Source organism: Patiria miniata, unplaced genomic scaffold (genome assembly GCF_015706575.1).
Source record: "Patiria miniata isolate m_02_andy unplaced genomic scaffold, ASM1570657v1 HiC_scaffold_5, whole genome shotgun sequence".
In the NCBI taxonomy this organism is placed as follows: Eukaryota; Metazoa; Echinodermata; class Asteroidea; order Valvatida; family Asterinidae; genus Patiria; species Patiria miniata.
The window spans coordinates 35,524,312-35,585,242 of NW_024037072.1; the positions used below are offsets into that span (position 1 = coordinate 35,524,312).

General features: G+C 41.0%; 2 protein-coding genes and 1 long non-coding RNA gene across 7 annotated transcripts; 2 read left to right on the plus strand and 1 right to left on the minus strand.

Moving 5' to 3' along the window:
- The first annotated feature begins 6,534 nt into the window (after window positions 1-6,534).
- LOC119741104 lies at window positions 6,535-9,755 on the plus strand. The gene is made up of 2 exons (XR_005272717.1): window positions 6,535-7,708; window positions 8,697-9,755. It is a non-coding gene; the product is annotated as an uncharacterized LOC119741104 (long non-coding RNA).
- Window positions 9,756-14,360: 4,605 nt separating this feature from the next.
- Window positions 14,361-28,292, plus strand: LOC119741228 (acyl-coenzyme A amino acid N-acyltransferase 1-like). Of its 3 annotated transcripts, none has more exons than XM_038216967.1 (10): window positions 14,361-14,442; window positions 14,935-15,071; window positions 16,336-16,460; window positions 17,051-17,329; window positions 18,706-18,875; window positions 21,072-21,188; window positions 22,259-22,344; window positions 23,558-23,669; window positions 24,622-24,829; window positions 26,422-28,292. In XM_038216967.1, exons 1-10 carry the CDS (start codon window positions 14,410-14,412, stop codon window positions 26,538-26,540), a joined length of 1,386 nt encoding a protein of 461 aa, XP_038072895.1. In that variant the 5' UTR covers window positions 14,361-14,409; the 3' UTR covers window positions 26,541-28,292. The 3 variants fall into 3 exon arrangements, with proteins under 3 accessions (XP_038072895.1, XP_038072896.1, XP_038072897.1); XM_038216968.1 differs by having other exon boundaries at window positions 17,072-17,329; XM_038216969.1 differs by lacking the exon at window positions 14,361-14,442 and adding an exon at window positions 14,478-14,543.
- Window positions 28,293-30,178: 1,886 nt separating this feature from the next.
- Window positions 30,179-53,927, minus strand: LOC119741693 (acyl-coenzyme A amino acid N-acyltransferase 1-like). 3 transcript variants are annotated; one of them, XM_038217548.1, is made up of 10 exons: window positions 53,820-53,927; window positions 51,821-51,954; window positions 50,409-50,536; window positions 49,003-49,260; window positions 47,742-47,911; window positions 46,143-46,259; window positions 43,406-43,491; window positions 40,076-40,184; window positions 38,733-38,940; window positions 30,179-30,513 (listed from the first exon to the last, which is right to left on the minus strand). In XM_038217548.1, the coding sequence occupies exons 2-10, from the start codon at window positions 51,952-51,954 to the stop codon at window positions 30,395-30,397; spliced, it is 1,329 nt and encodes a 442-aa protein (XP_038073476.1). In that variant the 5' UTR covers window positions 53,820-53,927; the 3' UTR covers window positions 30,179-30,394. The 3 variants fall into 3 exon arrangements, with proteins under 3 accessions (XP_038073476.1, XP_038073475.1, XP_038073474.1); XM_038217547.1 differs by having other exon boundaries at window positions 53,791-53,927; XM_038217546.1 differs by having other exon boundaries at window positions 53,761-53,927.
- Between the last annotated feature and the right edge of the window lie 7,004 nt (window positions 53,928-60,931).

The window sequence follows — 60,931 nt, forward strand, 5'->3', positions numbered from 1 at the left end:
CCTTATACAAAATAATGGTTTAACCTAATTCGGCCTTATACAAAATAATGGTTTGACCTCCCTAGGTCCTTATACAAAACTCTCCTTTAGTTAACAAGAAAACAAAACTTTATCAAAACTTCTGTTGAAACTTTAAATAAAACAGTTCAAAATGCCTCTTCTATTACAAACTTGAACAGTGTTTAACAAAATGTTACCAAAATAGATCATCAACAGTTCAACAAAGTCTCTTTAGGTAGTTGTCATCCTTATAGCTTCTAAGGATCCTGTGCAACTCCAGCCAGGAAATCCACGTCGTAGGTGCGCTGTAGTTTGTCCTTGGTCACTTTGTTGCCTCCATGGTACACCTGTCGTGTAGTAGTCTCCATCACGCGGTTGACTCTACCCATCATGGCATCGATGAGATCCTCATCCGAATAAGGTACGCCGACTGAATCACCATCGGTCTTCATCAACCTGCATAAGCGACCTTCTCCCTGTGATGTTGGTCCTGATGAGGTTTGTTGCTGTGTCGACTTCTTTGCCTTTAGGTGTCTCAAGTAAACGACATCATACTCGCGTGTCGTTGAGCCTTGGAGTGTCTTGTCTCCATCTCTGTACAGGTAGGTTTCCTTAACTTCCTTGATCCGGACTGCCAGTCCCGGTAACAGCCTGTCTAGGTGCAGTGGTGATGACATGATTGGGATGTTCTCTCTCCCCTTAGCTGTGGTTTCTTGACCATCGCGTCGTTTGGCCTCATCCCTCGTCATTTCTATCATCGCTCGTGGCTTCCCTCCCGGCGGCATGACTGGCTCCTAATGGCTGTGGGGTCCTCTAAATCCATCATCAGGGGAGGGGTAGGCGACAGTGTGATCTCTGGGAGCTCTCCACTCCCGCTGTCACCTAAGATTGCTGCTATTTCCAGCTCCACAGCAACATCTGGTTCTTCAACGACTCCTGGCCCCTTCGATTGTCCCTTTGCTTATATATGGTGGTACGTTTAAAGCCGACGGCGCCTGAAGAGCAGAGCTCGGCCTTGGCTCATCGCGAACACTGGTACTGCTTCGTGCCTCCTCCTCCTTCTCACAATGGCAGATCCAGAACACAACTTCTTTGGGGGGGGGGGCCCAAAAAAATTTGTGCCTCCAAAAAAGTGGGTCAAAAACTTACGGCGTGGGGTGCGGGGCCCGCTTAAGGGCCCCGACAATTTTTTGGATTCTCGATGCTCTGTTGTGCGATCTGAGGCAATTTCTGACCACTTTAGCCAATGTTTTTGAGGAAAAGATGGTGGTGTACTCATTGCCTGTCTTTATTGCGACGTCACATAAAAAAACCCAATTGGTTTCGGGTTTTTTTTGGGGGGGAGCCATGGCCCCCTTTGCCCCCCCCCGGATCCACCCTTGCCTCCTCAGGTGCACGTGAAACTGTCGATGGCGCCTTCTTTTCTTTAGGACGTACGTTTCCTAGTCACCTCTTCATCTTTCTTGTCCCGGCTACGCTTCTTTGTAGCGGCAGTAGGTCCACTCTCGCTCCGTCCAGCAGAACGCGACTTGACCTCCAGTTAGGAACCTGGTTCATCCCGTTTACCTTTAGGTGACTTTTTGTCCTCTTGGCGATGCCTTCCTGCCTCGCTCCTGGTATGCGCCTCACGCTCCCTGTCCTCATAGGACTCAGCCTTGATCCCATTCAACTCAGCCAGGCAAGACGGATGACAATCTTTATAATGCATCAGAAGATTATCCTGCCGATGCTTTTTGTGTGTACCCTGCCGGCACCAATAAAACACTCGTGGCCCATGCTCCACTGTCAGATGCCGGTCCAGACTCCTCCGATGTAGGAACACACTGTGGCATTTTGAACAGTCTATTGTCTTCGCCTCGTGTAGGTCCAGTGGAGTCCTCTTCGCTGGTGAGTCTCGACCCATGTTTTCCTCCTGACAATGACGAAAAGAAATTAATCTCGTTAGTTTCTCATGGCTAGTTAAAGAACTGGCTCGGGCATTCCGTTGCACGTCCACACACGCATTCTGTTCAACGCTTGGGTTACCCTTATGGCCTGGCCTGTATAGGTTCTTGCCCCCGGCTGCTCCTGCGTACTCATCGCTGCACTTCACCCGTTCTCCATTTACTGTGAGCTCAAGTGGGATAAAGTTGAGTGACCCATATATTGGGTACAAATAATCAATACCCAGAATGCCATCCATAGAGTGTGAATTTCCGAAGGTCACGTACACTGGATGTGTGGTTCTTCCCACCTGTATCTCCACCCAGGCTCTACCTAAAGTCACTATCCGCGAACAATCAGCATTTTTAATGCACGAACCCTCATTAGAAAGATGTGGCCTATTCTCAGGCGAGATCTTGTGGTAGATAGTAGATGACAGAAACGTATCTGTTGCCCCGGTGTCCACCAGAAGCTTTGCCTGCTGTCCCCTCACCACTGCTGGTACAAACATGCCCCTTTTCACTCTTTCTGCTGTTGCAATCGAATTGGTAATTACATGACCCTTGTCTACTGGTTTGTCTCGTGGACGACGGTCTTGTGGCCCTCTTCTTCTCCCAGCTTTCCCTCGGGCCTTAGGGTCAGCTGCAATCCGTGTCCTGACCCGTGTCTCTTTGCTGGCGGCCATTTGCAGTCACGAGCGAAATGCCCTTTCCTATCACACCTGAAGCACACAATGTCCTCTCTAGGTCGTCTCCTATAAGAGGTACTCGGAACGCCTTCTGTCATGTTTGATTTGTCGTTCCCTGCACCTGTAGGTCTCCCTTGCACTAGGTTAGCCACCCACGCTTTCGTCTCTTCTTGAGCTTTTTGTACGGCCTCTGCCATCTGTTTCTGGCTATTTCCTACGAAATTCTCCAGCTTTTCTACCGAAGAGTCAATTTGTCCCTCGAGTACTCGTGCGTGCTTTGGGTTGCGACTGGGCCTCTGTTATTCCACCTTGAGGAAACTCTCTGTCGCCATTGCTGCCCTATAGCCTCATCGAGTGTCTTTGGCTGTGTCCTGAAGTTCCTTCACGAATGGCTTGGTCCTGTTATGGCCGTGTGGCAGCGCGGTATGGCATGGCCGCCACGTAGGAGATCGACACCACGAACAGATAGACAGTTGAAGACAGGTTTGCAGAACATAACCAACTATCTTTAATTAAAACAACTCAAGCAACTTAACAACTTGTTCGAATACAGCTTCGTGGGCCCGAGCAGCCCGACGGCACGTTGAGGGACACAGACACCGCGTGCCCGGAGCCCAGCCCTTTTATAACACACAGAGTAATAAGAGTTAAATAACAAAGTATTTTAAGAACTCCATTATGCGAAGCTCGTAGCAAATTAACAAAAGGACAAAAATTTGGGCCGGTTCAGATAGCTTCATAACAGTCCTCTATCGCATCCGAAAAGTGGCCTCTTGCCAGGCGATCCTTCCCTTCGTCTGCTATATCAGGATATGCCAACGTGGCCAACCGCCTGATTGACTGACCTAGCTCCCTCAGTGTCTCTTTAGGCCCTTGTCGTCTGCAACGCAGCTCCATCAAGTAGTTTTCCGACAATTGGCCCGGTCCGAATCTCCTCTCCAGCCTGTCTTTTAATTCTTTATACGTCATCGTTTGACTACCATCCGGACTGTTTGATAGCACCTTCACCGCTATCCCCTGCAAGCTCGCAGCCAAGAAGACTTTAGCTTGTTCGTCCGTCCACTCATTCGCGAGTTTGCACACCTCAAAATGCTGCAAAAAGTTCCCCCTATACAGTCTTGCCGTTGTACCGATCTGGTACGATATTAGGTCGCTTCAACTCTGCAGGTGAACGGTCCTCTCTCTTCACTTCAACCACCGGCTCTCGCCTATCTAGGCTAGACCTGTCCTCGCCTGAAACTTGCTTCTCTAGCTCTGATGCTCTTCCGGCTGCACCTGCTGAGAAATTTCTCTGCATTGACCACCCTTTTTCTGGGTCAGCATTACTCTTGAGTTTGTCTAGCTGTTCATGGAGTCGACCAAATTTTGCCCAGAGCTTCTCAGTCTCAACTTCTAGGCGTTGTTGCTCCTCCGCGTAGCGTACTGGGAAGTTTCAGCCGCATCCTCGGTCGCTCGCAGTTCCTCAATTAGTACCGGTCTAGGTTGGTTTGCTTGTTTCTTGTCCATGACGCCTATCTATGTGACTCGTTCCTAGGTAGGTGATTGTTAACTCGTAGTTCGTGATGGGTTCTGTGTTGTGTAATCCTAGCACCTATCCCACTTCTGACACCATTTGTGGCGGTCTCGTGTCGACGATGCCTTGGATATCGCTCTCTGCCGACCTGACGAGCGGCTGTGGGGAAGGCCAGGGGGAACAGGTCCATTTGGGGCAGTCTACCGCCAGGCGCGCAGGGAACACACTCACTCGCGCTCTCACGCAAACCTCACGAACACACTCGGGGAGGGTTAACGTCCAATGAATAGATCAGACACTTGAGTACTTAGGGCTTCACTGCCTTATTATAACCACTTGAAGACCCAATAAGGTGCGTCCTACTTAGGTGTGTCCTACTTAAGTGTGTCCTACTGGTGTGTCCTGACCAGGTGTAAGAATTGGTCCCTTTCCAAAAAGCGTCAAGAACTGGAATGCTTCCCGTACCAATCAGATTTCCTCATCCCTGCACTCACCGGAACTAAACCAGTGCTCTTCCTGAGTGAGAGACTGAACACAGCTGTACTGCACACGCTTTAGCAACTCCAAGTCTCTGAGCGAGTACTGTGCTACGCTTCGCGCCACAATTTACAGCTAAAACACACAATGTGAGCAGCGCAATGGAAGAGTGCAATCCACTGACGAGTAAAATGAAAGAGGGCGAGTTCGCGCGCGACACGCGCTTATATACCCGCGCCGGGTACCAACCAGCCACGCAACTCGCGCGCTGTAAAACGGACAGAAGTCCGGGTACCAACCAATTAAACTACATGTATTGTGAGCTTAGCGCGCCAATATTAACTGTTGCGCTACAATATGTATAAATGGCCTGACGTAAACGAAATATCGTGCCAAAACTTTACCTCTCACTTCCGAAAATCTAAAATACATGCGGAATAGTGCAACTCGGTATACTCAAACATACACATCTGAGGACAAATTTATGAAATAATTTTGTGGCGGTCATAAGGTGAAAACTGAAAGTTAAATAGAAGACCAAATGTCTTTCACATTTTACAAATTTTGAGCACTCAGCATTTACAAAAAAGAAAAGTGACGTACAGACCATGGTGCATTGAGTTGGTTATTTATGAACTTCAAGAGCCGGCCAAAAGGTCAGACGGCAAGATTGCTAGTAGACAGTGTAATTATTATTATTATTATTATTACTTTACAACACGGACCTGGCAGGCAGCACGGTAATGCAGATGACTTATTTCGCCGGTCATGTGGTGAAGTCATCAGTGCGAAAGAATGATCACAATGACCATGAAATGCTTGATCATCACACCAAAGCCCACAGCCATCAATGACTCAGAGCGAAATGATGTCTTGCTTAATTGCAAAGAGAATGAAGAATTGATGGGTCACAAACAGAAGTATATCGACAAAGAAAAAAATCATGTTACGACAATGACAATGAAGAGCATGTTTACACAGCCAAACCCGTGTGCAGAGATGAAGTTGAACAAAATGAAGACTAGATGTAAGCACTGACCACAACGCAAATACCGATTTTTTTTTAAAATTACCCCCCCCCCCCACCCCCAACCCCCAAGCCCGCCAACCCTATCTATGAGGTTTGTCAGCTACTTGGAATCAACAAGACTCGAACCACAGTACTTCATCCTCAATCCGATGGTACGGTTGAACGTTTGAAGCAATAATAAAGGTTTCCCCAGCTATTTTAAAACACTTTCATCCAAATTCACCAACTCTAACATTCAAATTCGTCCGCGAAACAATTCACACGCTTTTAACAAAATCAACTTAGTCATTTTCCATTCCATTTCGAAGTTTGGTCACCCTCTTTATATAACTGGGTCGAGAATTTTCGTCAGTACAGATCAAATTCTTCTAATAGTCAGGTATATGGGAGGAATCGTGACCAACTGGTCCAAGGCACCAAACTTGGCAGATACATTCCTATAGCCTTAGAGAAGATACATGTATTTAGAAGGGGTGACACCCGAAATACTTTTGGGAAGGGTGCCTAATTTGCATAAATCTTAATACCTGCCGTGTAATATATTTATTCCCATATTTTGGTATATTTAATTTTTTTTATTTTTTGAAAAGTATATTTTTGGGATTCCACTTACACATCCTTACCTCAAAAATATCAATCAAAAGTATACCCTAATATGGGAACACATACATTACACGGCAGGTATTTATGATTTATGCAAATTAGGCACCCTTCCCAAAAGAATTTCAGGTGTCACTCCTTCGAAATATCTTCTCTAGGGCTATAAGAATCTATCTGCCAAGTTTGGTGCTTTGGACCAGTCGGTCACGATCTTGTCAATAATTAGCGCTAAGCCACCTGACTATAAGCTGTTGCCATATGGCATCATTCAGAGATCGAATTCGTCTGATACAAAACAATATATTGATTTATTCGGTTGAGTACCGGGACGAATTAGAATAAATCTGCTTTATCATTGATATGTAAATGAGACGCGGTAGAGTGGTTAAGGGCGCGTAATTTGAATAGGGAGTGGCACAGGAATGTGTGCGTGGTTGGATTGAAGGTAGATCACTTCACGCTTGCGAGCAGCAACGACAACACACAATTTTTGTGGCGCTGTACTTCCATTGCGTTATATCAGCAAATGGGAGAGATGGCAGTTTTGCTCTCCTAAAGTCAATTCGACATCTCATTTTAAGAAGCTACATTACATTCAAGGCTACTGACAACAGAGCTCGCCCCTGCATCGGTATCAATCAAGACAAGACAGTTGTCAATAGCAGATGGACCGAAGATCGGAAAGCAGAAAGCAGAAAGCCAGTTTACGAAGCTAAGTTAAATTACAGTCTTTTTAATTTGCAAAAATGTAGTTGCAGATGTTGAAATTCACAGATGATTTTTTTGAGAACGGAGAGATTTCTGGTTCCGAACGAAGAGTGTTCTGGAGATTTACTTTCCCATCGTGAATTGTGGGGACTTTTACACTAGTTCTTTGTTATAAGATGTAACCAGTCTCAGAAAATGGTCAATTTCAGAAAACCCACACTCTACTTGTTGAGACGAAATATAGGCCCTAGATTGAATCGATGTTCTGCCATATACAATTTGTTGGAAACCCATAATAAAGCCGTTTATCATTAATCCTTTGTAAGTTTCAATTCAGTGACAACAAGTGAATGTCGTCCGAAAAGGGAGTAGATAGCCCTGGCATCAATCAGTCAAATTTGGTGATACGCCCATATTTCTTTGTTCCTTGACAACGTATTGATTCACGTTGAAGTTTGATCTGAAAATCTTAAATATCACCTTTTGAGCGTTTGACCAATCAGGTTTTCCTGGGTTTCACAGAAATTTTGTTTTTCCAATTTGTTCCAATTCCTACCATCATATGTGTCTTTAAATTGTACCAAAATAGTACGATCGCTGGAAAAAGGGGCAATTGCAAGAACAAGGAGAGTTGTCTTAGAAGACAGTTTGGGACACTCCAGTTTCCTTCAGAAAGCCATAGAATAGAGAGCACAGTGCTCAAACCAAAAGTGGTTGGTTCTAAAATGCTCAAAACGGGGTTGAAGTGGTGAAGAAGTTGGTTCAGAAGGTGAGAAATGCAGAATTATGCATACATGTCATGTACAGATGACTTGCTTAACGATGGTTTAGAGATTTGCCAGCTTATTCCATTTTATAACAATTGCTTTCAGAAAGTCAGAGAGCACATGCTTAACTTAAGCGGAGAATGTATTTGGATTAGCAAAGTGGTTTTGTCTAGTGCGAAGACAGAGAAGTGTAGAAATACAAGATGTCTTTTAGACGATGATTGAGTTTGCCAGTTCCTTCAAAACCAGAGAGAAGATTTAGTTCTAGTAGGCTTGACTTGAGATTCGTATAAAGTCCAAAGGTATTTAGAATCCCGTTTCACTGATGTATTTACATCTGTTTCTCATCAAAGTTCACTAGTCTTGTTCGGAGAAAAATTTCCTCCAGTTTCAAAACTGTTCCACCGACGCTGGACGCACTGGCAGTACAAAAGGGATTCAATAGAATATTTGGGCATCGGTCAGATAGCGAGAAGACTCGAAGCTCGACTCGGAGAGAATCGAAGGCAGTGAAATTGGCCTTAAGTTAACCCTTCTATGGAAACATGCATGGTCAGCCTAGTTTATTATTTGGCCTAATCTTGGCCAAGATAACCCCATTGGTTTAATATGAAAGCCACGAGTATCACCATACTAAAGTTTAGTGGTTTACGTGGCAAAAAAGTTAGGGTCAGAGTCGTTTCTGACAGAAGTATATAACGAGATGCGTTCAGAACGCAAACAAGACAGTCTCAGCAGACTTACACCAAAATATGGTGACATCCTCAGCGGATGTTTGGTATTGTAAACGTTACAATTGATATCCCCAGCGGATGATGATTCAGATTTGGCAAATAAGCTGTTCTTTTGTATTCAGAGTATAGTTGTAGCAATAAGCAGTGGGAAATGCGCTTTTAATTAAATGCACTTAATAAAGAAAGTGTTTAGTAAGTTGATGCATGATTTTAATCTCGTTAAAGTAACAATCTTTGTTATTTTCCTTTTTGGAAGCTCATCTTCAACAGCGATAATTGGAGGCAGCGGAGTCCTCAATCAGCCAAAAGTCAAGAGCTGGATATAGTCTCGCCAGTCAACTGCTTTCCATGCTACTCGAGTCACAAGCCCCATCAACAGTCTCGCAGTACAGATCATCCTTCACGAGATGGCGACAATGGGCAGAGTTGCACGGAATATCATCCCTACCCGCAGATCCTTACATGGTAGCCTTATACCTGATCCATATTGGAACTCTGCAACATCACCATGCACCTACAGTCACAAACTCTTTAGCTGTCATGTCATGGGTTCATCTCATGGCTAGTTGGGGACCATGATACAACCAAAGACCCTCTGGTGTCATACACCGCGCTATAGGTCTGACAAGAACACTGGTTAAGCCAAAGAAAGATCCAATTACACCAGATATTCTTTCTGAGATAGTGCCAAAATAGGGTAAAGACCGTTCAGTACACATCTTATTTCATATAAGAATCCTGGTCAAGGCCCTTATTTCATATACCGGGTCTTATCGGCTCAGTGAGTTAGCCGCACTTTAATTGAAGTATTTACGTGTTATCTCATGCACTCGGCCATGTGAATTCAGTTATTATTGCGAGGTAATTATTATCAACATGTACAGTTGCAATGTTGGAATTGTATGTCAAGTGAGTCAAAGTTTTCCCTTCAGATAAAGACCTTCTTTTGTGTTCATAAACTTAAACAAATGTTAAAGAAGAGTATAAAGTGATTTCATAGAGGTATAAACCGATGAAGTACTCGAGAGTTTGAGAGGGAAGGTTAGAGTTTTCACAGAGCAGCCCCATGCTGCTGTTTGAGTCTTAGCGGCTATCAAAGCAGATATCCAACAGGCTGTTCAAGCGTCATGGACGCCATATCAGAGACAGAGAAGGATACTTTAATATATCCAAGAGAGTGATTGCAATATGATGTTAAATATCTAAATCCTTTTGGGGATTCAGCATTACAGACCCGTTCTTTATAGTTCATACCGGTTGCTGCTGCAAGCACAAATACCAAAATCAGGATGATTTGATTGTTTATTGTGTAGAATGGTGTTGAAATGATAAATATTGATTTATTCGGTTGAGTACCGGGACGAATTAGAATAAATCTGCTTTATCATTGATATGTAAATGAGACACGGTAGAGTGGTTAAGGGCGCGTAATTTGAATAGGGAGTGGCACAGGAATGTGTGCGTGGTTGGATTGAAGGTAGATCACTTCACGCTTGCGAGCAGCAACGACAACACACAATTTTTAACACAGTTGTTAAGTCTGGTTGTAATTTCATAGTTGTTCAATGTCTCAAACAGTATTTATAAGAGACGAACATTGCTACCCTTGCCTGAAGGAGTTGTCTTGCATAGTTCAGGTGTACGTTTCCATTTTTCCAAATATGGTTTTGGTTTTTCGTATCTGGCAGTCAACACAGCAATGTTAGATGGGGTACAATTCCAGAAACAGCCATAATGTAATAGATGAGTGGTATCTTGCGATTATTCAATTAAGTTTAGCTAAAGGCTCTGAAGCCTAAAGGAAAGTTCTGTGAAACTTAAAGGTTCAAATGAAATCCACAAGTGGCAATCAAGGTATGGTCGGAGTAGTTTCTGACGGAGGTATAAAACGAGATTTACAGGTTGGCAGTAAGATTCATAAAGATCAGATCTACTAGATGAGATGCTAGAATTGTTCTAGCGATCTAATGCGTTCAGAACGCAAACAAGTCTGAATAGACATGCACCATAGTATGCGTGATTTATCCTCAGCGGAAGATATCTGGTATTGTACAAAACCAAAAGAGATAATTCTGAAAAGCTTGCCTTAATATAATATCAAATGTGGAACGATTATTCAGAAATAACCATGACAATTGTAAAGAGGAGGGAAGTCTCAAGGTTAATTCTAGTATTGATTACGCAAATATGATAAATGAAAGGCTCTTACGCCTAAATGATAGACCCTAGTTCTGTAAATATTGTCTCCATCAAGACGTCTTTAAGGTTCAAATTATTGAATGACCGTTATTAAAACACTGTCGTACCTGGTAGTCATCACAGCGATGAGATTAAATATAATATCAAATGGGGTACGAATAATTAGAATTAATCATAACAATTGCAAAAAGAGTGTTGTCTCAGGTATAATTCTGTATAATTAATTGATCACTTAAATGTGTCTATAATGAAAGGCTCTTACGCCTAGATAATAGATGATAGTTCTGTAAATACTATCAAGTCTTTAAAGGTTCGAATTATTGAAAGATGTAATTAAAACATTGGGTCGTCGTACCCGGTTGCTGCTGCAAGCACAAATACCAAAATCAGGATGATTTGATTGTTTATTGTGTAGAATGGTGTTGAAATGATAATAGACGAATTTGATTTCTGAATAACAAGTTTTAGCATGGACGAGACTCCTGGACAAAAATGTGTGCTCATTGTTTGAAATTTTGTGAAGTGCATTTGAAATTGCCTGACAGAGGACGAATTAAACATTGGAAGTGCACTAAATCGATGTTGATTGACGAATTTGAACATTAGAAGCGAATGATAAACCGTCAGTTTGAAAATAGCCGGGGAAACCTATACATAATTCATGGAGATCACGCAAGACAGAGTAGTAGTGTCTCCAACAGGTTATCGTCTTTTGGATGGGAGAAGTCAACTGACAGAAGGGAAACCCACCAGATGACTCGATCAACTCCACAAGATAATCACTCACACCGTTTACAGCGATGCTTCAGACTATCTTCAACCAAAAGTACAGAGATCAGGAGGGGGAACAACAACCTATTCAACATAGTACAACTTGAACATCCTCAAATGCATTCAAGAACTTTTTTCCCCCAAGGACCATTAAATTATGGAATGACCTGCCCCAACACATCACTGACTCTGTGACGCACAAGACCTAAGACAACTACTATAACCACATCGTGCATGACAGAAACATAGATGCCGAAACCACCAACTGACCAAGTACTAAAGTACTGTCCATGTTCACGGAAGACAACCAACGTGATTGGGACCAACACTTACCATACGTCAGGACGGCATACCGAACTTCAATCCATGAAACAATGGGGTGTATACCTCGCGAGTTGATATGGTGGGCCGTGATTTGAAGTTACCTGGCGACTTATTGATTGCCACCTGAAGACGAATGCAATGGACATAGTGAGGACGCAGAGAAAATGGAAACGGTCCAGCAATATGCAAGAAAACATCTCAAAATAGCGACAGACAAAGAAAAGAACTACTACGGACGGGGGAGGTTATAAATATGAAGATCATGATTGGTTATAAAACCCAACCTAGAAAATTGGGATAAGCTCAAAACTGAACCTGCATCGCCGGACCCTTTGGGTTTCATCGACTGAAGAACAATCTGAAGTCAGCCACCACACCTTGGGCTGTATGCCGGTTATACCAGTCTAACGTCTAAGACTCCAAAATTCTGCCGCTCGAATTGTGACCCTGACACCCTCTAGAACCCATATCACCCCGATTTTGCAGTCTCTGCATTGGCTCCCTGTTGCTGACCGGATTAAGTACAAACTGTTACTGCTTGTTTTTCATTGCCTTCATGATTCAGCTCCTGAATACAACATAGACCTATTAACTCCATATAATCCATCCAGGCGATTGAGATCTTCTGATGCTTCTTTGCTGGTTGTCCCTCACACTCACAAATCTGGGTTGATCGATCATTTTCTCACGCAGGTCCTCATCTTTGGAACAAACTACCCCTCGCCATTCGCAACATCTCATCGCTTTCTGAATTTAAAGTTGCCCTAAAGACCTATTTGTTTCAGACCACTCAGAATATTCTTGTTTAGTTAAATTAACTGTTTTGTTATTTCTGATTTGATATAATTTTTGTTTGCGCCATGAGCGTCATTTATGGCGGATAATGGCGCGGTAAAAATGTCCGTAATTATTAATTATTATTATTATTAACGATGCAGATCGATACATCGTCACCACCATAACGAAACTAGCCTCTACTTTAATAACTGATAATTACACCATCACGGACAAACTCTCGCAAAATGTGGTTCGGCAGCTTTCTATACAAAAACCTCGTTGGATCGGGGTTTTGTACGTAAACCTTATCAGTCAGCCGATCATGCTCAATTGACTTCGGCCAAACCGCAAGTCCATCATAAGAAAGAAGTTAACAATGTTAGCCGGACCATTTTTCCAAGAGTGTGTCTCTAGTATGTAATGGCTGATGGGCTTTCAAAAAGAACTTTTGCAAATGGGAAAGACACTTTGGAAACACCCAATCAGTTTGAATATGCTTCATGAATTTCTGAATAAACGAGCACATTTTTAAACGGTATTTAATTACTATTATTTTTCGGTGTGGTGGTGGTGGTGGTGGGGGGGGGGGCTATGGGGGGGGGTCTAGACAGAAGATATAATTGCGTAATAAGACCGACAGCGGCCGGGCGCAATAATTTTGATTAGGGTTTCAAACAGTGGCGTCACCAGACTTTTCAGTCTGGGGGGGGGGGGGGGCACAGGGGGGGGGGAGCACCAGCATTTGATGGGGGGGGGGGCACTTAGGTGGATACGGATCGCCGTCCTGGGGGAGGGGTCTAAGGGGAGGATGGGCTAGATGCAAAATGGTGCCACATTTGATGCTAAATTCTATCTGAAGATATCTCAAGAAATTGCTATTTTTGAGGTAATGATTTTAACAACGCGCAGAATTTTGCAGAGGATAGGGGGGCACCAGCATTTGATGGGGGGGGGGGGGGCACTCGGGGGGCACTAGGTTTTCCAGGGGGGGGGGCACGTGCCCCCCCCCCCCCCCCCCCCCCCCCCCCCTTGGCGACGCCACTGGTTTCAAAAATGTCTACGCGAGTCGTTAATTTACATAGAAAGTGCCCCCCCCCCCACAATATTTTGTAAAAAACGAGACCGTCTAGTTTAAAAATCGGTGGAATCGTGCGAATATAGCCGAGGATCATCTCCCTAACTTTTGGGCTTTTATGTAAGAGCAGATTGGATAAAATTAGGGTCCAAAATGGGTCCTATTTGCACGAGAAAATGTAGGGATGCCACTGGTAACTTTGGCAGTATGCAGGCTCAGCATTACCGACAGGCTACAAGCATTACGGACACACTCTCGCAAAAAACGTGGTTCGGCAGCTTTCTGTACAAAAACCTCGTTGGCTCGGGGTTTTGTACGTAAACCTTATCAGTCAGCTGATCATGCTCAATATTGACTTCGGCCAAACCGCAGTCCCATCATAAGAAATAAGTTAACTATGTTAACCGGACCATTTTTTTCCAAGAGTGTGTCTCGATCTAATGACAAGATCGTCAACTGCTCATCGATGGGGCTATCTAACCCAGCTCATGATCCAGCGCACCGTTGACCAGGGCCGGGTCAGCCACCCTCGGCAGCTTAGAGTTCATCGATTGGGGCCACCCTCAAAGGTTCCTGAGTGACCATAAGAGAAGAGAGAATCGTCGCCAAAATTCGGTAAGATACAAGTTGGTTAAAAAACGAACACGGTGAAGAATGGGACTTGAAATACAAATTGGGGAAAAATAATTAAATAGAAGTAGCCTGCCGCTTTTGGACGCGACGCGTCTGAAGCGAATGTTTTTTTTTTTTTGATAATGTGTAGCGCCCTCCAAAGTCGAGGCGCGAATAGCATTATAATGGCGGCACCCTTGGCCTGTTTTTCATGTGTTTCATCGTCGTGATGCGGAGATCTGCGGTTAGACATTTTGCTCTTTCACTGTTTTGTTTGAAGTTGAGGAGTAATTGCAGAATACCCCGCCACTCGGAAATACACCCCAAAATCTCTGGCTATATATGGTAGCCCCATATGTGGCCTATTTACTGGTCATAGGCCACACACACATGTACAAAAACGTGTCCAGGTGTCGCACTTTGCCAAATTTTGATTTTCACATTTAGGCTTAGTTTGTACTTTTGTAGGTTTTTTTTTTGCTCTAGAAGCATACTCACCCTCTTTATAGGCTAATCAGAAAGTGCTGCCTTTTTCAGATATGTCTATTTTTCGTGAAATTTCCAGATTCGTTGGCGTATCAACATGATCAACATTTCAAAACGAAATGTCAGGATACATATAAAATTTGTTTTGTGAATCTATAGTTTCAGTCCAAACTAAAGTTGGGAATGACGCTAGTTTGCAATTCAACCACGTAAAAAAGCAGATTAATATCTCTCTCTTTTGTCCATGCAGATGTCTGCTGTACGGTCCTTTTGCACCCGGGTTTCCCTGCCTAGACTCCTTTCAGTCACGCCTGCGTCGTCCATGATTGACTCGAAATTGGACATTAAAGCAACTGGATTAGAGGCCAATAGTAGTGTGACTATTAGGTAAGCAATCTCACCCACTTTATCTTTTGCTGTGCAAACAATACAAATGTGAAGTTGAAAAGTAATGAATACACTAATTTTAATTGGATCAATTCATTGAAGGAAGATGACATATGTTTTGGGATTATTTTCTTTACAATGCATTGTTATGATTGACATATTTCCCATGTTTTCGGCATAGCGCTGAAGCAAAATTTCAAGGAATTCACGAAGATGTCCCTACCTGAATTTCCTGCATTTAACTGTGAATTACTTGGTTGAAACATTGCATGTATGGCTTTCATAGCACAGCCTGGAATCACTTGTTTTCAATTTTCTCCTAATTTATTTGTGATGATTTTCAGTATTTTGGCTGTGTAGAACAGCATTTGATTATAATATTGTCAAAAATAAGAATTACAATGTATACAAGGTGCCTAGATGTACATGTATGTTCTTCTTAAAGGCACATTTCACTGTTGGGTCCCTATGTGCTGTCAAGGGAGAGAGAGAGTGAGAAAAAGAATGACATCATGGTGACCGTTCAAGCCGATTTTCGGCTAACTTTGACAGAATTTTTGTTAAAAAAAGGAGTTTGACAAAAAATTTGACAGAATGGATTTTTTTTGGCAGATTTCTGGCAGAATTCTGAAAAATGGTGATTTGACAGAAAAACAGCAAATTTTAACAAAAAATAGTACATTTGTTTTAAAAAGCTTCAATCCTTTCAAACAAACCCTTGCTTAATGGGACAGGTTGGCTGGTCTAGGTGCTGAGGTTCACTGGGAACCTCAAAATGCCCAAAATATAGGCGATAATTTCATAACACCTGTATGTGACTATAGATTGTTTATAATGTAATTTGAACCTTACATGTAATTAAGGCAACACTACCAATCTGCATGTGATTTTAAGTGTTTATAGTGAATTTCAAGTAATTCTAGGTAATTTGGCAGATTTTTTTTATCAATCTGACAGATTTTTGATGTGCATTTAGCAGAATTTGGCTCTGACCTTACGGTCACCCTGAATGAAATATACAGAAACTTTAGGTGGTGAAAATTATTTCTTTGGATTCTATGTAAGTGTGTTCGGGCAAAACACTTTACCTCTGTTTTCCTTTGTCTTCACTCATCATTTGCGATTCACTTCATATCTGATGCTGTCATATTTGTAAGTACCTGTACTTGTTTTTGTGTTCTTCAACTACTAGAAGTGTAGCAGTGTTAATTAGGGAGATGTGTTCATTTTATTGTGTTTGATTGTGGGGTTTTTGTTCTACCAGATCTGTCTTGGAGCAGGAAACCCGGAATGGTGTAGTGAAGTTTGAGGGTCATGCTCATTACATCGCTGATGATAGGGGGGTCGTATCAGTCCCTGATCAGAGGTCGCTAGGAGGGACGTATAATGGTAATGATTTGTCATGTATTGTAATGCGTCATATATGTCGTAAGATAGTACCCTGGCAAACGAGTCCATATCGTTCCTTTTTTGACCTCATCATGAGATTAGATAAGATTTAAAACGTTGGCATTGTGCAAGCTCGCGGGAACGAGGGGGGGGGGGGTGCTGTGGGTGCTGCAGCACCCCCAACTATTTGGATTGGGGTGCTGGAATATGCTTCAGCACCCCCTGGCAAAAATGTGTTCCAGCGGCTAAGCGCGGCGCTTCGAAAGTCTAGCACAAACACTGGACCAATGAAATACCACAGCTGCCTGATGAATATTTATGAGGTATAGTAAAACAAATACAACATATTTTTTTGTGGGGAAATAGTGAAAACAAATGATACCTTGGTGTTGGATGATTGGGACTATCTGTTGGCACTGTGCAATGTACATGTAGATAGTGCCAATCATCCAACGCCTCGGGGTCATTAGTTTTCACCCCTCCCCCACAAACCATGTTGTATTTGTGTACTGCAGACGAAGTCGGAGACAAAGCCAAGTTTCACAGACCCTTATAATAGAAATAAATCAGTTTCCATGCACAGTTAACAGTTGGAAACATTTCCCGCCAAGATGCTGATCCTATGGGTCTGTTGTGGAGCATGCTTCCCTCACCTGGCCAGCGTTTTGGTGCCCGTATTGTGTGCAAAGATGTCACAAAACCTATGACGGTGCACCTCTCTCTACACGGTGGTCATCTGGATACAATGACACTGCAGACGGCTGAACCGGAGGCTACTACGACAGCTGAGAGGTGGTACATGGGCCAGAACGTAGAGAGGATCACGGTCCACAGCGGACGCTTGAGGGGGTCTGTATTCAAACCCAAAGGTAGTTGGAAAAGAAGCTTGATTTGTGATGATAGTAGGCTAAATTGGGCTTCATTTTTTCAGGACACTGACTGATTTCAGTAAAAGGAATTTGGAAAAAAGGTAAATATATTCTCCCCACAAGACTCGTGGATATGCTACAAAATGTGTGGAATTGTAAATTCACAATGATTGCTTGATCACCCCTACAACAAATCCATCAATATGCATTGCATGATTTGAAGGGATGCGGACAACAGAAATTGCAGTTCCCATGTATAAACACGATAAAAAGGAGTCCTTTCATATCGGTGCACCATTTTGGACGCCAAACCTGTTTCCACATATAGTTGGACACATTCTACCTTGAAAGTTTGTGATTTTCATGTAAGAATTTTGGGGTACAATTTTGGTCCCCTGAAAATGGCACCCTGGGAGTGCTAGTCTTGATGCAGGTCCTACTTTGTAGCTCTTTGAAAACTTTGCTTCAAACATGTCAAACACACAGGACCTGATTTCCCACAGTGACATGTTACTCGCTTGGTTTACATTTGAGTCCAATGTTGAAGGCTTTGGTTCGTAATTTGATGGCTTTATTTGCTGGTGATACATGTACATGGTTGCCTAGTCACATGTAAATAAACAACATTTTCTATGTGAATGTAAGACTTGATGGGATTTCTTGTCACCCTGACCTTTGCAATGTACATGTGTGCTCAGTAAATGATCAAAAGCGCAACATGTTTTTGTGAATGTGAATCTTTAAGTAATCTGTACCACTTTCTTCCCCACAGTTTAGCACTAATTGGTACACACAATTAGCAATAAGCCATTTGCGAGTGACTATACCCTTTGGGATTTAAATTTGAAAAAAAAAAAACGTCTGGTACACTGACTTGCTCAGAATGCTTGGCACATTTTGACTTTGAATTCTCCAGACCAAAGACACTGTTGCTAATCACATGATTCAGGGCAAGGGATGCTTAACATTAATACTTTGTTCACAATGGGTGAGAATGGCGCAAAGACACCAGACCATGCCGGAGCTGGGGGCTGCCAGCATTAAGACTTTCCCCTGAATCACGTGATATAGTAACAGTCTCTTTGGTAGGGAGAGTGCAAAGTTAAAACGTGCAAAGCATTGGATTAAGTCAGCATTCAGATTTTATTTAAATTTTAACTCCCAAATGGTTTATTCTAAGTACGGGGCAAACCTACATCTCTCACAGTATAATACCCTTTTTGGCTTACAATGTCCCTGCTTTTTCTACGTCTGCAGATAGAAATTTTCATGCAAACTACAAGAAGAGAAGAGTTATAATGTGCCCCTTTTTTTTTCGACGTAATGTGGATCAAATATATCGAACAAAGAGTGTTTGTGTTCGTCTTTGATACCAGGCCCAGGTCCGTTCCCTGGTGTGATCGACATGTATGGATCAACGGGGGGACTGATAGAGACTAGAGCAGCTATACTGGCATATCACGGCCTCGCCTGCTATGCTTTGCCATATTTTAAATATGACGACCTGCCCTCTCAAATGTGGAACTTGGAGCTGGAATATTTTAAGGTGAGGGTAGTGCTGTATGAGTCACTGAACTTTGTGACTCGAGTCATTGACAAGGTTGAGTCGTCATATTAATCCTAGTGTGAGCCTTTGACCTGAAACTGGTGGAGTCATTTGCTCGCAGTGACTCAGTTTGAGCCGATTAAATTTGCCCATAATGACTTGAGTCGAGCCAAGTAAAATGGGTTGTAGACATGAGTCACTACCATATAGCTATATTAAATTAGTAGAGCGCTAACTCTTCATTCTTGCACGCGGAGAATCTTTGAAGCCGCTGTGGGTGCAGACATTTGGAATTCATGTGCGTGTTTGTAGAACACAATCAAAATAGATGGATTGAACTTTAAAGGTGTACTCTAAATGCAATGCGCAAGTAGAAGATACGCAAACAACTTAAACACGTCATGACGGTTAAAAAAAGTCATGGCAAAAACATTTGCAGTGGAGGTAAGCGCACACGTTTCGCTGTTTGTATAGAGCAAAATGACACTCTCATCTGCTGATCATGCTTTCCAGTTTTGGGCGTATCCGCTTCAATGAAGCACCGGTGTGGAATACAAATGCAGATATGCAAATAGACGTACAAAAGCCGTACAAAATTTCTAGTTCTCCATAGGTTTGTGCACAAACATGGATGCGCCCAGCAGGCATCACTTTGTATATGAGTTAGCTCTCTAATAATTTAATATAGCTCTATGGTCACTACAAACTTTTGGTGAAGAAAGTTGGTTTGTGTTGTTGGTGATATATACATGGGGGTGGGCAGGTGTGGTCTGAGATGATTGCTCATCAGAAGACAGCTTGCTGTGAGTTTGGGCTCACTTCCTGGTCAGAAAAAGATAAAAAAAATCATGTACGTCTTATCAGTCTTCAACCTTGGATCTTTATGTGCCTTGATCTGGTTCGAAAGATGCAACTATTAAGCTCTGGCAGGAGCTTCTTCATGTCACTTGGTGGTCAGTCTGTCTGTCTGTCTGTCTGTCTGTCTGTCTCTCTGTCCCCGAAAATTGACCAAAATAAGCCCCCTAGGTTGACCAAAAATATACGACCAAAAACGATTAACTAATTGTCCAAATACCATACCGTCGTCATACACTACACTGTTGCTGAAGGTTTTCAGAACACTGATTTTGTTTCGAACAATGCGCATGCGCATTTATTTTGCACATGTGTATGTCTGTCCCCGAAAATTGACCAAAATTAGCACCCTAAGTTTCCCATAAAATACAACTGCTAAATTTTAATTTTCAAAGAAAAGCAAGCAAAATAAATAACAGAAACAGTTTGTACCAATTCGAAAAGATGTTTATGAAAAGACTGTAAAAGGAGGCAAAATGTGTGCATCAATGTAGTCACTTGGTTATGGTATTTATCACAACTCTCTATACATCCAGGTGTAAATCTAAAGTATGGTTTCCATGTGTGCCACCGGCGTCGCATTTTTGGGCGTCACATTTTTAAGCTCTGGCAGGGATCATTTTGATAGATGTCATGCAAGACTTGTTGTTTGTAAACTTTGGACTGAGTTGTGGGGACCTTCAAGTCGTCGCGTCGGTGCGACAAGGTTGTAACTTGAAGTCCATTTACATTGTGTGTACATTTGGGTAGGCATTACATTCACTGTGTGGACTGCCGAACAAAGGAGGTCCACATAAACCAGGTAGAGGAGACGTTGTGTGGACTTGGGCAAGTCCACACAGCGATTCCCCATTTCTGGAAAACAGGTTTAGAGGCATTTTTGGGTTAGGTTTATAGTGGCAGAATGAAGAGAAACACTAAAGGGAATCTTAGAAAAAAAATTGGGTTGAAAGAGTTTTCACAGTTTGAGAAAAACGAGTTTTTTTTACTGGTTTTTCTGAACTACACGAAAGCAATGGAATGTCCACACTAGGTAACGTAAACATGCGTGGGTTATGTTAAGTGATTGAGATACAACCTTTTGACATTCTGAAGCTCGCATTTCACGTACGGCCCATTTTAGGAGATACAACCTTGTTCCACGGACATTGACAAAGTGTCCTCATCACAAGGTTTTGGGGGCCCTACAAAATCACACAAGTAGTGCATGTACTGTACTTTTCATGGGTATAAAATATAATATGTATTATCTGATAGGTTTAGGTATAATAACCACTACCATTCTGTTTTATCATTGTCTTGTCGTGACTGATATCATTTTTGGTAATTTTTTTTTTCTAGGAAGCTATTGACTGGATGGCTGATCAGCCCTTTGTCAAGCCAGGCGGTATTGCAATGGTTGGCATCTCTATCGGGGCACAAAATGTCCTGGCAACTGTCTCACAATTCCCTGAAAAGGCAAGATAACAAATTCCATCAATTTGACAGCTCATCACTGCATATTTTCAAAGTTAAAACAACTATAAGTGCAAAGGGTCCTCATAAAAAGTACATTGTATCTACAACATCTGCTTTTGCTGTAATGTTTAGAAGTGGATGGATTTTTGGTTAGTATTTTATAGCAAATATTGGTTATATCAACCTTCTTCAAGTTTTGTGTTCATAGATTTTGGAAAAGCCAAGAAAAAAATGCTGTTCTTGTAGTCTGTTTACAAGGTAGCACGTAATAGAGTACCAAAGTGTGACGTCATTTAGAACCGGGCAGTGTAGTGCAAATGAATGAAGTACGCGCGCATATTAGTTCAGGGGCTGAATCCACACTGAATCACGCGCTTATGTCTTCAACACACATATTTGTGCGCGTGATGTATTCACTTCGTTACTTTACAGTAATAACTACAGGGTGAGTCAAAAAATGCGAAACCCGAATGTCGGGCCCATTGTTTCAGTGAAGTTCTGCATGTAGCACTTTCAAAACCTAGGATATGAAAGCCCAATTCATAAGCTTTCTTTAAGTGCAAGAATCATTCAAATCTCTCATGTACTTTTAAAGTTACGGAATTTTAAACACAACCACAGTTTTAAAGTTTTGTCCACGGATCACAAAAAAAGGTGTGCGGTCTTTCAGCAAAATGAAACCAATTCACACACATCCCAATGTGATTTCGTTTCGTTTTGCTGAAAGAGCACTTACCTTCTTGTGATCTGTGGACAGAACTTTAAAACGCTGGTTGTGTTGAAAATTCCATAACTTGAAAAGTACATGAGTGATTCGAATGATTCTTGTATTAAAAGAATGCTTATGGATTGGGCTTCCATATCCTAGATTTTGAAAGTGCTACTTGCAGAGCTTCACTAAAACAATGGTACCTACATTTGGCTTTCGCTTTTTTTTTACTCACCCTGTGCAGCAAAACAAATCACAGCTGCACTGGATGCGTTCAACAAAGCAAATTCCATTATTTGTGTTCTCGTTTCAAATTTCAGTTTATCAGCAGTCGATGTGTGTGAATCTTTTTCTCCATCAGGTAAAGGCTGTAGTCAGTATCAGCGGTGCCCATGTTTACACTAGTTTCCCCATGACCCTGAATGGAGAAGCTTTGCCGTTTGTTGAGTAAGCATAATAGACTGCACTTGAACAAGGGCGGATCCAGGGGGGGGGGCCAAAGGGGGCCATGGCCCCCCAAAAAACGAAACCAATTTTTTTTTATGTGACGTCGCAATAAAGGCAGGCAATGAGTACACCACCATCTTTTCCTCAAAAAAACATTGGTTAAAGTGGTCAGAAATTGCCTCAGATCGCACCACAGAGCATCTAGAATCCAAAAAATTTTCGGGGCCCTTATAAGCGGGCCCCGAACCCCACGCCGTAATTTTTTGACCCACTTTTTTGGGGGACCAAAATTTTTTGGCCCCCCCCCCAAAAAAAACTTGTGTTCTGGATCCGCCCTTGCACTTGAAAAATGTCTGTAGATCCAAATGTAAAATGTACACACGCCAATTGATTTGTCAGTTTGTGTGTAGTTATAAGAACATGCGACACTGTTGCGGGACAAAGCGTCCTATGTGAAAATAGGCCTTCAACCCACTAACAGTACTGCGTTGTGTTACAAAAGCTATCCCTTGCTTTGCTTCACTCTCCAAAACACTTCATTATCTTCAAATTTTGGTTGTAATTTTGATTTGCTCAGTAACCAGTAGTCTGGTTCCCAGACCTGACAATTATTCCCGACGCTCATGTCTAAATGGAACCAGGCTAAGTTACCACCCTCAAACGCATGCGCACTAACTTGTAAGCCCGGTCGCCTATCCAATGACCGGGCATGTTTTAGCGACTGTGACCAGAAACATGTTTCGGCTTTGGTCATTGGTGGAGTGTTTTCATGACTTCGGTTGGCTGGAGTGACGTCACTGCACGTTCCCACCAAAACCAGCCAAGGAGGGCGCTAGCATGTGCGCTTTTGTACGGCGCAGTATGGTGATGAGAAACTGCAGATGAGAGTCTACAAACACGTACAAGTTTAACGTTGCTTTAGAGTTTATTTTCCTGATTAACGTTGGTCAGCATCGCATATGGAATTCCTGAACCCATCAGCCCAACAGATAAGGACACATAGAATATGTAGGTGTGAAATAAGCTTCTATAACGAGGTAAAACATAACAAAACTCTGGTCAAAATTGTGGGTGGTTTTATGTAGAGAATTGTCATCCTGGACGTCAGTCGTAATGCAATGAAGACTTCGTTCAACCTGGGCTAATATTCATCCCATCTTTACAACAGAAAGAGAAAAGCAATTGTTTACTTTAACTTAAAATTTTTTGGTAGGTTTGATTTTGGAGGAATCAAATCGTCAGCGTCGACGGACGGAGCTCAAGATATGTTTGATTGCTATAAGGGAGTCTATGATGTCAAAGAAGAGGAGGGTGTAATATTTAAGGTAAATCGTCATTTTTCCAGTCAAGTCAAGTCAAGTAATCTTTATTATATCCCACAGGGGTAATTTAAATTGCTCGCATACATTAAAAACATCGACACATTATGAAACAGTTACATACATGTACATGTATACAATTACACAAACAGTTAAAACGAACAACTCAGTAAACCAAACCATTAAACTGACTAAAATTTCCTAAAGCTCTATTTAAAACAAATGTGACAACGTTTTCATCGTTCGCTTTTGTGCTGATTTATGGAAGCGTTTTAATTCAGCCGATTGTAACTATGCGATGTCACGCACTGAACCGATGAATTATAGCAACCACACAAAGCGTGTGCATTGTGTCAACGTTTGCGCGCACCCATGCAAGGCTTCGCCGAATTAAAAAACGGATGACTTACGGAAATTTCTAAAAATGTGTCTTTAGACGCATCTTTGGAAATGACCTTCTTTTATTGTTTTTTTTTTTCAAAATGATAGCATGCCAGAAGGAATAATGTCACAGGGAGTTTAGTGCCATTACTATCTTTAAACCAAGTAAGCTTATTAAACAGTAAGTCGGTCATTTACTACTTGGATAGCTGCAAATGATGTAATCTACCTTTAATCCCATTTGAAAATTTAAGTCTGTTAATCCAATTACCCTCTCAGATCCTTCAAAATACACAAGGAAGTTCCGTAGGATTTTTCAAGATTAATTTAGGAAGCAGTCCCACTTCTGTTATTTCATTTCAGTCATCTTAACCCTAACTCCCTAGGGGTGTGCAAAATCATATTGAAATTGGAGGATTCAGGACTGTTAGGGATGGTCCTTGAAAGATAAAGTGGTAAGAATGGACTATATATTGGGTTTCTGCAAGATGCAGTGCTGGCTTTTCAGAAAGCTTCCTTGCAAAACGTCTTTAATTTGAGACAGGGTACTCAGGAATAATGACTTGTTTCCCAACAGCTTGAAAATGCTCCAAATTGCAAGTTTCTCTTCATCGTTGGAGACTCTGATAGGCTATGGGACAGCTGCCACTACGCACAACAAGCCATACAGAGACTGGAGAGACATGGATGTCACAACCATCAACTGCTGAGCTATCCAAATGCCGGGCACCTGATTGAGGTTCCATATGTACCTGCCAGTGGGGTGTCCTTCTCGGCATTTTTAGGTAAATTGCTGATGTAAACTCTCAAATTGTTGCCAAAAACTGAGCCCGACCACAAGCTACTATATCAAACTTTGGGCTAACACATGTATAGCCCACATCAACCCTTGTACCCATGTCTGGTATTTGCTACTTGTACTTCTATAATAATATCGGAGTCTTATATAGCGCACGTATCTACCAACAATTAGGTACTCAAGGCGCTGGAGATTATGTGTATTATTAAAGATAGGTAAATAAAGTTTGTGAGAAATATGAGATTCATTATGAAGCACCTTATAATGGTTGACAAGATGCTAGGCGAATATTGCAGCCACTGCCAGAAACACCGGGGCAAAGCCCTTCTCTTAGCAATTAGTGTTACTGGGTTCTTTAACGTGCATTACACAACACATGGAACCTACGGCTTTACGTCCCATCCGAAGGACGGAGCAATAACGGTAAAGTGCCTTGCTCAAGAGCACAAGAACCATGTTCCCCGTCAGGATTTGAACCCATGTACCATGGCACACAAGTCGAACACCGTAACCATTGGACCACAGCACCCCACTAATACTTGTGTGTGTGCATACACCAAAGCCTGAAATTAAAGGTGAAGCTGAGGTCCTTATTCGAATCTAAAGAACTTTTAACAGAAGTCATCCGAGGTGTAATCCTTGACCCATCATTCTCGACCCATCCCATCGTTGGTTTGAATTTCCCTCTTCACTCAAGTTTTATTTGTTCTACTCAAAACTGCTTCCAAGAGAACCTGATCACTTCCCCTTGTGGGGATGGAGTGCTGTGGTCCAATGGTTACGGTGTTAACTCGTGTGCCGTGGTCCTTGCGTTTGAATCCTGACGGGGAACATGGTGCTTGTGCTCTTGAGCAAGGCACTTCATTAGTTTCTGGCAGTGGCTGCAATATGCGTCGCAGCACCTTGTATACCCTTATAAAGGTGCTACATAATGGGTCTCATATTTCTCATAAACTTCATTGATTAGACATAATTACCATCGCCTTAAGTACCTAATTATTGGTAGATACGTGAGCTATATAAGACTGGTATTATTATTTTAATGATGAATTGACATATAAATACTTGAAAAGCCCTTTGCAAGATTGTCGCATCACCGTTCAAAACTGCTGTATGTTTTTTGATTGGGCACAATTGGGCTCCGTGTACAAGTACCCCCTCATTGGTAAGAAAGGGAGAGTTGGGGGAGACCACTGGGAGAGATGTTCGAAAAACATTCCCGATGACGCCTGACAGTCACGCAAAGATGCTACGGCTTTATGTGGATGCAATGCGTACTTGTACTTTGAGCCATAAGTATAATATAAGAACCAGTAGGTGCACGAGGTGTGTCCTGTCCATAGGCTCTCAAAAGTGGTCTTGCTTGTTCGCACACCGAGCCATTATGTGTCATAGAGTTTATGGTCTGAGGTTCAAGTCTGACAACAGATCCTGAAAAAAGTTAGCCAGATTTGTGTTCAGCTCTGTTATAGGTCATCTTTCCATGAGCAGTTTGATAGTTTGTTAGATTGGTATTTGTAATCAAAAAACTGTTTTGGTAGTTCGAGTTCTACTTTGATTCATTTTTCGTTGCTACAGGAAACGTGGTTGACCATGGAGGTACAGTGAAGGGCACGGCACAAGCAAACGAGGACTCCTGGCCCAAGATTGTCAAGTTCCTGCATAAGTGCTGTGGCAGTGACTATTCCAAGCTTTGAGCACCAATAGGAATGGACACGGGTATACTTCAATCTGCAAAAATCTAGAACCAAGAATGCGCTTTATAAAAAGACAGAAGCAAATTACTTTTGAGTGGTCAGATCAAGTTCATACAATCATTGCCTCTGGTGATTACTGAATTATGAAATTCAGCCACATAAAATCTGATTTGTTTTGTGGGTGAAACCCATCAATGAATCTGTTTATTAAGACATCCTTATAGCTATGATCTGTAGAAAGAGGAATGTCGAGGTGGAAACCACACGTGGGGAATGGTAACTTCCAACTGAAGGATTTCCCTTTCCCTAGAAGATCAATTAGCTCCCAGACAGCAAGAAAAGCCTAGTTATCACATCGAGGTGAGAACCACAGAGAGCAATGCAAACAAGCCCCAAACTGCAATGCAGACATATATGGAAACATTCTGCAAATGTCACTGACTGAATCTGCAAATGTCACTGACAACCGAGACAGACGCACACTATCTCCCAGACGATCGGCAAAGTTGAATTCCACACACTGTCTGTGCAGTCTGTGCAGTCTGCGTAAGCTTAGCATGGATATGGAAACTAGACTTAACATTCTAGTCTAGGGCAGGAGATTGTATGTGACACATTGTTATGTGGGGCAGAGGGGTATATAAAAATATTTGATCAGATATTCCTGTGAATAACAATTTAGCTTGAAAGAATGTTGCATCACGACGCCACTTTTTTTCATCAAATATTATCTCAATGAAGGTCAGTCTTTGAGAAACATTTCCAATTTGTTGGAAATGCATTCGACTCTCCATAGCCTTTGTAAACAACCAAAGAAGTGTCATCTGGATACTACATTCTATCCATTTAACTTATTCCTCTATTAATTTCCGGTGAGTAAAAATACAATCACAGTGTGGGGCCAGTTCCGTTAGATTTGCTTTAGTATTTGAGATAAGCAACATCGGCGAATCAAGTGTTTTCCCCCTTAAATCAGAGGGTAGCATTACATTTACTCTGAGCTTCCCAATTCCATCTAAATCCGTCTCCCAATTTTGGGGGATTTTGGTAGGCAAGCCATGAGTACCAAACTTGTCCATAAAAATCCACCTATAACTGTGGTGGATTTGTGATGGATTGGGGCGAATTTGGTCCTGAAGCATTATGTGAAGCAGAGACTCTGCTTCACATAATGCTGCAGGACCAATGACTCAGTGGTTGGTCTTTGCAGACTTGGTACTGTTTTTAGTCAAACTCGGTACGGATTTAATAAGGTTAAGGGTTCAAATGTCAAAACTAATAGGTCATACAAGAGTTGGAAATCAGTATTTTACGTTGCCAACATGTGCCTTGCTGCCATGGGCTACATGTAACAATATACCTTGTACTATGAAATAAATTTTTGTAATGCTGCATTCTTTATAATTGTAAAAAAAAAAATATTGTAAATTAATAATGCATTGTTATAACATTATATTTATATTATCAATCCAAAGATTGGTGTCTTGTTTTTGGCCCTGTTTGGCTTCTTAAGTTGAGTGGATAAAATAAAGTTGAATAACTTTGTTTTCCTCCTTCAGAAGTTATTTCAGTTTCACTTGTATAAACCGATACTGATCGCCAGTATCAATTATACAAAAATATATGTTAGTACTTCTTGTGATCAGCCATGTCAAGATGCTATGCATGCTCACTGCCAAACTTGGACATCAACAATGTATTTCCTACTGAAATTATTTGATATTTAATACAATCAAATAATCATGCAAGAATTGAGACGTGTCCTTTTATTTGTTGTGGGTATATGATGTATACTACAGAAATCTGAACAATGAACAAATTGGAAGTTAAACGAGGCTTCGCTTAGCCTGCTTTACAGGGAGGTGGCTTCACCACCTCGACAACAAGCACCTGCTTCCTGGGCAATTAACTCATGAACAACTCATAAAAACACATACATATACCATTTGCGCTTATATGGCAGTCGTGAGATGAGGGAGTGGGTTTTTGTTCTGTTAAAAATCATCATCGTCATCCGAGAGGTTGTCTATGATCATCTTATGAGCTGAAAATTGAACAGGTTATAGTTTTTGAACATTATTCTTTGGCTGTATGATTTGGAAGTGAACAAAATGCATGAATACCGTATAATCCTAGAATTGCCTTAAATACACAAATAACAAAATGGGAATTCTGACCGAGTAACATTTAACGGATACATTAGGAACAGCCGATTGAATCATATGTCTGTTATGCGAACATTAATGCAAGAAGTATTTGTAAATATTAATGTTCGTCGTATGTTTCACAAATGTAATCTTCCTTATGTGTTTAACTTGTAATACGGTACTTAACAATATTCAAGAAATTTAATAATTTGTTATGCATCCAGGGCCCCAATGGAAACCAGTTTTTCACTGTTTGGGCATATATATAATAGTCTGGGTAAATAAATAAATGTCTCCAACTTCGAATGTTTTTTTTTATCCAAAAGTTGAAGGGGGGGGGGGCGAAATCCGCCCCCCCCTCAACCTGGCCCTTTTAGGGTTTAAGCAATAATACATTGCAAACCTAATTTTGTAAAGAAATATATACATGTATTTATCAACATATGTTTATCAACATAAGTCAATTATCAAAGCAGCTGCTGTTTGTAATTCAGTAGTAATTCTTCAATAAGTAGCATTTTCAACTGCAGTATAGTTACAATATATTTCAAAAACTTTGGAGCATATAGCTTGGAGTTGCTATGCCCACAGTAGTTATGCAAGAACTGCGACTAATTATTCCATGATAATCCACGATTTCTCAGTGATGTGACCTGGGCGTGACATTTTCACTCAGATGCCGACAGTTCAGTCGCAGTACGAGCACATCGTAGGTCGACTTAAGAGTGGCTTAAACTTTTGTACATGTACATAACCACTATCAATGATGCAGAGAGCAAGATATATCTGGACCGAGGTGCAGATCCTACTAGCATGATTTCAGGAATGATACATTGCAAACCTAATTTTGTAAAGAATTATACATTTTTTCTTGTTGGTGAATTTCAAATCCCCGAAACAATTAACCAAAGAGAAACAAAACCAATTCTTGGCTAACACCACCAAAACGCACCTCAGATTTCTGTTTGTCATTTCATCTTTGGTTTCTGGGATCTACAGAACAGAAAAATAGATCAGATCTGCGATCTTCCCAACAAAAAAAAAGGCTTTCTTATTCAACAAACCAATACATTTATCACATTATATGGGTTTTCCCAGCCAATTTCCTAAAATGTTCATTCACTTCTGAAAATCGGTCATTCGTTTTCGTCTGAATTTGAGAATCGCTTTGATTACGCGTTGCATTTTCGCTACCAGAGCATTCGATTCCATTTCAGTTCAATCAGTTCAGTGATTGAGCAGCACCTTGCGTTTATGCTCATTCAGATTCGTTTACAAGACTTTTTTCGCTTTTAGAGGGCGATTTCAAACATTGGTCATTCTATTTCATTTTTAGTTTAATGTTATGGGATTAAAGATGTGCATTCAAAATCAGACGAAAATGAATAACCGATTTTCAGAAGTGAATGAATATTTTAGGAAATTGGCCGGGAAAACCTATGTTAAAGCAACTGCTGTTTTTGATTCAGTAAAACATTTCAATAAGAAGGATTTGCAACTGCAGCATAGTTATAATATATTTCAGCAATAATACATTGCAAACCTATTTTTGTAAAGAAAAATATACATGTATTTATCAACATACATTTATCAACATAAGCCAATTATCAAAGCAGCTGCTGTTTCTAATTCAGTAATATTTTTTGAATAAGTAGGATTTGTTCAACTGCAGCATATAGTTCCAACATATTTCACAAACTTTGGAGCTTATAGCTTGGAGTTGTTACGCCCACAGTAGTTATGCAGGAACTTGACCATCTTGGGCCACGAGTCCTCCATCGCTTTAGCTGTATCCTTGATAGTACCTCCATGGTCAACTACGCTTCCTGCAATAAACATGCAATGAGAAAACTGTATAGGTCATATCAGCTTCAGTCCAAAAATTGGGCCACCTTTCGAAATGATCGAAAGGGGCTATGCTCATAGTGATTTTTGGCAAGGTATGCACATCTAGAGCTGGAAAATGTGTGATAGCTTCAAGGGCGGATCCAGAACACAATTTTTGGGGGGGCCAAAAAAAATTTTGGTCCCCCCAAAAAGTGGGTCAAAAAAATTACGGCGTGGGGTTCAGGGCCCGCTTAAGGGCCCCGAAAATTTTTTGGATTCTAGATGCTCTGTGGTGCGATCTGAGGCAATTTCTGACCACTTTAACCAATGTTTTTTGAGGAAAAGATGGTGGTGTACTCATTGCCTGCCTTTATTGCGATGTCACATAAAAAAAAAAAAATTTGATTTCGTTTTTTTTTTGGGGGGGGGGGCATGGCCCCCTTTGGCCCCCCCCCCCCCTGGATCCGCCCTTGGATAGCTTTGCAGTGTGAGCGGTGGTAGTTAATTACCGCTTTTATTATTTTTTTTCAAAATGGCCATCAATATGCTTGTTTTATTGTGATAGCACCCAAAAAGCTGCCACCGCTGTAATGCTATCACATATTTTCCAACTAGGGTGCATACCTTGCCAAAAATCACAATGAACATTATACCCCTCATTTGATACCCACCAAACCCAGAGGCTGATGGCCTAGTATTGGCAGTTGACAGGCATGTGTTGTGGTGTGGTCCATGGGGTATTGTTCCCCAAAACGGAGACGTAAGTAATCATAAGTTGAGGTGTTTTTTTTTTTACCTGAGCTTGCATAAAACCATCACCATATTATAAACTAAAATTGTTTTGATGTAATATATTGCTAGTCCCAGTGGGCCAGCCAGTTGTCCTCGTTTTACCTATCTGACTGACTGACTGACGGACTGTCACTTGTGAATGTCACTTGTGAACCGGGGCAGTGGAGTGCCATCGCCTCGCTGTCTGGAGCATTGAACTTGTGCTCTGCAGGTAATTCTGCAGGTTGTGGGTTCGAGTCCAGCCTGGGGTTGTGGTGTGTGTGCCCTTGGGCAAGGCGCTTTGTCACTCACTGCTTCTCCCCACCCAGGAGTAAATGGGTACCTGTGAGGCAGAGTTGGTTACTGTGAGAGGTTGATTACGGCCAAGAGTGCCGAAATGGCTGCCTAGCGGCCGTGTATGCTCCCCAGGGAGTTGAGAAAGTTTCAGGAGTGTTTGCCCATTGAAACAGGGGTAATAATAATTGTAAAGCCCTTTGATACCCCGTTGCGATGTAAAAGCGCTATTATTAGTATACGTGTAATGGTACCACTAAGGAGACACGGTACAATTTCTTCGCACGATGAGAGACATCGGTCATTAGGGAGACATTTCCATGTCTCCCTAATGTCACAACTCCCCTTTAGAGGCACAATTTTATCGTTGCAATTAGGTTATATTTGTTGCTCCTGGTCTAATTAGTAAACATACCGAAATTCGTGGAAAAAGGTCGAGGGAATATTGGGTTAGGGCACATTTAAGTTGGAAAATTTAATTTTTTTGCACAAGTCTATGGGGATGTCTCCCAAATGTCCAATCCAGGGTAATTATTACTATTATTAATAACAAATGGGCCCAGGGACCAGTTTGCCCAGTCTAATTGCATGTAATTAAGAAAGCAAAAAGATAAATGATAAGTCACTTTGGCATTTGGGAGTTTTTTCTCAATTTTTACACTCGAATTATTGTTCAACTCTGAAGACAACATGTAATGCTTCGGTCATAAAGCTCGAATCTGGTTTGTTATGCTTACACATTCTCTGGGATCTATTCTAGCTGTTTATAAACTCGCTGTGAATTTCAAGGCAATTTACCTTGAGTTCAATAAGTGATGTATTAACCCTCCTGCTATTTACAGTCACAGACAGTCAAAATCCACTTCCACTCCCCCTAGTGAGGTACCTTAGTGAAAAAATCGTGACACAGTGGACAAAAGCACCATTTTTTCACCAAAGCATCTCCATGGTATACCTTTTCGAAAAAAAGACGGACGCAAAAAGTTGGATGATGGGAAGGGCATGTATGACGTCATTATGACGTCATCAGCTAATTATTATATGAAAAAAATATAAATTGATAATAATCTTTAGAACTACAAGCATTACAGCAACAAATGTGGTATTAAATTAAAGGGGACAGCAAGCTCTTTTATTTTAGTGGTATGTCATGGGGATGGAATGTAGTTAAGGGTGATTTTGTGGGTCAAATAAAACCCCTTTTTGGTCAAAAGACATGTTTTTTAGGCTAAAATCATGGATTTTGGGTAGTCACATGGACACTTTGTTTAAACATGCAAACGGTATGTGGTATTGTGAGATGTTATTTTTAAGTTCGAGAGAAAAGTTCAAATTCTATGCCAAAAGAGTTTTTGCAATTGATTATTAGTATCATAAATATGTTTAAACTTGTTCCAAAGATAAGCGGAAAAGTGAGGGATCTTATAGCGAGCTACATTAGTAACAAAAATGCTAAGGATCGTTACATGGTATTTAAAAGCACCATTTTTTCACCAAAGCTTTGCCAATGTGTTACGATCATTTTAGGATGCAAAAAATCAGATGACAGGAAGGGTACTTTATGACGTAATAATGACGTCACAATATACTACCGAGCTTGTACAGTAATTAATTGTAGAAAATAAGGTCGTGAAGCGTTGTGATGAGACTCCAAGTAATTAATTTGACATTTTGAGGGTCAGGGAATTGAAGAGTGATATAATCAGTGACATTTAAGTAACAATAAGCTGATTTGCTCTTGCAGTGACGTCACTATTTTCAAATTTTCTTGAAAAATCTAAGCATTTTTGATTATGGACAAAAGTGCTACAATGACGGTATTTGTCACGCAGAAAATAAATTGTGTGAAATTGTGCGGCTCCTTGAATTTGGTCTTTACCACATCCATTTGTTTTGACCATTTACTATAGCTGGAAGACGTAACATTCTTATATGTGTTGTATATTACCGGTAATGAGGTATGGGTTAATAGGAGCCAGACAGAAAGGAACGTGGTAACTTGAAATAGATTAACAGAGTGGCCGGAAAAGGTGATGGTACGTCTTTTAACAATGTATTACAAACGGGGGCCGCCCGATAGTCTGAAGGTCCAATAGTCCGATGGTTCTTTAGTCCGAAGGTTCGATAGTTCAAATGCACAAATTTTCCATAACGGGGTTTCGTTAGTCCGAAAATGAAATAAGGTTCGTTAATCCGAACATTTGAAGCAATAGTCCGAAGGTTCATTAATCCGAAGGTTCATCAGTCTGAAGGTTTATTTATCCGAAGGTTCGATAGTCCGAATTTAAGGTTAATCATCAGTCCGATGGTTCAATAGTCCGAAACGAAAATAACAAGCCCGCGGGAACGGAGGGTGCTGTGGGTGCTGCACCCCCAACTTTTTGGATCGGGGTGCTGAAATATGCTTCAGCACCCCCTACTCTCGGGCAAAAATGTGTTCCAGCCAGCAGTGTTCTACGACGTTGAAATTGCGCCGCTGCGCTATACATTATGCTTGCTCTAAAAATATCTCCTTCGTTTTGTTCGTTTCTAGTTTTGCCGCGGCTAAGCGCGGCGCTTCGAACGTCTAGCACAAAGTAACACTGTAAAATATCAGGAGGTATTTTCTAAATTGTCAGGCAGTGCAGAATCGATACTTCTCTCAAGGTATCTAAAATCATGACATGTCTATGATATTTCCGCCATAATGGAAGCTTTGACCCGAAAAAAATAACCTCGGCTATTGACAATGGTGGCAAAGTTGATTATGCTTGCCACGATTTTTTTCATTCGATCTTTCAATAGGGGCAAAGTTCATACCTTTCCCCTGAAGGTTTTTCTTTTCATTTAAAAGTTTCATTGACGTTGCTAGCATTCTGTACTCAACATTAACAAATATCAAGGTTCACACACATCCCAACCTAATAGGAGTGGGACGGGCTTCCATTGAAACTAGTTCCAGTGTAGTTTCGTTTTAATAAAAAAGCTATTCATGTGTTACCCTTTGCAAGTTTTTTTCTCATAAAAACTCAGTAGACCGATAAATCCTTGCCTAGCCCTAAACTTGCCACCTACCGATCGTAAACATAAAGACGCATTTGGTCTGTTAGTCTTTTATATTTGCCATTCCCTGTAACAAACAAATAACACTGCAAATATATCAAGAGCTACATCGTTTAGGCCTATGTGAATATTTTTATGAACAGAAATTCACCCGCTTCCAGTGGAACCATTTTGTTTTAACTTGAACCAAAAAACACCCTTTCGGGTTTTAGAAGTTTAAGTATATACTTCAGTATATTTCATCACAGTGCATCCAGAATCCAACATTTTCAGGGGCCTTAAAGCAGGCCCCTGGCCCTGTGGCCCCACGCCGTAAGGGCTCGGAAAATAAAACAAAATATACACGACGGAATTTACTAAATGTAAGAAAGCAGCCTAGCAACAATATTATTTACATGCGATGTCATGCATAATGATACAATTCTTTGTCCAGAATTAAATGGAACAAAGAATGGAGATAAAAAATACAGGGTTTTCGACTTTTCAGTACACTAGAAACGTTATAAGAGCAACAGTATATTCTAAACAAAAACGTGAAATAAATTGTCTTTATAATCTCAAAAAAACGTTTGCTAAAAAGTCGCGGCGCTTCGAACGTCTAGCACAAAGTAACACTGTAAAATATCAGGAGGAGGTATTTTTTATATTTCAGGCAGTGCAGAATCGATATTTCTCTCAATGTATCTAAAATCATGACATGTCTATGATATTTCCGCCATAATTGAAGCTTTGACCCCCCCAAAAAAAACCTCGGCCATGACAATGGTGGCAAAGTTGATTATGCTTGCCACGATTTTTTTTCATTCGATCTTTCAATAGGGGCAAAGTTCATACCTTTCCCCTGAAGGTTTTTCTTTTCATTTAAAAGTTTCATTGACGTTGCTAGCATTCTGTACTCAACATTAACAAATATCAAGGTTCACACACATCCCAACCTAATAGGAGTGGGACGGGCTTCCATTGAAACTAGTTCCAGTGTAGTTTCGTTTTAGTTTTTTCTCATAAAAACTAGGTAGACCGATAAATCCTTGCCTAGCCCCAAACTTGCCACCTACCGATCATAAACATAAAGATGCATTTGGTCTGTTAGTCTTTTATATTTGTCATTCCCTGTAACAAACAAATAACACTGCAAATATATCATGAGCTACATCGTTTAGGCCTATGTGAATATTTTCATGAACAGAAATTCACCCGCTTCCAGTGGAACCATTTTGTTTTAACTTGAACCAAAAAAACACCCTTTTGGGTTTTATAAGTTTAAGTATATACTTCAGTATATTTCATCACAGTGCATAATGATACAATTCTTTGTCCAGAATTAAATGGAACAAAGAATGGAGATAAAAATACAGGGCTTTCGACTTTTCAGTACAGTAGAAACGTTATAAGAGCAACAGTATATTCTAAACAAAAAAGTGAAATAAATTGTCTTTATAATCTCAAAAAACTTTCGCTAAAAAAGTCATATGAAAGTGGCTAGGAATCGCCTCATATTGCACCACAGAGCATCCATATTCCAAAACTTTTAGGGGCCCTTAATTTTGTCCGTCCTTTAGAAATTCCAGCACCCCCTGGCAAAAGTTTGTTTCAGCGGGCTTGAAAATAAGGTTCAATAGTCCAAAGGTTCGATAGTCCGAATCGACAATAAGGTCCGATAGTCCGAATCAACAGTAAGGTTCGATAGTCCGAAGAGTCATACTGACGAACCGTATTGCCCATTCGGACAATCGAACCTTATTCTCAATTCGGACTATCGAACCTTTTTCTCAATTCGGATTATCGAACCCTATCGTCCATTCGGACTATCGAACCTTCGGATTATCGAACCTTCGGACTACTGAACCTTCGGACTACGAACCTTTGGACTAATGACCCTTCGGACTAGAGAACCTTCGTACTATCGGGCTGTAACCATTACAAACACAATACCAGTGCAGCAAGTCATGTCCTGCAGTTTGTAAGGGTTTTTAGTTTGGGACGTGAAAAAGACAAACAATTATCCATGATGCACAAGCACAAGTGTGTTTCTCGATTAAATGCACCATCCTTGTCGTTGATGGACCGTCTATCCTATTGAAGTATCCATCAGACATCATCTTCTGTGTTACACGAGCAGAGGATCTCTGAAGGTCCACTGTGTGAGTAGTTTATCCTTTCTTGTTTCCACAAAGCTGGATTGCGACTGAGATCGTGCAAATAAATAATCTTTAAAAAAAGCTTCATCTGTAGTCTTGTTTATTAACTATTAGAGAGTTTGGTAAAAATGAACAGAAGTCTTTGTAGAAATTGTAGATATAATTCATCTTGCGTAAAATATACCTTTGCAAGTTTACAAACTTCCACAAAACGTATTATTTTGCAACATTGGAACGTATAATTGGTTTGAACATTCTACCTTTTTATTGCTTATGTGAACTGTTACTATCGTATTTCAGGACAGTCATCATGGATTGGACTGCTTGCATTATCTGCATGCAAACTACACCAGAAAAACTATGTTGTCCACAAAAAGGTTTAAATTGTAATGCCGGAGAAGTATATGCTCAATTCCTGGCTAATGTTGAAGGGTTTAGGGCAATAAATGCATTGCCAGTTGATGTAGAATACGGAGCTGAAGGGACAGTAGAAACTTTTGTGGAAAATAATGCCTCGTGGCGTCATTCCTGAGGTAACATTTATGAGATAATCATGACGTAAGACATTGCATTTTAACGAATCATTGATCACAACAGGGGATAGGAGCGAGGGTCAAATGTACATGTACATACATGTTTAATTTATTACATTATATTAGAAAACATCCCTCATTTTATCAAACTATTTGTATTTAAATCTTTTAAAGAACTAAGAACAAAATTGGCAACTGCACTGATTTCCTTGATCTCAGAAACGTATATTAAATGTAAAAAAAACGATCCACGGCTTATTCCTAACTAATATCTCAATTTTAATGTATAAGTGTGTAATAATTAGCCGATGACGTCATAATGATGTAATAAATGGCCCTTCAAATCATCCAATTTTTGTATCCTACCTTGTTTTCGAAAAGGTAAACAATGGAGATACTTTGGTGTGAAAATGGTGCTTTTGTCCACCCGTGTCACGATTTTATCACTATTAAAGGTACCTCACTTTTCCGCTTATCTTTGGAACAAGTTTAAATATTTAAGATACTAATAATCAATTACAAAAACTCTTTTGGCATAGAATTTGAGCCTTTCTCTCTGACTTAAAAACAACATCTCACAATACCACATACTGTTTGCATGTTAAAACAAGGTGTCAAAGTGCCTACCCAAAATCCATGATTTTAGCCGAAAAAACAGGTCTTTTGACCAAAAAGGTTTTTTTGACCCACAAAATCACCCTCAACTATATTCCATCCCAATGACATACCACTCAAATGAAAGATCTTGTTGTCCCCTTTAATTTGATACCAATCTTGTTGTTGAGATGCTTGCAGTTCTGAAGATTATTATTAATTTATATTTTTTCATGTAATAATTAGCTGATGACGTCATAATGACGTCATACATGCCCTTTCCATCATCCAATATTTTGCGTCCTTCTTTTTTTCGAAAAGGTATACCATGGAGATGCTTTGGTGAAAAAATGGTGCTTTAATTTGTCCACTGTGTAACGATCCTTAGCATTTTTGTTACTAATGTACCTCACTACCCTGCTACACTTTTAACAACGGCTGTCACCAGCAGTCAGATCATAATGCCAACCAAGCACTGTGACTAGTCAAACTGGGTCAACAGACAAAGTAGGCAAGTCGTGGTCACACCTGTTTTATCACTCACCCAGAGTCAAAGCATAGCTGCATCAAGTTACTTAAACATTCACAGCCAGTCAATCCTGCTTTATAATGTATAGGCTGGGAATTCTTAACTGTTGAAAACAGTACACTTGATTGTTATTGACTGAAAGTACTACTTGGTATGTATGTTTGCATACATAGGAGGGTTTGATGAGCCATTTAAAACGTATGTTACATAAGCAGTTCTCAACCAGTGGATTTCACTGTACAGAAGTCATAACACTTTGGCAAATGTTGGCTCGGGGGGGGGGGGGGGAATCTGCCCTGGATTATATGGTCTCTTACCAATGGCAATTGAATAAACAACCATGGCCACTGGAGAATATAGAACCTCAATCAGATGTCCGGCACCAGGATAGGTCAGTAGTTGATAGTTGTGACGGCCATGTCTCGCTAGGCGCTTCATGGCTTCCCGTGCGTAGTAACAACTGTCCCAGAGTTCGTCACCCTCTCCAGTGATGAACAGAAACTGGCAATTTGTGGCATTTTCAATCTGGTGAGCAGGCCAAAAACACAGGGCGAGTCAAAAAAGTGGAACCTAAACCCCAAAAATTATATTTCATATTTTTACAAAAAGCTACTTCGGAGATGAAAAAAGTACTGAAATTGCTCAATCCATTCAAAGAATATCATTTTTGAAACACAATGACCCTAAATCCCCTTTGGTCCAAAAATGTGATTTCAAGAATTGTCGTCACCATTGTCTCCAAACATCACCAGCGATAAATCCTAAGTTTAAAGTTAAAAATATTCAACAAAGTCCTTTTGAAGGCCCCTCTTTTTAAAGAAAAGTGGATTTTATGATTCATAATGTTTGCCTAACCAGGGTTGTTACTAAAAACACTGTGTACTACAGTTGTTGACAGTTGTTCAAACAAGTATTCTGTGTCTTTTTCTTTGTTGTTCCAAACAGAATATACAATAAACTGCTGGTTTTGTGTGTGGCCGGAACAGGTTGTAGGGTCATTGTGTTTAAATGGTGATATGTGATGCGATCAAGCTACATGAGTCGTTTGTCAGGAATTGGAGATACAGGCCAAAATAGGGCCACTTCATCACATCACTTCATCACATCTCTTGGTGTTCCAACTTCCATAATTGTTGAACTAACGATGGTATCAGCATGCGGTTTTCACAGCAGTATGCAGTAATGCTGAGATTGTGCTCTTTTCAAATCTGTAATAAAACTTTTTTTGACCGGGGTTGACAAACAACTCATTTAGCTTGATCGCATCACATATATTCTTTGAACGATTTGAGTAATTTCAGTAATTTTTTTCATCTAAAAGGAGCTGATGAAATTGATTTTTGTACATGTTGTAATGTTTGGTGCTACGTATTTTTTTTAATATGAAATACATTTGTTGGGGTTTGGGTTCCAATTTTGTTTCACTCAGCCTGTACATCATGGATGAAAGTGCATCTCATCATTTAGTACTGTTATTGGATTCAGGGAACATGACTGATTAATGGTGGCAGCATGATAAAGGTCTATGGCATGCACTTCCCTGTGACGTATACCAGGCTAGGCACCGGCCGAGACAAAATTTGAGCAACTTGGAATAATCGGCAACTTCAAAAAGCAAGTGCCTAATTCAGAACGGCTCAATACAAAGTTTGTGGATTACCCTGTAGATGGTATGATTGTCCTCTTCCATATCATAGATGGCCTTGAAGGTGTCAAACAGACTTTGGGCACCTTCCGTTGGTGCAGGCTTCATGCTGCCTATGTCACATCTGCAAGGTTTGAAAATAGGTTATTGGCTTTTCCTCTCACTATTTGTATTCAGAAGACAGAAACAGTAAACACATAACGCGGTCAAAGGAAGATTTGCTAAATTGTTACTACTTTTAAGAAAAATTAAGATTCCAGAAAGTAGGGCTAGTTTCCTTTCTTACTAAAATATTCATGGCAAATTCAAGTAGGTGATACTTCTCAAGCTAATCACATGTTGTTAATCTGTTGTTATTGGAATCACACAACCAACTTGCTAAGAATCATGTTAGTATGGGCTTCACCTTCAACTCTATACACATTGTACATTATCACATGAGCATTTGCTAATTGTGGGGCTGGAGGAATGAAATATATTCTTTTGCATTTCAAGCCCACCGGGTGGAGAGTTACCCATCACAAGCCTCTCGAGATCCCAAGGTATGTTTACCTTTCTAACAATCCTACCTAAATCAAACACTATACACATGAATCCAACAGAATTTCTCTTTTCCATTGGATTAAAAACTTTCACCATGTTCAAGAGCCATCGTGCTCCGAGTTAGACTGGCTTGGGGCCAGCATTAGTACGCTTTTGTCTTTTCAGTTTTCAGAGGACTGAAAGTGTAGGGTCTATTCTAACATTTTGCATCTATCATAGACAGGGTTCTAGCCAGGGTGAAATTATAGCGTAGGGGTAATTTTGGTTCAACGACTAATGCGAGCGCGGAGCGCGAAGCCCTTACGGCGTGGGGTCCGGGGCCCGCTTAAGGGCCCCGAAAAATTTTGGACTCTAGATGCTCTGTGGTGCAATCTGAGGCAATTCCCTGCCACTTTCCCCTGATTTTTTTTTTAGCAGAAGTGTTAAAATTATAAGAAATTTTGTTTTATTTGTTTCAATGATTGATAGTCTTGCTCCTGTAAAGTTTCTTCTGTTTTCAAATTTTAGATTGTTATCTTGTATAAATTGTTCCAAGATCGATGCTTTCTGATGTTTAACCATTTTTAGTAGTTCCTCAATGTTTTATAAAAAATTGGGATTTACTTTGTCAATATTAAGTGCGAGAACAAATCGCATGAACATTTCATATTTTGCGTTCATATTTCAAGAAGCCTTGTGTTGTGTAGCGCTGCCGTAGTAGCAGTAGTTCCGATTTTAAATTTGTAAATAAAACCATCCGATCGGCAGGGAGAGAAATTGTAAAACCATGGAGGTCCCAGACAGAAAAAGTTGTCGGCGATTGCAATTTCAATATGCTACAACACAATGTGAAGGAGAAATCTCATTTTTGTTATGTTAAAAAATATAATTGTAGATAATGACGATGAGAAATAATCACCGGGAATTGCTTCCTATCCCGGCCGCGGCCGGCCCCGGCGTGCGGGCGCGGCGCGGGCCAGCTCACACCGGCTACGCCGGCGAACTACGCGACCAAATTTTCCCTCAGCATTTGAGAAAGCAACGCATTCGTGGAGCGCTAAAAACTTGCTTTGTTGCAATACTTGCTAATTGGTTTTGTCCTAAGAACAAACAGATCCGTTTTTACTACCAAACTTATCGAACTGTTATTATCAGCAACGAGTAGTGTGGTCAAAAATTGAAATTTTCGACAGCGACATTCTTCGAGAAGAATTCTTCACGTGCGGCCATCTTGTGGACGGATCCATTGATATCGTAGGGGTGCTTAACCTTTCTTTGGACATCGTTTCTCGAATAAATCCTTTACGAAAATTATGTTCCGACGTGAAGAACTTATTTTCAAACAGTAACATGTTTCGGACTTGATAAAAAGTATTATTTTTTATTTTAAAACAGTTGAAATGCTTGTAAATATTGACCTTTATAGGAAAGCACACCCGATACCGCAAAATGGTGTGGTCCACAGAGCGCTCTGTACGTGACATGGTGACACGTACGTCGTACGGAGCGCTGTATCTACGCAGCACAAAACAGCACGTGCTTATTGCTACATGTATCATAGCGAATGCGTGTGGCGCAGCATCACGGTAGGGGTATCGTACGGGTTACGTGCGGTGGGATCGTTGTTTATTTTTCGCTGTGTCGTACGGCCAGTGCGCAATGCTCAAAGTCGCTGCGCTTGTATACGAACAAACGGCAGATTTTTTTTTTTCGCAACCAAAATTTATAGCGTAGCGGTTGCGTAGCGGCGCGATTTAAGCGTAGCGCTTATTTCCGAAAGCGTAGCGGGTGCTAGCGCTATTTGATGCCTGGCTAGAACACTGATCATAGATATAAAACTAATCCGAACTGAAACTGGTCTGAACTTCCTGAATCCGACCCGACCAGACCCCACCCGATAAAAAATCAAGCAATAACTGACCTGAACCAACCGGAAACTGAACCGAAACCCCCTCCTCCCTCCTCCCCCCCCCCCAAATTTTTTTTTTAAAACCCTGAATATCTGGCCCGTGAAACTGTGTCTGTTTTTTGTGCCTGAACAAAATCAATATGTCTCTTGGTAACGAATCATATCATATAATACGGTACAGTGAAGAGGCATAAGGCCAAAAAAAAGTCTCCGGTTTCTGGTATGGAGCTTGCCCCCAAAAAGGTGCGGCGACACGGCTTTTTTTTTTTTTTTTTACTTTTTTCCCGTCAAATGTCGGCTGATGACTGCAAATGGTGCCCGACTAAATTTAGTGCAAAATGTGTGGGAGCCCAGAGAGGCCGCATAAAGCTTATACTCGATCGTAACCCCATCTAAAAACTGGTTAAAATTGTGCAGCAGCAGGATTCCAGTCAAACTAGTGAGTTTGGCAGTTTAAGATAATATCTTACATTGAAATTTTTTTTTTTAAATTTTGCCGACGCGCATGGCTCAGGCGACGCGTGCGCATACCAGAAACCGGAGACGTTTTTGGGGGCCTAAGGTGAAGACCAACACGTTATAGACTGTGCGTGATCGCCGCAATGCACGCATGCACAATCGCGCAGTGGAATGACATTGGTCATTCCAGGTACAATAACTCTAGTCTGCCTAAAAAAATTTACCGCGTGAATTGCTGAACTGTTTCTGGTTTTGTTTTGGTTTATTTGGTTTATTTTGGGGTTTTTTCACATGATGGCTATACTGACCCAACCCAAATATCGCAAACGTAAAACCGAAACTAAAACCAACCCCACCTGACTGAAATGATGGAAAAATTGACCCGACCCGACCCGAAGTCGGTTTCGGGTCGGTTTCAGTTTGGGGTCAGGTTTGCACAACATTAGTCTACTCACGTTATATATGGCACTGGCACTCCATTCACTGTGAGAGGAAACAGCGTATGAACATGACAGCCATTGATAGAGATTACTGCTCTCACCTAACAAACAAGTAAAATGAAAATTAGTTTAGTCTTGATTGATGTATAACACACAGAAGACCGTATGGGGGCCTGTCACACAAGCAATTAAAGGGAATGTACAACATTTGCTTTTGCTGCATTTTCAAAAATCAATGGATTTGGAGGATTAGTATGTTATGGCAAATGTTGTTAAACTGACTTGTTTCACGTTTTGGGCTTGTACATGCAGGAAAAACCAAGAAAACCCATCATGTTCTTGTAGTCTGGTTCCCTGACCCCACTTAAGATGAAACGGAGCAATTTATAGACTTTTGGGAATTGTAAGGTCAAGAATCAGTCTAGAAGGCTTGTACCCCTTCACAGGCAGGTGTGTAATCAATTGCAAACAAAATGCGATATGAAAAATTAGGAACAGTTTTTGAAAAAAGCCAGTTTTTTTCCAACGTTGGTCGGCCGACCGGCGTTGGAAATATACACTTTATCTTGAAAATGGAGGATTGAAGCTAGGCAAGTGGAACTTCAAACCTACTAGAGAAAACAGTTTAACAACCTATCCAGGCTGCATCTTGAGCTCTGACTGAAAGGCGGGCGATAAGAAGATTGTGTCTCTTGCAGGATGCCGCGCTTCGCGAGGCATCCGCTAGTCAGTGCGCCCTCAACTGACCTATTTTTGAGAAGGGGTTCATTATACAGTCAGGTTTCAAAATGCCTATACCTTTTGGAGTGTTTTCATAGAGGTGTTGTTGTAATATTTAACTATTCAAAGTCTCAAAGAAACAAATTTGCCAAAAAAGCTAAACAAAACAAACCAATCATTTCTTCCTGTGCTAAGTGTGACTTCAGAGGACAGTGAAATTGGTGCGTATACCGGTATATGTGGTCGTCCATATACTGGATGATCAGATAATCAGAGTTTTTAGGCCTTAGGCCAACAAAAAGAATAGTTCTGCTTCCGATTACATGCCTTTCAAAAATAGGGTCGGTCGGTCGGAATATTTTTTTTTTTTGCCAATTTTTTTTATGCAGATTGAATGGGGTATTCAATTATATGCAAAGTTTTAGCCTGAACTATTTCCATTGCACTACGAAAGCTATACACAAAATGGTCACAAAAAGTGAATAAAACCTACCTTAATTATCGTCAATATATTTACGTTCGATAATTCGTAAAAAAATTGTGGAAAATTCAGGTCGTTCGCACCATATGCACAACGCTAGTCAAGAAGGGGAGCTGGCCAAAACTCCGAAGTGTGTGATGCACTGTACATGTACATGTACATGTGCCCGCGGCCAACGGGTCGAACATTTCAGGAAACACGCTGCATTGTATCACTCCAAATACGAGTAGTGCGATCTCAAAATGAACTCTTGAGCAAGGAAAATACATACACAGACAAGCTATATCAAATCTGTGAATTTACTTGCAAAAATGTTCTTTCTCCATCGGTGTTTTTGGCATTTTTACGATGTCTTCTTGGCATTTTTACGATGTCGAATCCGACCAGTTGACAGAGCACGTGCCTGCGCCTGCATAGCCATGCTAGCGCTATCGATCGCATAGCCGTGTACAGACTAGTCACCGCATTTTCATCATTGGCCCCTGCGCAGCGTGGCGGGAACCAGTCGTCGCCGCATTGCGCTTATTACGCACGTGATTATAGACATTGAATTGCGAAGTAGTTGAATCGTGAAGCGAATTTGTAAAAATAACGGAGGTTTCTTTTGAAAAAATAGCGAATGTAAGTAAGAAAACAATAAATACAAGCATTTTTTGATGCAAAAGGGTTGTTGAGAGGTATTTTGTGAAGACAGACAAGACATTTATTTTTATTTATTCAATCTTTTTTTTTTTTTTTGACTTGCCGACAAAACTTTTAGGGTCGCAGCCTAAAAATAGGGTCGGTCGGGTAACCGGAAGCAGAACTATTCTTTTTTTTGGCCTTATACAAAGAATGTGACACCCAGACATCAAACAGACAGACAGACAGCACGACAGACAAGACAGACATCAGACAGCAGGATCTTTTAATAAAGGATTCCCGGATGTCTCAAAATCAACATCAAAACATTGATTTTTTTTTGGCTAAATCAATTGTTATGGCTCTCGTTAGTAATCAAAACTGAAATGAGGTAAACTTACAATTTTTGACTGAAACAAAAGGAAAAAACAATTATATTCAAAACAATATGACCACCTTTTAGTTTACTCAAGCTGCAGTTTTGATGCTTTCTTCATGTGTGGGTTTTAGAGTTCAAAAATGGCCAACGAAAAAAAAAACTTTAAGAAAGTTATCAAAGCAAATGATTGGCTTCCTTCTTAGCTTTTATTACCATGTTTTGTGTCATAAACCAACTTGTCCATGCATGTAGTCCCCAAAGTCAGAAATGCAGAGATTCCATAATGATTTGATCTCAGATTTGATTATATCCCACAATGCAAATGTTAAGATTACATGAAATGTGCAAATCTTGTATAGTTGTGGACTTGTTTATATTCTACATTTTAATGATCTTTGCAGTGATAATCACTATTGGGAAATGGGTTTTAAAGCCAAAAATAGCGCATTCGAGTCAAGAATGCTCTTTTAAAGAATCCGTATCACAAGTATCTTGTGGGTGGCACAGCAAAAGTACGTATTTTTGGGAGATATGAAGCGTTTTTTTTTTACCTTTTCTGGAAAATGAGCTGCCATGGCAAAGACTATCTGTGCGCCAGAAGACACCCCTACCATTCCAATGCCACCCGGCCTCACAAAGGGCTGACCACATAACCAGTCAACAGCTTCCTTCATAAACATAAACAAAAATCAAATCAAATTCAGTAAATAATTTTTAAAACCTTCCCCCTCTGCCTGGCAATTTCATCAATGCCATCCCCGGACCAGAGCAGTCAAAATATATCAAACGGCTGTTTTTAACAACAGGTGAGTGCTTCCTGCCTACGCAAACATACAATCTGTGCCAAGTTGTTCTTGCAGTCAAAATCAATCAAGTGACTGTTTTCAACCCTTAAGAATTCCCAGCCTATATAAAGCAGGATTGACTGCGTTGGACTGTTTAAGTAACTTGATACAGCTATGCTTTGACTCCAAGTGAGTGATAAAACAGCTGTGACCACAACTTGCCTGCTTTGTCTGTTGACCCAGTTTGACTGGTCACAGTGCTGGCCAGACATATGATCTGACTGCTGGTGACCAGCCTTTGTAAACGTATAGCAGGGGAAGTGGACGGGGGTCTACCCGATGTTCCCCAATACCTATGTTCCCCAATACTGATGTTCTCCGAAATCCTTAGGATTAGGGTTAGGGTTAGGGCTAGGGTTATAGGGTAAGGATAACAGGGAACATTGGTATTGGGGAACATAGGTTTGGGGGACACAGGTATGCACCAAAGTGGAAGTAAATTTAGACTGTCTGTGACAGCTTAAATAACAGCAGGGTTAAAGACAGGATTTACTGGCTGATTGTTAGGCTGCATCCGAATCAACTGTCTAGAGCTAAGTCCAGGTCTGCGGCCATTGAAAATGCGCGGGGACGCGCTGACAATAGACGTAGCCGTAGCTCTGGAAGCCCGTTTCGGACACAGCCTTATAAAACTTGATATAGCCGTGCTTTGACTGTAGGAGATTGATGAGCCAACTGTGACTACCAGTCACCGGCTTTTGTCGGAAGATGGAATTTGACTTGTTACTGTGCCTATTGAAGCATGATCTGACTGTTGGTGACTATAGCCTGCGCTAAAAGGCATAGCAGGGGAACGGTATTGAATTTTTGACTGTCTGTGACTGATCAAACAAAAATTGAGTTAATCTAGTTCTGCTCCTAGTCCGAAAATTTGGGACGCGTCATCAATACTGTGTTTGAGAGTCCCCAAACTTAAGGTTTTCAAAACATGCAAGTCAAGAAAATAGACTCGCACATCAAACAACCACTCCAAAAAATGTGCACTGGTCTATTACTACACATCACTCCATAGTCTGCCGCCAGACCACTGAAGGGTCAATCTTTTCAAACAGCTGGACATGTACAAGTCACGTCTTAGGCTTCAAATTGAAATCGCTTGGCTTCACTCTCAGGTGCAAAATATCGAAGAAAACTTTCCTTTACAAATTAAATTGAGACTTCAAATTTGGCTGGTGAAATACTGAGGACCTTGTCTTTGCCCGATGAAAATTCTGGAGAATTGTGTCGGCTAATTAAGAGTGAGTATAAGTTGGCCTGAATTCGTTTTGCATGTTTTTCTGCACTCAAGGCAGATTTTCATCAAACCTTGAAATATTCCAGCTCCAGGTTCCACATGCTAGCAGGTAGGTCATCATAGCTGAAGTACGGCAGAGCGTAACAGGCCAGGCCACGAGATGCCAGCATAGCTGCTCTAATCTCTATCAGTCCGCCAGTGGAGCCAAACATGTCGATCACACCAGGGAACGGACCTGAACCTGGTACCACAGAAACAAATACAATTGGTCACAATCGGCATCTGCCCTTTATCAGAGTTGAAATGACTGGAGTCAATGACTCGATTCAAGTCCGACCCGAGTCACAATTGTTTACGACTCGACTTGACTCAACTCCAGTTCCTAAAGGCAAATGACTCGACTCGACTCAAGTCACTGTGAGCAAATGACTCGACTCGAGTACCTCATCAGAATGACTCGACTCGACTCGACTCGAGGAAGGCCAATAAGACTCGAGTCCCCAATTAAAAGCAAAACTTTGCGAAAAACATTTGCAATGACGTACGCCGGTGCCGGTTTTTGTTCACGTCACGTTAGAATCTTCGCGAATAATGTTACATACATGTACATACGTGGTTTGATCTGTGTCCCCATTAATTGAATGGTGATCAGCTCACACCCCCTTTTTTATTGTCATTAAGAGTCAAAGGTGGTGTCGCCACATGTGTAGTAGCCCAAATGTAAAATTAAAAAAGCCAAAAAAATGACTTTCTCTCTTGTGTTTATTTATTGTATAGTGTTCAAATATTTGCGACTCAAATTGACTCGACTTAAATACTTGACTCTACTCGACTCGACTACACACTGTGACTCGACTTGGCTCGACTCGACCTTCTTAAACTAATGACTCGACTCGAATTGAGTCACTTACGACTCGAGTCACAAAAATCAGTGACTCGTTACAACCCTGCCCTTTATCTTTATTGTTTGTGTATAACCAGCTTGATTTAAGTGTCAGATGTTTTTTTATACTGTGTTGTTTCAGCATAACAGGATTTGGTTCTTGGAGGAGGGGCAAGAAGTAGGCACGGGCGAAAGTTATTTTTCTGAAGTTTACCACTTTGACAGAAAATGATGATGATTTTACATAGTATCTATTCCCATACATTATCTGCAGATGACCCTGTGTGGTGCACTCATGATATTCAAGGGACGACAAATCGCCAAAAGCCTGCATTCCCATTGATTATTCGCAATGGAATGCATGCTCCTTCAACCTAATCACATGGAAGCAACGCTTCACTAGCAATGCCAAAATGACACTCCTGACAAGATTTTTAAGGTACTTGTACCTTTCGGTTTAAACAAAGTCCCCCTCAAGCGTCCGCTGTGGACCGTGATCCTCTCTACGTTTTGGCCCATGTACCGCCTCTCAGCTGTCGTGGTAGCCTCTGGTTCAGCCGTCTGTAGTTTCTTCGTATCCAGATGACCACGGTGTAGGGAGAGGTGTACCACCATGGGCTCTGTGACATCTTTGACAATGAAGCGGATGCCAAAGCGCTGGCCTGGTGAGGGGACCATGCTCCAGAACAGGCCCATTGGTTCAGCTCCTTGGAATGAAAAGAAGGCAATAGAGTAAGATTTGAGGCTTTGCATGGTGGAGATACTGAATAATGAAAGGTTTGAAAATTATTCGCACATGGTGTTTCTGCAAACCTTTCGTTATTTACAATGTAGAAGGAAATTGGATGACTGTATGTGGTAGCATTGGCAAACAACGACAAGTAGGCCTACTCAAAATCTCAACTACAAAATACTGCAAGGGGTTGTATCGTTATTGTACTAGCACCAAACCATGCATTGCTGCCATTATCTGGCCAAATAAAAAAAAAAAGTTTAGCGTCCCACAAAATTTTGCCCTCTTTGTCTGTTGCATCGATAGCCCATATAAGCTGGTATGTCATTTCACCAAGTCCATGAATGGCGGCCATTTAAAAAAATGGCAGCCATGTTGAAAAATAGCCTAGATGCATGGGCGCCCATTTTGGAGGGGAAAAAAAAGGGACCTCCCGTTGTTTTTTTTTCAAAATGGCAGCACACTAAACATCTTTAATTTTTTTTATTTGGCAGCCATTATCTGCCCTTTTACGGCCTTCTTTTTCTCATTTTTTTCTTTTTCAAGTTGGTTAAAACAGCAACCATTTTGTTTTTTCCACTTAAAGAGGTTGTGGAATGCTCGAAGACATTTCCGTTATTTTTTTTGGTATATGTAGCCTAAGGTGTGATGAAATAAAAACGACTATTGTTTCTGTCATGAAATGAGTACAAAGGTTACTTTTGAGAGCTATTTTTCAGGTCCTGTTTTGACCCGAACGTGCAATTTGTGTAAAAGTCGTCGTTGCAGGCAGCAAACAAAACACAGTAAGTCGTGATGTAATAAACAGGACTCGTATATGCTACTCTGCATCAGGAGTCCTGTTTATTACGTCACGATTTACTGTGTTTTGTTTGCTGCCCGCAACGACGACTTTTACACAAATTGCACGTTCAGGTCGAAAAAGGCATGACAGGACTTGAAAAACAGCTCTCAAAAGTACCTTTTGTACTCATTTTATGACACAAACAGAAGTCGTTTTTATTTCATCACATCTTAGGCTACATATACCCGAAAAATGACGGAAATGTCTTCGAGCATTCCACAACCTCTTTAATTCTCCAAAAACTTCATCAAAACTGGAAAAATGGCAATTACAATTACCGGTGTACGTCCCTCCTAGTGACATCTGATCAGGGACTGATACGACTCCCCTATCATCCGCGATGTAATGAGCATGGGCCTCAAACTTCACGAAACCACTCCTACGGGTTTCCTGCTGAACGAAAGATCTGTGAAAAAGCATAAAAAACAATCAATATACTGGTATTTAACAATAATCCTTCCTTGTCAGATGATATCTTATAAAAAAAACCTTATTTTAAAATATAAATTGGTAATCAACAATTTTAAGCCAAAAAAAACAAAACAAATAGACCAATTTATTTTTACATTTTGTTTTGGTATTTATCTGATGATTCAAAACTTTGAGTTTCAGTAATGGCACGTTGAACGAGTTTGCACCGGGGTTATTTTGACAGTGACAAGACCCAGGTGAAGGATTATTTTTCACGAACCTCTCTGCCAGATGGGCTCAGGCAATGATCTGCGGGTAGCACAACCTGATTTTTCCGGCCTCGCTTGCTGCGAGTGGGTCACCGACACATTGCGGGTTGCAGGTTTATCAGTCTTCCGATCTGAATTTCGAAAAAACTTTTGCGTGTATACACGTCCTCCGGTGCGAACTGGTTAAACAATTTTCATTTCTTCACAATGATTTGAAGGATGAAGTTATTTTCTCCAAGGTGAGCCTGAGTTTATGTCGAGTTATTCAGATAATTTTGGAGGACATGCACATGGGCAGTTTTATCTCACTTTTAATTGTCATTTTGTTTCAATGACAAGACAACTTGACATATTTTACTATTAAAATCACAAGTTGAGCTTGAAAACTTGTGAACTCAAATACAGAACGCTTAAAGGGCCCATGGCTTATGACATGAATTTTACTGGGGAACATATTTAGTTTGTGCAACTTTCTACTCCTCTAAAATGTATGAAAACCATTTGACAACAGCACTTTTACAAACATTTCAAACTTCCTGACAAATGAGGGCGCTGTCGCTGTCGCTGTGATGTCATTTCAGGAAGACACTGCTCACTCCAGGGGTTTTCTGTTCCAACTGTGACCCCAAAATTTGCTCATTGAAAACATTTGTGAGACAACTTTGCTCACTGTCTTACTGTCATGTACTGCAATAATAACGAATCACCAAAAGAACTGAAGACTAAATTCATGACAGCAAAATATCAAAAATTCGGCCAAATTTTGGTGCTGGAATAGCTGTAACATTGGGGCTTCTGCCTGATATGACATCGCAGTTTTACTCATGAATATGGACATTTGCAGTAGCATAAAAACCAAAGAGGCACCAAAATGCCCTTAAAAGTGGCGAAATGAAATTTGAAAATAAGGTTAAATGGGACAAAAAGGTGCATTTTCAAAGATTGCACTGAAAAAATTACATTACATGGGCCCTGTAAGTATTTTTTTTTTTATAGTCTTCATCATTTACCTGATGGTTACAGGGCTATTAGCCTTCATACCAGTTGCTCTTATAGTCACTTTACTGTCTACCAAGGATGAAAAAGGAGCAACTGTAAGGAGTCTAGGCTGGCGCATAGTGGACTCAAATTGGGAGGTAGACATCTAAAGTGAAGGGAAAAGAGATTTCAGTGGTTATTCAATGGTTCATATATATTCAAATATGTGATGCAATCAAGCTACATGAGCTGATGAGTCGCTTGTCGACCGAGGTCAATTTTTTTTTATTACGGATTTGAAAAGAGCACAATCTCAGCATTCTGCTGTGAAAACCGCATGCTGATAGTGATACCATCTTCATGACTGATGTACAATGTACGTAGCCTACAGTCAGTGACAGTACAGTTTTACACGTTTTGGACCGAACCGGGTTAAGGAGCGGAGATTTCAGCAGGGGGGGGGGGGGGCTTTCAGCAAAACTAGATTTGGTTATAATTATTATTAAGGAATATGGAACTCTTTCCCAAAAAATTCTGCTGAACTTTCCGCACAACAAATTTTTGTATACAAATAATCCGTCAAATTATTTAGCCGAAATTTGGATAGAACGGTCACTTGGTCACTGAATACATTTACCCACTGTAACCCCTACAGATATCGGGGTAGCTTGCCTACTCAGCATACGCGTGTTGCTTTTCCAGTTCCACAAAGTCGAGTTGTGTCACACCCCCGCGTACGGCAGTGGCGTAGCCGGGAATTTTTCAGTGGGGGGGGGGGGGGGGGGGGGGGGGGGGAGGGGGGGCGCTGGGGGGGCTGGAACATTTCATGGGGGGGGGCATCAAGCAGGGGCGTCAATCTCTTCTCAAAAGTGGGGGGGGGGGGACATACCTTGATCCAGTGGCGTAGCCAAGAATTTTTCAGTGGGGGGGCGCTGGAACATTTCATTGGGGGGGGGGGGGGCATCAAGCAGGGGCGTCAATCGCTTCTCAAAAGTAGGGGGGGGACATACCTTGATCCAGTGGCGTAGCAAGGAATTTTTCAGTGGGGGGGGGGGGGCGCTGGGGGGGCTGGAACATTTCTTTGGGGGGGGCGTCAAGCAGGGGCGTCAATCGCTTCTCAAAAGTGGGGGGGGGGCCATACCTTGATAATAACTGATGCAAGCGCGAAGCCCTTGCGGCGTGGGGTTCGGGGCCCGCTTAAGGGCCCCGAAAAAAAATTGGATTCTAGATGTCCTGTGGTGTGATTTGAAGCAATTTCTTACGACTTTCCTCCATGCTTTAACTAATATTTTCTTGGCAATAGATAATTATTTGAACATCGTTTTCGAGGTTGGAGACATTGAATCAGCTATAGGTATTCTAAGCTACTGGCGTGGGTTTTTTGATGCTCTGTGGTGTGATCTGAGGCAATTTCTTAACACTTTAACCAATCTCTCACAAAAGAGATTTATGAATCTCTCACAAAAGATAATAATTTAAACATAATTTTCGAGGTTTTCTCAGCTAAAGGCATAAGAAAGTTTTGTGAACATTGTTTTCGAGGTTGGAGTCATTGAATCAGCTACCAGAATTCTGAGCTATAGGCGTGGGGTTCAGGGCCCGCTTAAGGGCCCCGAAAAATTTTGGATTCTAAATGCTCTGTGGTCAGGGTGGTGCTATCTGAGGCAATTTCTGACCACTTTAACCAATATTTTCTAAGCAAAAGATACATTGTAGTACATAATAGGGCCCATGGAGTCATGTAGATCAATGATAATTTTTATAGAAACTCAAAATCTCAGTGGGGGGGGGGGGGGGGGGGGGGGGGGGGCACTGGGGGGCGACAAGGTTCATGGGGGCGGTCGCCCCCACGCCCCCCCCCCCACCCCCCCCCCCCCCCCCCCCCCCCCCCCCCCCCCCCCCCCCCCCCCCCCCCCCCCCCCCCCCGAGGCTACGTACGCCACTGGCGTACGGTATCATAGTTCATACTCACTCAAGAGATAGAGAGGGGTCCCAAAGTTACCCTGATATTGATGCGTAAATCTTTCTTACTGTGCAACTTTCTGTGAGTGTGAGAACCGGCGCTAACTGATTACTTTTTGACCAGACAAGCAACACGGCCGAGCAGAAACCAAGTTCAGCCAAAACTTTTACGGCATATTGGGAAATGGGAATTCTCTTGAGGGCGCCCTGCGTACCACGTACGGTCACAGGGGTGCAACCGGACCGTGCAAAAGTGCTAAATGCCCATACTTCAAAATTCTTTGTAAAATACTCAGAACTCTCACAGGTATTCAAGCTGCACAGAAAAATGATGATCATCATGTCACCTTTCATTTCTTTTCATTTGTTGGTGGGTTGACAATTGACTTTTCGAGAGAAGACGAACCCTAAGCTGAAAAGCGCCTCCCCCCCCCCCAGTCGCGACGCCCATCATGCCAATAACATCCAAAATGTTCAGAATTTGAAGCCACAAGTCCGGGCCGAACAGGTTCATTACCATATCTCTTCAATTCATCATTTTATGGCTCTCAGAACACCAAAATATAATATTTTGAGGGTATAACTTTTATCCATGAGTTCGGCGGACGGAGGGCTCAGTGCTGACTAGATGTGCTTAGCAAGCAGCTTAGCCGTAGCTTTGGTTTTCTGGGAGAAAATGGAAGAAATAATTTGGTTGGCCTACAGAAAAGCCAAGTATGATAAGAACCAACTACAATTCCTCCTTTCTGCGACTCTTGACGACATCAACTGGCTAATTGCTATAAATATATTTTAAGAACTGAGAAAACAAATTGGAAAACTGTAGATCGAGGTTGTGATTGTGGATTACCACAGAGCTGTTCCCATTTTGATTGTCTATGGGACTGTATAATCATAATGATTTACTGAATAAAAAAAGAAAGAAACTAAAACAAATGATCATATTACCTTAAATTATTGCACTTCCGGTACAACCGGAAGTAAGGGTCACGTGACCTTGACATACACATTTTCATTTATAACTGTCAATATATCTACCACATTTTAGATCAATCGGTTATTCTATGGTTATAAAACTGTAAAGATTGCCTCATTGAATATTCATGACGTCATAACATGAAAAAAAAATACGTGCCCATTAAAATTAATGCAACGTATTGAACCTATAATGTTGGTTAATGCTAATATAAGGTGTCAACCCCATCAAACTTATAATTCATTAGATATATGCTAATTAGGGTCTAAAATTAACACTTCCGGTAACACCGGAAGTAGAGGTCACATGACCTTTACATCCCAATTTTCATATATAACACTTTTTTGTCTATTTACCTGCCAGGTTTGAGATCAATCGGTCAAATCGGTCGGGGTCGCCTTGCAATTGGTTGTGACGACATCACGAGCCAGTCCTTGAGTCCTCTTCCTCCAGCTGTCTCGATCTACCATGCAGGTGCGCAGCTCCTCTGCAGATGTGAGATCAGTGTCCCTCTTGAGCTGGTCCACAAAGGTCAGACTTCTTCTCCCTCTTAAGGCAGTGCACTGGGTGGGCTCCCACAGTATGGTTGGGCGGGCAGCAAGCTCAGGGTGGCGGACGCAGTGGCCAGCGAGATTAAGACGACGCTGTCTGATATTGTGAGTCACTCTCTGCATGCCGTTGTAGAGGTCATCATTCATCGTCCATCCAGTGGCGTCTCCTCCTTGGTTGTGAGGGTCCTGGTCTCTGCACCATAGAGTAGGATGGACTCAATCGTGGAGATGAAGAGCGACCTTTTGAGCTTTGTACTGATGGCTGACGTCCGTACCTTTTTCATGCTGTGAAGTGCTGACCACGCCAATCCTCGTCTGGTCTTGATGTCTTTTCCGCTTGAGTCGACATACGCTACAAGATATTTGAAATCGGACACGATCTTCAGCAGCGTGCCGTCTCTGGTGTGGACAGTAGCGTCAGTCGTGTTGTATGCCAGCACTTTGGTCTTCCCAGCGTTGAGATGTAATCCCATCTTCAAACATTCTTCCACCACCGAGACGAAAAGGGTACGAGCCTGTTCCACAGTGTTTGAGATCAGTATGTCAACGGCGAAGTCCAGATCGGTGACTGTTACTGGAGGCACTCGCCGGCTCTTGCGCTGTGTCAAGGTGAAACCTAACTCCACCTCTCTCCCGTCAATGGCCCTCCTCTAAGCATAATCCAGCACAATGATGAAGAGATAAGGAGCGAGGGTATCGCCCTGAAGCACTCCTGCAGAGATGTTAAACGGTTCGGTAGTTCCATCAGGTGTGGTGACCCTGGCCTGCGAGAGTAGGATGCTGCCACAGTTTCCACAAGCTTCTTTGGTATCCCATATGCACTAAGGATATCGAGCATCTTCCCCCTGTGGATTGAGTCAAAAGCCTTTTTGAAGTCTATGAACGTCATCACAGCTAGCAGGACGATTCTTGCTCTTGACGCCCTTGATGATCCTCCGAAATGCAATGATTTTACCCACAGTTGTCCCTTTTTGGCGAAACCATTTTGAGCTGTTCTTAGGAGAGGGTCTAGAACATTTTGAATAAACGTTTTAAAAACGGCCATTTGTGGACACTTTTGGACGTTTTAAAACCTTTTTTGAGACGTTCTAAGAACGTTTTTTGAACGAACAAAACGTAATAACAACTTTCGAGTAGTTATCTAGGACCTAACAATGACCTACATAAAACGTTTTGGACGTTCAGACAACCAACTGACGTGCCATAAACGTTCTAAGAACATTCGTTGAACGTACAAAACGTATTAAAAACGTACTACCAGTGACTAAAGACGTAACAAGGACCTACATAAAACGTTTTGGACGCTCAAGCAACCAACTGACGTGCCATATAAACGTTCGTTGAAGGTACAAAACGTATTAGTTAGCAGTAGTACGCGATGTGAGAGAATACTGGATTGGGTACCATGACCGAGAGAAGGAGGGTCAGTTCGTCTGGGCAGATGGGAGTCAGAGAGGATTCGAAAACTGTTATCCGGGAGAACCGAATTAACTCACGAAACAGCTAGGGAAGAAGATTGCGTGTAGTCCGGGGAAACTGGCAGTGGAACGACACTCCGTGTGATTTCAAACGACACGAGCTGGTCTGCAAGATGCCGGCTTGGTAAAGGCCTCAGCAGTGTTAACTTTATTCGCATGTATGAAATTCTGGACACGGGACGGTTCGGAAGTGATGAATAAAATTGCATGATGATGCCATCTGCAATTATGTTACTGAAAAGCGGAAGAGGTTCTCACGGTACACTGTTCCCCTAACATTCGGGTTGATATACCCAGCGAAAGGGGCCACCTGTATAGATATAAAACTTTTTAGCTCTGCTCGAGGGCTGCCAAATTCAGCAACCCGTTAAACTGACAGATTTCACCAAAATCTTACAATCCATTGTTGGCGTGACTTTTTAATTGTAGATGCATGTGTGAAAGTTCACACAATTTGAAAATGCAGTTTATCCATACAAAATCATTATATAACCGACGCCTTAAAGCTACAGTCCATCATTTGTAATTTGTGCATTTTGTTCGTTTGAAGCAACAAAAGAGTTCAAAATCTAATGAAGGATACTGAGCAACTAACCTGATGAAGTTTCAGCTAAGCTTCAGCCGTATATTCCGTGAAAACAGCATTCTAAGATCTCAATTTCAAATCAAAAGTTACTGAATCATGTTTTGAATTGTTTTGAATTGCAGCTATACGCGACGTCGCGCACTGATCCGACGAATTATAGCAACCGCGCGCGTGTGTGCGTCGTTCCAATGCTTGTGCGCGCTGCGCTGAATAACAAAACGAACTACTAATTTTAAATTTTCCTACGGTGCTTCTTAAGAATCACCGTTGGAAATGCATTCTTTCGTTGGTTACTTCAAAATGACAGCTTCCCAGAAAGAATAATTTCACAGGGAGTTTAGTTCCCTTACTGTCTTTCAACCAAGTTTGTTTTTCAACAATAATTACGCCAGTTACTTTTCGAATGGCTGCAAATGATGGACTTTAGCTTTAAAGAGAGCATTCAATTGGCGACGAGACGTTATTGTTGGCATCCTCTGTCGATGGCGCAGACTACTTTTAATACCCATGTGCAGTCGTGTGGTTGCTAAGGCAAAGCGTCTGCCGTTGTTTAGCAAAGCTTATCCGATTACGTACTTAGACGCTATAGCAGAACAGTGAAATTCAAGCACCACAAACATGGCCTTTTGAACGCTGTGTTACTCAGAAAATATGCACAGTATGATTGAAATGCTAAATTATAACGGAAGAAATAATTCTAAACTTCATGTCAGTGAAAAAAAAATCGCCGTCATCGACGCCGAAAAGACAATACTGGTTACTGGTATATCTGACCTTTAAGTCTGGACGAAATCGTTCGAAAACTGTCCCAAATCTCTGTATTTATATCACTTTCTAGGAATTTCTCAAAATTGTTATTAAACGAGTAGTTGGACACTTATATCAACTAAATATAAGCCGAATTTCAGCTTAATCTGTTGTTGCAAACGCTAGTGTTACACTTGAACCATCTCCATGGAAAATTTCAACGATGATTTCTGCCGACCCACTAGACTGTGTGTATTTGGTTCATTGTTGTAGATTAGACTCGCCCAAGCCGCTTCTCTACATGTATAGCTCATTATTTTTTTTTCGCGTTCCTTTAATAAATGAGAATCCATGAGTAACATGTATGTAACTTTGAAGGAATCTGACAAATCAAAGCACTGTGTAAAAAGAAAGAAACAAAAATCTAGTTGTTAAATTTGGGGAGATTCTCGGACTGTTTCTTCCTGAATTGTTAAAATGCCTACACATATATACACACTGAGAAACGAAAATACCCAATATTGCAAAAGATTTTACTCCGAAAGGTCGTCAAAATTGTTCGTTGTCATTCGTGAGGTAAAAGGCTACAACCCTCATAGAAAATCTCTGGCAAAATCCTATGTTTTTCCTATTGAAAATACATTTTAAAGCTATTTTCTCCTAGAAAATAGGAACAAAATATATTTTATTTCTATTACATCAAAATGAGTACATATTGCCACTCTATTTTATTTCTATTTTTAAAACTGCACGCTATTTTATGACTATTTTTGGAGACTTAGACATTTTTGTGTGGTCCACAGTCTATTTTTCGTCTATTTTCTGGACACTTACACATGTTTATGAGAACCATGGACTATTTTTTTGCTATTTTGTAGACATATGCTCAGTACGTACAACACAATCTGAAGGCCAAGCACTTAATTTGCATACCAGATAAACATCCTATGTGTGTGTGGCAAGTTTGAATTTTGTCAGTTGCATTCTGAGAGCCGTCTGTGAAGCACAGCTGCAGTAGAGATGTGTGCAATGGGGGCAAGTATATCTGGGGTTAAAATGCATCCAAATCACTGTAATGGAGTGACAAGTGCACCACATGGTTAGTAGATTTTCCAGGACAATTATGAGTAACATTCTTGTACCTTTTCAAGCTGTATTTGCTGAAAAAGCACGCACACCCGTAGCATGTTGAACCAAACTGTTTTAATAACTTGATGGTGCATGATGTATGTGTATGTTAATTGTTTGGACACTGTGTTGTCACAGCATTATTACTGTTCATGGTAATAGACATACATGTATTTCCTCAATTATTCCATTCTTGCATGCAGTCATATTGCTTGCTCACTTCATGTACTGTATGTTTGAGGACTGCTAAAGATGCTTATTGTCCACAAGGACATGTGTACTATTAACATGTATGTCCACGTATTATAAAACAGTTGTTTGGACAGACGCCATATTGTATTTTTTAAAAAATAGCATTTTTTTAAATAGCATGCTATTTTTAAAAAATAGCAACCTATTTTACCTCTATTTTACCTCTATTTTTTAAAAAGATATTTTTTCACTATTCTATTTTCTCGCTATTTTGGGGGGTGTCGAAATACAATGGAAAAAAATAGATTTAAAAAAAATGTATTTTCAATAGGAAATAAATATATTTTTTCTCTATTTTATTTCGACCTGGGAACGCTAATTTAGCAGCTGTACTCTGATCAAATGTTGTTTGAAATAAGAAACCTTTCCGATGCACACCTAGTTAAATTGAGTACATATTCAATCGTTTAAACTACCTTTCGTACGCCATGTTTTCATTGGAAATTACCAGAAAGAAGAAAATCTAGCCGTGTGATGTACCTAGGTAGGAAGACTTTCTTCAATCAAGTATCTCTCTCACACAATTTGTTTCTTTTGATCGCTGCTGTATGTTTCTTATTCTTTCTTCTTCTTTTTTTAATAAGGAATGAGCATCAAGCTAAAAAAATATCGAATGATAGTTGCGGCAAACCGTTTCTTATCATAGAATAAGAGAGAAAAAGTTTGTTTATAAAAAAAATTCTTCACTCGTAAAAACTAGTGAGGTTTGCAGCCCTGGAAAATAGCGAAGAATGAACTGCTATGAAAATACCGATTCTGGAATTCAATCTCACTATTAGCAGTGAGAGAGTATGCTTCTAGGAAATCCGAGGCGTTCCATCAGTTATAAAGCATAAAATATATATAGGCAAGTTACAATTCATTTCATCTTTTTAATATTTATTCGATATTGAGAAGCAAAGCATCTGAATGTAATTATCAGAATGTCACTCCATTGAATAGATTTCATCTGGGTAAATGCAGGAAAACACTTAACATTAATTATTAATGTTAACTTTAACATTATTATTGAAAAAAATTGGGTGTTTGTAGTCATTGCATATTTTGCTATAATAGTGACTCCAAAATAAGACGAAATAAAAAACAGCTTTGGATTATGCAATCTGCTTTTTTCCACTTGATACACACTCATGAAGTGTTCAATTCTGAATTTACCCGACAATTCCCAATCTACCTTGTCAAATATTATAGGCTTGCACAAAACAAATACACACACAAAAAAGAATAAAATACTACTAATATTTGCAAAAAGGTATAAATCTGTGTAAACATTTTTCGTCCTTACAATTGCCATGCATAATACAAGCCAAAGTAATGAAACGTACTTGTCAATAGCGATAAAGAAGCCTAGAGTGCCACTCATGTTGGGTTGCAGCTGGTTTTTAGGGCGGCGTAATTTAAAAAAATCTGTAACTTTGTTTCACTTCCTTTCCTGGGTTCGTTGTTGAGGAGGCTTTCATTAA

Excerpts from the sequence above, each read along its gene's own strand:
- LOC119741228 (XM_038216967.1), top strand. The coding sequence starts at position 14,410 with ATGTGTTTCATCGTCGTGATGCGGAGATCTGCG. Across the intron at positions 15,072-16,335 it reads AATAGTAGTGTGACTATTAG|ATCTGTCTTGGAGCAGGAAA; the intron begins GTAAGCAATCTC and ends TTGTTCTACCAG. Across the intron at positions 16,461-17,050 it reads GCTAGGAGGGACGTATAATG|TTGGAAACATTTCCCGCCAA; the intron begins GTAATGATTTGT and ends CACAGTTAACAG.
- LOC119741693 (XM_038217548.1), bottom strand. The coding sequence starts at position 51,954 with ATGTCTACCTCCCAATTTGAGTCCACTATGCGCCAGCCTAGACTCCTT. Across the intron at positions 49,261-50,408 it reads ACTAGGAGGGACGTACACCG|GAGCTGAACCAATGGGCCTG; the intron begins GTAATTGTAATT and ends TTTCATTCCAAG. Across the intron at positions 43,492-46,142 it reads CAGCTCATTTTCCAGAAAAG|GTGAGAGCAGTAATCTCTAT; the intron begins GTAAAAAAAAAA and ends CTTGTTTGTTAG.